Genomic DNA, 72,089 nt, shown 5'->3' on the forward strand with positions numbered 1-72,089 from the left:
GACGGTGATTTACCCTAACCGCTATTTCCACGTCAATATTAATGGAAAAAACGAAGTGGCATTACTATTGCACGACGGTTATATAAATATATTAGACGTCGTATGATTTAATAACGTCATATTTTATTTATTTAAAGACGTATTGTATTCTTTTACACGACGGAGGTTGTATAAAATAGGTCGTCTATTCTTCTCCAGGACAATTTTTTGGTTCATTTTTCAGTATACAGAAGTCGGTTATTTTTTTGTTAATGACGTTGTTTGTTATAACAACGACGGTGATTTCGCGTCGTGGTTTTACTTTGCAAAAGACGTCGATCAATTTTACAACGGTTTGAAAACCAAATTCACGACAGTGAATTCCCGTCGTCTTTTGCCTTTTTTGTAGTAGTGATTCATCCAAATTCCACAAAATATTTCTCACACCACAAATTCTTTCAAGGGATCTTTCATTCCTTGAAAGTCCAATCAAATTCTCCAAAGAACTACGAGTGGCTTGATCCTTCAAAAGGGGTACGTAGGCAACCTAGGGTCAACCTAGGTGCAGCCACAAACTTAAACAAAGACACAAACCCTCCAAAGTTTAATCCTTGTTGGAATCAAAGGGTGTTCTCTTTCCAAAGAGATTATAATTAAGAGATATTTTCATCTTAAATGGGTCGTACTCAATTAATAATAAAAACTCTTATTTGTAAATAAGAGTGAGATTATGTTGTGAATTTTTTATTACTATATTACATTTTTTTTTATCTAACAACCCCTCTGTTAACGCCAAGAACAGATAATCATCACACAAATTTTCAGCTAAAAAAAAGATAAAAAAGGGGATAGACTGTCCCCCAGCTAGCCCTTAGCATTAATTTGTTGCCTTCATTATTGAGCAACTGCTGGATTTGAGCTGAATTTATCTAGATACGGTATAGTATACAATCTCCATATAAATGTTTTGCAAATCCATAGCTTTGATCGGGTTTTAGACAACTGATCTAGATTTACATTATACTTCAAGTTTGTACTTGTGTAGCTTAGCCAAGTTGGCTAGCGCAGATGTGCTCCCCACTCTGCACCTAAGTTCAAATCCACCACCCCATATTTTAGATTACACTAAAGTAGACTATCGCTTGTATAAAAAAAAGAAAAAAAAGTTTGTACTTGGGTAGATTCCTTTTGCCTTTCGCAATTAGCAGCAACTATTGTAGGTATATTCATATGAGGCTTTTGGAAAGCTTCAATTTCATTTCATCAAATGTACTTTGTGCTCAATTAATGATTAAAATCATTTTATTACACACAGAAAATTGCAAACATTATGAATGCAGAGAATCCAAATACAGAAAGACATGCATCAGTCTAATACCTTTACTTGGATTAATTATAGCATAACCACAAGTACAACTACAAAGATAGAGCAAGGTTACATGGAAGGAGAAGCAAAAACAAGAAAACAACTCCAAATGCATGACCTTATAACAAACTATACTTCTGCATCCCCTACTCTACCTTTTCCATATCATTAGCCTCACCATTCCAACGACCCTAAGAAACAACTCCTGCCTTCTTGTGATCACGACATCCGCGAGAACAACTCCCACTACAAACCCACTTCCAATTCCAGCCAAAACAAATTTGAAATCAAATTCAACCATTCCAATTGAGCCTGAACCATTATCTTCTTTAGTTGAAGGTGGCCGTTGATTTCCGCATTTGTTTGGTAATGGATCTCCACACAATCCAAGATTTCCGTCATATGAAGTGCTATTGAAGGAAGTAAGTTGGGTACCTTGCGGTATAGGACCTGTGAGATTGTTGTGAGACACATTAAAGGTCTCAAGGAATGAAAGCTGCTTCAGTTGTTGGGGGCACTACTACAAAAAGGGCAAAAGACGACTAGAAAAAGACGACGGTAGAACAAAAAACCGTCGTTGTTTTTAAAAAGACGACGGTAATAAAAAACCGTCGTGGATAATTGACTTAAACAACTAAAAAATGGAGATACTGTTGAGAATTTTTTTATAACGACGCACACAAATAAAAAAGCGTCGTCTTATTAAAAAGCTTTTCTTCAAAGTTAAAATCTGACCAAAAAATAACGACAGCAGGTATGACAAGCGTCGTCTTTTAAAAATCAAGTGTCCTTTTTTTGGTAAAGACATGGTTGTTTTGAAAGAACTGCCGTCTATTATAAGTAAAGACGACTGTTTTTTTATAAAAAAGGTCGTCTATTATTAAGTAAAGACGACCCTTGGTCGTCTATTATATGTAAAGACGACGGTTTTTATATAAAAAGGGTCGTCTATTATTAAGTAAAAACGACGGTTTTTATATAAAAAGGGTCGTCTTTACTTCATAATAGACAACCCTTTTTATATAAAAAGGGTCGTCTATTATATTTAAAAACGACGGTTTTTTATATAAAAAGGGTCGTCTATTATATGTAAAGACGACGGTTTTTTTATCAAAAGGGTCGTCTATTATGAAGTAAATATGACGGTTTTTTTTTAAAAAGGGTCGTCTATTATGAAGTAAAGATGACGGTTTTTTTTAAAAAGGGTCGTCTATTATGAAGTAAAGATGACGGTTTTTTTAAAAAAAGGGTCGTCTATTATGAAGTAAAGATGACGGTTTTTTTTAAAAAGGGTCGTCTATTATGAAGTAAAGATGACGGTTTTTTTTTAAAAAGGGTCGTCTATTATGAAGTAAAGATGATGGTTTTTTTAAAAAAGGGTCGTCTATTATATGAAAAGATGACGGTTTGTTTTTAAAAAGGGTGGTCTATTGTGAAGTAAAGATGACGGTTTTTTAAAAACAAGATTTAACGGTTATTTCAACTCTGATTTTGATGATTTTTTACAGCTACACTCCTTGACCCTATATGAATACAATGACTGCATTTGATCGTCAATTTAAAATATTTACACTAGTGGATACCGCAAAATCTTATGTTATATTTAATGAAAGTATAAATAAACTCTTAATTGTTAGTGAATATATTGTTTTGATGGCATACGCATTCTACGAAACTAGTTTCAACGATCCAACCGTCAAATTTGTTTGTTTACACTTCGAGATCATATACGCCAAAAATCGGAAAAAATAAATAAATCAGAGATCAAGTAAAGGGACAAAACATTTCAACGGTTATAAACGAAAAATCAAGATTTAACGGTTATTTCAACTCTGATTTTGATGATTTTTTACAGCTACACTCCTTGACCCTATATGAATACAATGACTGCATTCGATCGTCAATTTAAAATATTTACACCAGTGGATACCACAAAATCTTATGTTATATTTAATAAAAGTATAAATAAACTCTTGATTGTTAGTGAATATATTGTTTTGATGGCATACGCATTCTACGAAACTAGTTTCAACGATCCAACCGTCAAATTTGTTTGTTTACACTTCGAGATCATATACGCCAAAAATCGGAAAAAATAAACATTCAGAGATTAAGTAATAGGACAAAACTTTTTCGACGGTTATAAACGAAAAATCACGATTTAACGGTTATTTCAACTCTGATTTTGATGATTTTTTACAGCTACACTCCTTGACCCTATATGAATACAATGAACCAATTCGATCGTCAATTTATAATATTTACACTAGTGGATACCACAAAATCTTATGTTATATTTAATAAAAGTATAAATAAACTCTTAATTGTTAGTGAATATATTGTTTTGATGGCATACGCATTCTACAAAACTAATTTCAACGATCCAACCGTCAAACTTGTTTGTTTACACATCGAGATCATATACGCCAAAAATCGGAAAAAAAAAATCAGAGATCAAGTAACGGGACAAAACATTTCGACGGTTATAAACGAAAAATCAAGATTTAACGGTTATTTTAACTCCGATTTTGATGATTTTTTACAGCTACACTCCTTGACCCTATATGAATACAATGACTCAATTTGATCTTCAATTTAAAATATTTACACTAGTGGATACCACAAAATCTTATGTTGTATTTAATGAAAGTATAAATAAAAAAAGGGTCGTCTATTGTGAAGTAAAGATGACGGTTTTTTAAAAAAAAGGGTCGTCTATTATGATGTAAAGATGACGCTTTTTTAAAAAAAAGGTCGTCTATTGTGAAGTAATGATGACGGTTTTTTTAAAAAAGGGTCGTCTATTATGAAGTAAAGACAACCCTTTTTATATGAAAATGGTCGTCTATTATGAAGTAAAGACGACCCTTTTTATATAAAAAGGGTCGTCTATTATATGTAAAGACGACTCTTTTTATATGAAAATGGTCGTCTATTATATGTAAAGACGACTCTTTTTATATGAAAATGGTCGTCTATTATGAAGTAAAGACGACCTTTTTTATATAATAAGGGTCGTCTATTATGAAGTAAAGACGAACCTTTTTATATGAAAATGGTCGTCTATTATGAAGTAAAGACGACCCTTTTTATATAAAAAGGGTCGTCTATTATATATTAAGATGAAGGTTTTTTTTTTTAAAGCGTTGTCTTTTAAAACACGCTAAAAAATGGCCGCTTAAGTGAATTCGCGCTCGACAAATTTTCAAATTTTCACCCGTCTTTGAAAACCTTATCTCTCATTAACAAGCGTCGTCTTTTAAAACAGGCTAAAAAAAGGCTACTTAAGTGAATTCGCGCTCGACAAATTTTCAGATTTTCCCCCGTCTCTAAAAACCTTATCTCTCCCTCCTTGAAACCCTCCTGCACTCTCTAAAACACCCTCATGAAACTCTCTACAAAATCATCAAAAAATTGATATCAATGAAGGAGTTGAGAGATTGAGGTCTTCGCAGATCCATAAGATGTAGAGGGAGGTTCTGTATTTGAGAATCAAAGCTGGTTGAAAGGTTTGATTTGAAAGATCTCGACCTTCACTTACTTCAAAGAAGATCTCGCTCTCAGGCACTCAACTCGCTCATCAAACTCAGCGACTCGATCTAGAAAGACTTATGGAAATCGGTATATATATATATATATATATGTTTGTTCATGTATTGTGCTAATTTCGTGGGATTTAAGTGAGTTTCTCATTTGGGTTTTTTATAAATATGCACAGCCGTCCCACAAGGCCTTCGTAATCAAGAAGAAGCTGACGAAGAAGATGAGGCAAAACATACCCATCCCTCACTAGATCCGTTTGTTTTTGGACCGACAACATCATCAGGTCCAAAATACTTTTTGTTTTTGTTGTTTACTTAAATTATTTTGGAATTTCATTGTTAATTTTCTGAATCTCTGATTTTTCATTTGTTATGGTGCCACCACAAGAACAGGTACTTTGCCAATTATGCCAATTGTGTTCTGCTGTCATTCTAGAGCTGCACAGATCTTTTTGCTAAGGTTACTGCTAAACAAGTTTATGTTTAAGAGTATTGGGGTCTCTTTCGTGCAGGTCTTTCCTTTTCCGACACCAACAACTTGGAAAATGTGCAAGAAGGCAGAGCTAAGTCAACCCAAGAACAAATTGATGAAGTTAAAATCAAATTAGTAGAATTTGTGAGCTCCGTTATTTCTAATTATAGGTAGGAAGTATGTATGTAATAGAATAAAGATTGGTTGACTATGTAATAACTATTGACTCTTCAAAAAACTAAAGATAATAAAACGATGGTTTTATTGGAAAAACCGTCATCTGTACATGACCTCTTTTAACACCATAACGTCTTTTTATATACAATCAACGACAGTTTTACTAAAAAATCGTTGTCTTAGAGTTAATAGACGACAATATTTCAAGAAATCGTCGTCTTCACATTTAATAGATGATGGCTTTTTAACAAAACCGACGTCTTTGGATATAATAAAACATAGTTCTTTACTTAATAATAGACGACCCTTTTTATAAAAAAACCGTCGTCTTTACATATAATAGACGACCCTTTTTATATGAAAATGGTCGTCTTTAGACGACCCTTTTTATATAAAAACACGTCGTCTTTACATATAATAGACGACAGTTTTTATATAAAAAGGGTCGTCTTTACTTCATAATAGACGACGGTTTTGAGTAAAAGCGTCATCTATTTACATATAATAGACGACGGTTTTGAGTAAAAGCGTCGTCTTTGCAAATAATAGACGACGGGGATTTACCGTCGTGGTTTTATGCATCAAAAGATGTCGCTCGATTTCACGACGGTTGAAAAACCAAATACACGACGGTGGATTACCGTCGTCTATTTCGATTTTTGTAGTAGTGGGGATATGCCCTGAGAGCTTGTTTTGCGAAAGGTCCAACGATTCAAGATTCCTTAAGTTCCCCAGGGATGATGGAATAGAACTTGTGAGATTGTTGCTGGAAATATTGAGTGAGCGAAGCTCCTTAAGGTTCCCAATGAATTCTGGAATCTTACCTTCAAATTTGTTGCTTGAGATATCAATCGCTGCAAAGCCTTCAAGAATCTTCGAATAGTGCAAATCCAAACCTTTAATTGCTAATGTGATTGGGTAAGAAACATTTCGTGTAAGATAAATATCAGTGATGGCATAGTGTACTTGTGCCTGCATGTATGTTGACGTGTTTACAGCAATATCTGGAAACAAATGTGAAATCTCACCTGTGAAATTGTTGTAAGACAAATCAAGAATGCGTAACTTGGGGAAGTCAACATTTTTTCTAGACTGTCCAATCACACCATTAAACCCATTATACAGTGGGTCGAACGATATTGATTTGATCTAGAATCATTAAAGTGTAGAAACTAATAGCACGAGCTTCTTTTCTCTCTAACCCTAGCCCCTCTTTTGTTGCAGCGCCGCTTTGGGGAGGAGGCCTTAGTTCCTCCTCCCCTCTCCTTAGTTCCTCTCCCCCCCCCTCCCCCCCCCCCCCTCCTTCCCGCTTCCTCCCTCTCTCTCCTCTGTGAGTGTTTTTGTTTACTTCTTTGTTTGGGTTTACCTCTTCTCCTATCCAACCCCTTTCCCTATGTCTGAATTTCTCTACTTTTTTCTCTTCACCCTCACCCTAAATTTCCCTAAATTATGCCCAACTTTGGAAAACCCAAATCTGTACTTCCACTCTCCTCTTTCTTCCACACCCATAAATGTTGTTCTTCAATCTTCTCTTCTCACCTCTACATTCCTTGCCCCTTCTCTGTTACGGTGTCCTCCACATATTCCCTCCGGCTGTGTCCCGACCCGAGATCTCAACCACCAGCCACTGCTCCTCGGCTGCATGGATGAGGATGCTTCAAAAGTGCTCTTTGCACTAGCTTTTAGGATTATGGTAGCGCTCTTTGCGTGAGTGGTTTTTCCACCACCATTCTCCGTTCTAAGCATTGGTTCGTCTGGTTACTGGTTACCCATCTCTGGCGGTTGTGGATTTGTGACGGCAGTGGCGGCTGTAGCTTCTCAGATCTAGGGTTCTTCCTTTGTTTTGGTTTTGGGCTAGATGTTTGTTTTATGGTTTTTTATTTCTGTTGGGTTAAGGCCTTGTACCTATCAGTGTTGGGCTGGTTTTTATTTTTATTTTTCTGACTGTGTAATCCCTTTCATATTTGTGGCATGAATTTCCTTGAACAAAAAAAAAAAAAAAAACCCATTATGGCGCATTGCCAAAAGTTTTAACTCTGGAAGAGTCCCTAACCAAATGGGAAAAACATCACTGAATTGATTGTTTGACAGAACCAGATACTCAAGCATCACACAATTCGCCAATGACCTCGGTAATTGCCCCTGCAATTGGTTATAAGTAACATCAATCATCCTCAAACTGCTTCTGTTGTTGAGTGGTTGAGGCATCATTCCATGAAAAGAGTTACTTCCAAGAAGTAAAAGCAATAGACCCTCACTAAAGTTTTCGAGACATTGAGGAAGCGTGCCACTCAAGTTATTTGTCGACAAGTCAAGGTACATAAGAGAATTCATATTGCAAAGCAATGGTGAAATTTCTCCAGTAAATTTGTTGTTATTGGCTCCATATTCTAGCAAGGATGGTGGAGGGATCGGTAATTGTCCACGAAAAATGTTGTTTGAAAGCCTCAAAGAGAGCAAGTTAACCCAGGGTATGACAGCTGGACGTTCTCCTGAAAATAAGTTTCCAGAAATGTCCAGGAGTACCAGAGTTTCCTTGCTTAAATTCCACATCCAGTTTGGTACTTCACCACCGATTTTGTTGTCTGCCAGATCCAACCGCTCCAATTTTTTCTGATTTTGTAGGAAATATGGGAACTCTTTTAAATTGCATGAACTCAAAGACAAAATGGTGAACTGTTGAAGAGCTGCATTCATAATATTGGATCCAGTAACAAATTCAAAGTTGTTCGAACTCAATTGGAGTTGGTAGAGATTTTGTTGCTTCTGAAACATTTGAAACTCCACTACACCGCTCAGGTTATTTGACTGTAGACAAAGGATCCTGAGATTGATGAGATTGGAAAATGAGGCTGGAATTGAACCACTCAAATGATTAAAAGCAAATTCTAGGTAAACTAGTTTGGTAAAGTTACCTAGCCAAGATGGAATTGGACCAGTTAAAGAATTCGCACCATCTATAAACAGTCAATTGGGTAAGGTTTGCCAAAGAATCAGGAATTGGACCTCCAAATCGGCTTGCTGAAATGTCTAGGTAAGTGAGCTGTCTAAGATTGCCAAATGCAGATGGAACCAACGAGTTTGAAAAATTGCATTGAGCAACATCCAACTTTTGCAATGAATTAATCTTTTCAATCGAAGGAGGTATGGTTCCGAAAAAACTAGTAAACTCAACTTTCAGTGAGATGAGAGGACTACTTCGATTAAATTCGGGCAAATATCCAGTGAGATCTTGGTCGTATCTCACATTAAGAACTTCTAAGTTTTGTAGACTGAAAATTTTCACTAGGAATTCGCCAAACAGATCACATTTCTTGAGGGCAAGGTGTGTTAAAAATGATAAATTTGTCAAGGAAATGGGTATGATCGATGATATGTTAATGAAACTGAGATCAAGAGTTTTTAGACTAGTTAAATTTTGAACCAGACTACTCATATCGGATGGTTGAAGTTTCAACAATCGCTGAGGATTATCGGGAGATGTTTCAATTTCAAGAATATTGGAACGCAGATTAAGGTATGTCAACTTGGACAAGTGTGAGACTTCAGATGGGACTTGACCATAAAAGAAAGACGCAGAGAGGTCAAGATGAGTGAGGCTTGGAAAATTTCTTATGCTAGATGGAATTTGAAAGTAGTTGAAGTTATTGTCAGAGAGGTTCAACCTTTAAAGATGCACCAGGCTAAACAGGCTACTATTGGAGTCGAAAGAGCCATAGAGATAACTGCTGCTAAGATCAAGGCCAATAACATGACCCGTCATCTCGTCACACTCCACGCCGTCCCACGAGCAGCAACTGCTATTTCCTCCTCTAGCTGGTTTCCATGATGAAACCTTTGGATAAGCACCTTTAGAACGTGAAGCAGATTTGTCAATAATAAAGCTCTCCTTGAACTGCAGCAAGGCAGAGCTCTCCTCGGCATGGCCAGATAGCTGCTGCAAAGAGTCTACAAAGTTTGCAACCACAAGATGAAACAACAACAAAACTAGTAGTTTCGAGAGCATGCGAATCGACAGGTTCCCCATAATGTTTTGATATTTTTTGTTTGCACTCTTTGCTAAAGAATCATCTATGAAAGTTAAAGTTATAGAGAGCTATCTATTTATAAATTGGCATGATCAAATGGTTAAGCAATAGAGGCGTAATATGGTTGAGCATATTTTGATCAATAAAGAAGTGATTGGAAATAATAATAATAATAATAATAATAATAAACTCGAGGCGTAATGTTTTCATCACACTGCAAATATCAGATTTTAAAACGGAAGAATTGTGGTAAACCTCCAGTTCACTACGAAGCAGATCTTAATGCAAAAGGGAAATATCTCATCAACAATTATGTATCCCTCAACAGATTATCAAAGTCACGGGTACATTTTGTGAAGCAGTTGGCCGACATACTTGTTCCCAATAGTGTAACTGAAGCACTAGAAGACCCAAAATGAAAAGAAGCCATGAATGAAGAAATGCGAGGTTTTCAGAAGAATGGCACATGGGAACTCGTGCCCTTACCTCATGAAAAGAATACAGTGGGATGCAGATGGATTTATACTGTGAAACTCAAAGCAGATGAATCCATTGAAAGATATAAAGCTATATTGGTGGCGAAGGGGTACACAAAAAGATATGGGATAGACTACCAAGATACCTTTGCCCCAGTAGCCAAGATTAAAACTATCAGAGTCCTTCTGTCTCTAGCAGCAAATCTTGATTGGCCACTACATCAGTTTGAGGTAAAAAATGCATTCTTACATGGAGACTTGACGTAAAAAATGCATTCTTACATGGAGACTTGGAAGAAGAAGTATATATGGACTTACCACCAGGATGTAACCTAGCTCGTGACAAGGAGAATCAAGTTTGCAAACTCAGAAAGTCATTGTATGGGTTAAAGCAATCTCCCAGGGTATTGTTTGGCAGATTCACTAAATCCATGAAGAATTTTGGATATATACAGAGTAATGCAGATCACACCTTGTTCTTGAAGCGCAATGGAAGAAGACTTACTACATTGATTGTTTATGTGGATGACATAATCGTAACTGGAAACGATACAGGAGAGTAACTGAAACTGCAAAAGTACTTGTCTCAGGAATTTGAGATGAAGGATTTAGGTGATCTAAAGTACTTTCTAGGAATTGAAGTAGCTAGGTCCACAACTGGTATATTTCTATCTCAAAGAAAGTATGTATTAGATCTGCTCACTGAAACAGGAATGCTTGGATGCAAACCTGTTGATACACCTATCGAGATGAATCACAAGTTATGTGAAGACATGGATCAAGAACCAACCAATAAGGAACATTACCAACGCCTTGTTGGAAGGTTGATATATTTAGCCCACACAAGACCAGATATTGCATATGCTGTGAGTATGGTTAGTCAGTTTATGCATTCACTCAGTGTGTCTCATAGGAATTCAGTTGATCGGATTTTAAGATACTTAAAGTCGGCCACTGGGAAATGATTAATGCTCTAAAAAAATAGTGATCTCGAAGTTGTTGGATATACAGATGCTGATTGGGCTGGCTATATTATTGATAGACGCTTTACTTCAGGTTACTTCACTTTTGTGGGAGGTAACCTAGTCACTTGGCAGAGTAAGAAACAAAATGTGGTCTCTCGGTCTAGTGCTGAAGCAGAGTATCGAGGAATGGCTCACAGAGTTTGTGAATTACTATGGATCAGAAGACTATTGACAGAATTGGGTTTCAAGCCATAAAAGCTAATGGAGTTACATTGTGATAACAAGTTAGCCATCGATATTGCCCATAATCCAGTTCAACATGATCGAACTAAACATGTTGAGGTGGATGGACATTTTATCAAAGAAACAATTGAGAAGAAGATCATCCGCCTAACATTCGCAAGATCAGAAGATCAATTGGCAGATATCTTAACCAAAGCTGTTTGTCTCACTTACCAAGTTGGGCATTGGTGACATATATGCACCAACTTGAGGAGGAGTGTTGATGTGAGTCTCCTAATTAATCAAGATGATTTATTTCCTTGATTAATTAAGGGATTTACTTTCCTATTTTATATAATTGATAAATCATTGTATAATTAGGATATACTTTTCTAATCCTTTACTGTATCTAATTCCTTGTAAAGCACTTATGTAAATCCTTATATACAATGGCCGACCCAGAAATTTTTATAAGGGTAGGCTAAATATATATTTTTTTTTATAGAGGAGATATATTATAAGCATTTTTTTTTCTCTTGAAACAAAAATGTAAATAAAATTTTATAAATCAAACATGGCCACATTACAAGCAAATATAACATGAAGAAGTACAAAGTATAAATAAATACTAAATCAAATACATTGTCCAACTTAAAAAAATCATATATGCTAATTAATAATTCAAGTTGCAAAAATAAAATATATATCAACAGTCTCCAAAAGTTTTCACCCTAACCCTAAATCATAAAAACTTAACAACAACAATTAAAATTGGAAATTGAATATATATAAAATAAAAAAACTTACCAAGATGAAGAACCTACTGAAGATAGGTTGGTAAATTTTTTAGAGGAGGAGAGCTATTTCCTCTTGGCTCTCAAGATTCAAATATGGCGTTTTGGGTGGCTAGAAGAAATTTTTTTATGTTTGCTCTCTGTGGGTGTAGCCACTAGCGGACCCAAATTTTTTTTAGCGGAGGTGCAATATTGACTAAGTATGAAAAATGGTTTTTCGGAATACTCATTTTCTCAAGATAATTTTTGGCGGCTTTTATTTCTTACACATCAAATAAGAAAACTGATTTAATGGGATTTTAATATGAAGTATATATTGACTTAATGAGCCATCATTTTTAGCCTAAATCGTATTTTGCACTAAAACCGATTTTTCATATTTTGATTTGGTGAAAATTTGATTTTCTAGTATTTTTTATATGAATCCAAACGGGGGGTACTTCCCTATTTACATTGTAAACTTAAGTAAATGGAGTAATATAAAAATAAATGAAAGTAAAAGGACAAAGACATTTACTTAAATGTTGAAAATGGAAATAAGGTAATCTGCACACCAATTGAGCAAAGGGGCAATTTGAAGCACTTACAATGATTTTTCCGATGAATTTATATAGGTTTGGATTGATGTTATTATTTCCTATATGCTTTAGGAGTGGGCTAATATTTATTAGAGTAGAAATAAAGCTTATAACATTTAAACCATGTTCAATACTTTATAAATCTTCCCCTAGGGTGGAGTGCACTCCAGCCTAAGCTTAGGTCCGGCCTTGCTTATATATACTTCCTTATGAAGAATAATAAAATTAACCTAACATATTCAAACCCATATTCATATTTTAGTATTTCCATGATGAAACCTTTGGATAAGCACCTTTAGAATGTGGAGCAAATTCGTTAATAATAAAGCTCTCCTTGAACTGCAGCAAGGCAGAGCTCTCCTCGGCATGGCAAGATAGCTGCTGCAAAGAGTCTACAAAGTTAGCAACCACAAGATGAAACAGTAGTAGAACTATTACTAGTTTCGAGAGCGTGTGAATCGACACGTTGCCCATAATTTTCTTGATATTTTTGTGTGTGCACTCGTAGCTAAAGAATCATATGTGAAAGTGAAAGCTGGAGAGATATCTATTTATGGACAGGCCGCGTGGTCAAATGGTTGAGCAATAAACATATACGTGTTTGACTTCAAGTCAAGTAGCAATGCATTTATGGGTATTGGACGTGTTCAACATCAGCTCTTTCTTGGGGATTTCCTCATCGTTTTTCTAGGCCTGACTTTTGAGTCTCTGTTCTGTGGAAATTGTTTTGGCACCACATGGATTTCTTTTGTCCTCTTGAGAGTTCACATTTAAGGGCTTGTCCTTTCATCATTGATTGTTTTGCTTTTGGTCGGAAATTTGCTGTAAGGAAGACTTCCTGAGGAGCTTGGCACTTTAAATAATAGTAAATAAAAGAAACAAAACATCTGTTTGTTTTCTATTCCTCTGGGTTTCTTTACCTTCTATTTGGATGAGGTTTGAAATTTACTTAAAAAGTCGGGAGTTTAAAAGGAGAAATTGACAATTTCCTTGTTTGATAATTTAAACTCAGAATTTTTAAAATGAAGTGCATAAAAAATCGTGAAAATTGGGGCATCAAATTCCCGAGTTTAATTTTCACTAAAATAGGAGTCATTTCACAATTTTCATAGTGCAATTTACAAAATTCAACATATATAAATCCAAACACTGAAATCTTCAATTGCCAAAAATTAAAATGATAGAAAACTAAATTACATCATTTTAGAATTCTATGTAATTTTCAATTCTTCATCCAAACGAAATGAAATCATATTTCGATGAAAAAAAAAAGACATTGTAATATACTCTACTTTTATATCATATTCGAAAAGCGCGGAAGTGTGATAAAAAGAACAAATTCTTTGATTGGTCATATATTCTAAAAGCAAAAGCATTGTAATATAAGAAAGAAAGAACAGTACGTAGCTATGGGAATATCTTGATGCACACCACGTCAATGAATGTATATTTCAGTGACCACTCAAATATAGCAATTAAGCCCTACAAATCTAACACTAATAAGAAAAATAGACGCACTATTATTACATTTTGGGTTGATTACAAATGTCTTGTAGAAACAAAAGCACCCTTACATTACATGTTACATGTTGTGATTGCATTTTACTACGTCAGATTTCATCTCTTTTATTTTGATGAAACTTATTAATTGAATTTGATTGCAGACCAAATTGAATTTGATTGCAGACCAAATTGAAATGACAAGAAATAAAATGAAAAGTTAGTCAAATTACGGAGATCAAACATATATAATTTAGTATTTCTTTAGGGACTCATTCTTCATTTTCTACATTCTTAATTATTTTTGTCAAGTTTTAATTAAGTCAAAATTCAAGGATCGGTTGACGGTCCCTATAAAGTTTCACCTAAATAGGAAATTGTTTAGGCATTTGATTATGACCGTGAACATTTCATTGTTTCTCTTTTTAGTATAGAGTTTTGTGAACTGCAGGATGTTAATTTGGTTACTGAGAAAAATTTGGAAAATTCAGGGTTAATTTTGTTTCTGTATTTTAAGCATTTTGAAATGAAGAGAAAATAAATAGGAGATATAGGAATGAAGGGATGCGGCGGAGAGAGTTGCATTGGGTGATTGAATTGCACCCAATTTACTCTTTGCTCTTTTGCAATTAGCAGCAACTATTGTAGGTATATTCATGTGAGGCTTTGGAAAGCTTCAATTTCATTTCATCCAATGTACTCTGTGCTCAATTAACGATTAAAATCATTTTATTACATTATGAATGCAGAAAATCCAAATACACCTTTATTTGCATTAATTAGCATAACCACCACAAAGAGTACTCCAAATGCATGACCTTATAACAAACTATACTTCTGCATCCCCCACTCTACCCACAAGACAACTCCAAAGATAGAGCACGGTTACATGGAAGGAGAAGGAAGAAAAACAAGAAAACTACTCCAAATGCTTGACTTTATAACACACTGAATTTCTGCATCCCCAACTCTACCTTTTCCATATCATTAGCCTAACCATTCCAACGATCTCAAGAAACAACTCCTGCCTTGTTGTGATGGCAACATCCGCAAAAACCACTCCCACTACAAACCCACTTCCAATTCCAGCATAATAAAATTTCAAATCAAATTCAAGCGTTCGAGCTGAGCTTGAATCACTGTCTTCTTCAGTTGAAGGTGACGGTTGAGGAGCCTCTTGATTTCCACATTTTGGTAATGGATGTCCACACAATCCTGGGTTTCCCTCATATGAAGTCCTATTCAATGAAGTAAGTTGGGTACCTTGCGGTATAGGACCTGTGAGATTGTTGTGGGACACATCAAAGTTCCCAAGGAATGTAAGCCTCGTCAGTTGTTGGGGGATCTGTCCTGAGAGCTTGTTTTGTGAAAGGTCCAACGATTCAAGATTTCTTAAGTTCCCCAAGGATGATGGAATAGAACCTGTGAGAATGTTTCTGGATATATTGAGTGAGCAAAGCTCCTTAAGGTTCCCAATGAATTCTGGAATCTTACCTTCAAATTTGTTGCTTGAGATATCAATGGCTGCAAACCCTTCTAGAATCCTTGAATAGTTTTGATTAATTGCTAATGTGATTGAGTAAGCAACACGCTGAACAATATAAAAACCATTGACTCTATAGACTACGTCTATGGGCATATATGTTGACTTGTTCACAGTAATATCTGGAAACAAATGTGGAATCTCACCTGTGAAATTGTTGTAAGACAAATCAAGAATATGTAACTTCGGGAAGTCAACATTTGTTATAGACTGTCCTATTACACCGTTGAAGCGATTATGGCGCATTGCCAAAAGTTTTAACTCTAGGAGAGTCCCCAACCAAATGGGAAAAACATCACTGAATTGATTGTTTGACAGAACCAGATACTCAAGCATCACACAATTCGCCAATGACCTCGGTAATTGCCCCTGCAATTGGTTATGTCTAACATCAATCATCCTCAAACTGCATCTGTTGTTGAATGATTGAGGCATCATGCCATGAAAAGAGTTTCTTCCAAGAAGTAAAAGGATTAGACCATCACTAAAGTTTCCAAGACATTGAGGAAGCATGCCACTCAAGTTATTTTTCGACAAGTCAAGGTACAGAAGAGAATTCATATTGCAAAGCAATGGTGAAATTTCTCCAGTAAAATTGTTGTTGGTAGCACCATATTCTCGCAGGGATGGTGGAGGGATCGGTAATCGTCCATGAAAATTGTTGAGGGAAAGCCTCAAGCATAGTAGGTTAACCCAGGGTATGAAAACTGGAAGTTCATCTGAAAGGAAATTTTCAGAAATGTCCAAGAATACGAGAGTGTCCTTGCTTATGTTCCACATCCAGTTCGGTACTTGGCCATGGATTTTGTTTCTCGACAGGTCCAACCGCTCCAAATTTGTCTGATATCTTAAGAAAGATGGAAACTCTCTTAAGTTGCATCCATTCAAACCCAGAATACTAAACTGTGGAAGAGTTGCATTCATAATAATATTGGATTCGGTAACAAATTCCAAATTGTTCCGATTCAATTGGAGTTGGTATAGATTTTGTAGCTTCTGAAACATTTGAAACTCCACTACACCACTCAGGTTATTTGAATGTAGATAAAGGATCTCGAGGTTCTTGAGATTGGAAAATGAGGAAGGAATTGAACCAATCAACCTATTAAAAGCAAAATCTAGGTAAACTAGTTTGCTAAAGTTACCGAGCCAAGATGGAATTGGACCAGTTAAATAACTCGTACTAACTCTAAACACAGTCAATTGGGTAAGGTTTGCCAATGAATCAGGAATTGGCCCTCCAAATTTGTTTGCTGAAATGTCTAGATACGTGAGCTGTCTAAGATTACCAAGTGCAGATGGAACCAACCCTTCTGAAAAATTGCATTGAGCTACATCCAACTCTTGCAATGAATTAAGCTTTTCAAACGAGGAAGGTATTTGTCCGAAAAACCTAGTATAAGCAACTTTCAATAAGATTAGAGGACTACTTCGATTAAATTCAGGAAAATATCCAGTGAGATCTTGGTTGTATCTCACACTAAGAACTTTTAAGTTCTGTAGATTGAAAATTCTCGCTGGGAATTCGCCAAACAGATCACATTTCTTGACGGTAAGGGATGTCAAAAATGATAAATTTGTCAAGGAAACGGGTATAATAGAAGATATGTTAATGAAACTGAGAGAAAGAGTTTCTAGGCTAGTTAAATTTTGAACTAGACTTCTCATATCGGATGGTTGAAGTTTCAACAATCGCTGAGGATCATCAGGAGATGTTTCAATTTCACGAATATTGCAACACAGATCAAGGTATGTCAACTTGGACAAGTGTGAGACTTCAGATGGGACTTGACCAGAAAAGAAAGAGGCAGAGAGGTCAAGATGAGTGAGGCTTGGAAAATTTCTTATGCTAGATGGAATTTGAGAGTAATTGAAGTTATTGTCAGAGAGGCTTAACCTTTGAAGATGCACCAGGCTGAACAGGCTACTATTGGAGTCGAAAGAGCCATAGAGATAACTGCTGCTGAGATTAAGGCCAATAACATGACCCGTCATCTCGTCACACTCCACGCCATCCCACGAACAGCAGCTGCTATTTCCTCCTCCAACTGGTTTCCATGATGAAACCTTTGGATAAGCACCTTTAGAACGTGAAGCAGATTTGTCAATCATAAAGCTCTCCTTGAACTGCAGCAAGGCAGAGCTCTCCTCGGCATGGCCAGATAGCTGCTGCAAAGAGTCTACAAAGTTTGCAACCACAAGATGAAACAACAACAGAACTAGTAGTTTCGAGAGCATGCGAATCGACAGGTGAATCCCCATAATGTTTTGATATTTTTTGTTTGCACTCTTTGCTAAAAAATCATCTATGAAAGTTAAAGTTAGAGAGCTATCTATTTATAGACTGGCATGATCAAATGGTAAAGCAATAGCGTACACGTGTCAAGTAACTATTTAATATTATTTGACATTTTGATCAATATAGAAGTGATAGGATAATACACGTGTCAAGTATCTATTTATGGACTGGCATGAGGTGACTAAAGTCAACAACTCACAAACTGATTAATAAAAAAGTGTAAATGCAAAGAAATAATTATCAAAGAAAATTCTATCCTTGCAATTAAGGACCAGCGAAACAAAAGAAAAACGGTTCCTGTCAATTAGAAAGACCACGAAACTTCAAGTCAATTTGCCATTAAATTCGATGTCTGTTAAATTGGTGATGTGGCAAGCAGAAGAGCGGTCTCTCCTTTGTATATCTTCAACTTGGATTCAGCATGGATCATGCAGCACCACCCAGCCCTTAGCATTTGGAGCGTTCGTTATTGAGCCAATGCAAGATTTTAATATTCAGTTTATAAACAGTTCTTACTTGAGCATTGCCCTTGTATTTCCAATGTTTTTAAAATATTCGTTTCTTTGCCCTCTTATGCTAAATAACCATCTATTTATGGACTGGCATGATCAAATGGCATTGATCAATATTACTCCGAATTAACCATCTTCATCAAAAGAATATTTATTGACATTTTGATCAATAAAGAAGTGATTAGAAATAATAATAATAATAATAATAATAATAATAATAATAATAAACTTGAGGCGTAGTGTCAAGAACTTTCCATCACAGAAAATTCCATCCTTGAAAATAAGACCATTGTTGTCTTGTCAATTCGAAGCAAAGAAAAAAATAGTTCTGGTAAATCACATATATGCAATTTGTGATATTTTCAATTAAAAAGACCAAGAAACTCCAAGTCAATTTGCGAAATTGATGAGACCAAGTGTAAATTTCCAAAGTTACGTCTTCAAGGGGCCTTATATCAAACATGCACGTCACCATGTGCTCTGGACTTTTTGCACCTATATATAAGCTTCATTTTAGTCATTCAATTCAGTTAATGAATTTTAAGTCTTGATAAAGACATCCAATAGCTATTGGTTGCACTTTGTTCTTGTTATTGTCAAACAGTACATGGATTGTTCAATCTGTCAAAGAAATCATGTGATATCATTTCCAACCCTTTTGATTTATACAAGAAAGTGATAAACTCAACCAGATCCTATACTGATGCCTATAATTATGCTAATTGTGCAAAGGACCCACTAGTGTAGTGGTTTGGAGCAATTGTTTGGGTGTTTACGACACTTTAGCACCACTTTTTACGACAGAACTGATGCGGTAGAAATATAAATTGGTCACGGATAATATCCGTTGCTTATTACATAGTAATAGGCAACAGTCTTGAATACCACGGTAGGAAGGGGGAACAGGCCACGGATTTATCTGTTGCTCAAGGTCAGTTTTGGCATAATGATGTGACAAATAGATCAATCTTCCCACTAACCTTTTGTATCTTTCTTTGTTAGTTGGAACTTGATTTGGATATTCTCCAAGATGATGATTCTGAACAATAGGAGTGTCTACAGCTTTGTAATCTAGCATTCATGTGTTTGTCAACAAGTCCAAGACATATTTCCTTTGAGAGAGAAATATGCCTTGCTTTGATCAGGCCACCTCAATCCTCAACTAGTCTTGCAACTGAGATATTTCATGTTCATTATTCCCAATTATAATCATATCATCAACATAGATTAATAATGGTAATAGCCCTTCACTTTTTGCACCTATATAAGCTTCATTTTAGTCATTCAATTCAGTTAATCAATTTTAAGTCTTCGTATTTCAATCCTTTTGGTGAATTCTAAAGTGTAAATCAATAGTTTTAACTTACATATTCACAAAATTGAATTAGATTAGCCATTCTCAATTACCTCCTGAGAATTCACCAGCCATAGAATTAGATAAGCGTTGAACCAGGAAAATAGAAAAGGAGCTTGATTGTGAGAGAGAGAGAGAGAGAGAGAGAGAGAGAGAGAGAGAGAGAGAGAGAGAGAGAGTTAATTAAAACGGCAGGGGAGGAAGACTGATTCAGAAAAAAAGAAAAGAAAAGAGGGTTGAAAGCGAGAGAGAACGGAAGGGACTCCCAATTTCAAACAAGATAGGGATGGGGAACAATGATGGTTTGAAATTTGCATACACTTGCATTGCAAGAACATGTGCTTGACGATCAAGTATAAGTTAATTCATTAGACTGGAAAATAGTGCATTCAGATCAGAAGTTAAGATATATATTTGCTATGCATCAAGACAATATATGTCTCTACTTGGTCAAGCCATCTGAGCTTTGGTCTTTGCTAATCACTCTGGATGCTAGCTGCCCTGCCCATCTGTTCAAGTCAAGAACATATGTATGGACTGATAAAGACATGCAACCAAATAATCATCACAGAATTTTTCATCTTTGGGGTATTATAGTGCATATATGTTGAGGGCAAGGATGCATTTGGTTCATGGGAAAGGAGGCTTGGGGCATGTTTGGTAAGTCCATGCATGGAAAATGGTTCCCTGACACATGGGAAAATAGGGCGGAAAATGTAACCCTCCTCCCCCCTTGGGTTTCATTTTCCCACCGCCACCACCATAACCACAAAAATTTTCATCTTTCGGATATGAGTATGGAGCCTGCCGAGGGCAACTAGAACCATTAGGGTTTCGGTGGTTCGGATGATGACGAGTCTCCCTAACTCTAGTTTTTGTTGTTCGCAGTGCTTGTACTTGGTTTTGGTTTGTATGTCCGTTCCTTTTGCGTGCTTTGTGATAAAAATTTGATTTTCCAAACTGTCAAATTAATCATGGCTAATTAAGTACCACATAAAAAGAAAGAATAAAATCAATTAATAAAAAAGGGTTGGTCTTTAATTGATCAAGTTGAATTCCAAGAGGCTTATGGCTGATTAGGTTCACACGTTATATTGCTGAAGGCAGCCATTTGGTTTTAGACATGATAGTTTTCTTAGTATTGCCAAACAGTAAATTGATTGTTCAATCTCTGAAACAAATCAAGTGGGGACTTGGGAAAAAAAAGAGTAGGAAGAGAAGACACGGACCAAGGTAGAAGAAAGGAACAAGACGAAAAGCACAAAAAAATTAACATGATGCATGCAGAACCTTTGTTTTCATTACCAACCCACTTCCCAAGTCTGCCAAAACAAATAGCAATGGATCTCCACACAATCCTTTGTTTTCATTTCCAACCCTTTTGTTTATATGAAGGGATAATATATATTGACATATTGATCAATAAAGAAGTATTTTAAGACTCCAGATGACTTAAGTCAAGAACTCATATCTGATTAATAAACAAGTGTAAATGCAACCAAATATTCATTACAGAAAATTCCACAAAGAAGAGCTAGCTTTTGAATTTTTATTCTTTTTGCTTGAAATAAAACGATTGCAAGTCACACGTGTCGGTTTAGACTAGTTACAAATTCAGTGTTGAAATGTCCAAATTACCCTCCATGTCACTCACTTTAAAAAAATCTGCATGTTACATAATCGGAATGGGAATAGAAAGAGTGGGAGTCATTCCCATTCCGGATTATTCCTTTATTTACTTACACATTGGGAATGAAAAGAAACGCAGAATTGAAATAAAAATTGATTCCTAAGTCATGATATGGAGGAAATTTGATTCCTGATATGAGATTGGGCAAGGGTGAATTGGAATAAGATTTTTCCTTCCCAAATTGCCCGCAGATAGATTTTTATTTTTATTTAAAAATCCAATACCCCTTTGTATCTATATATATAAAGCAAAAGGGAGAGAATGGCGAAACATTCAAAATACCATAAATTACCCTCGGTTAATTCAAACATTAAGAAATGAAATTATTAATTAAATGAGGATAATGTGGTAAATTCACATTTTTTATATTTAAAAAAATTAAAATTAAAAACAAAATCAGATATAGGTCCTACTTTTATAGAACATAATTACCCATGTTATCTTTTCTTATTTTTTTTTTAAAAAAAAAATAATAATTCTATAAAAATAAAAATAAAAAACCAATTGGCACATGCTAGTAAATATAAAGACAACAACTTTTTCTTAGGCACAATAATAGCAGCTATTATGCCCATTTTGTCACATGACATCTCTTTTTTGTTGCTATAGAATGTTGCATGCAATAAAATAATGCATTGGATTTTTAATTATTTCTATAATTTTATATATTTAGATATATTGGAAGTAAATAATCAAACCTATAAAAAAAAAATTCTTTTACAAATATTAAATTCTATTTTATAATTATGATATATAAAAAGTTGGTTTATTATTACATTACACAATTTCTGTCATTTGAAAACTTGCATAAGTAGTTGAACAAAATAAAATTTCTTTTTGTAGAAGAGTATTTTGGTAGTCAAATTTATTTTGAACATGATGGAAAAAAATGAGGGTTGAAAGCAAGAGAGAACGGGGGAACACAATATTATATTGAACATGATGGAAAGAAGGCCCTCTGGACAAAAGCACCCTTCCACACGTTAACTTTTCCAAGTCAAAGTCGGCCTTGGCCCAGGGTGACTAAGGCTACAGCGCGAGGCCCAAATCTGAAAGGGGCTCAAAAACATTTTCAGTCTATGTATATGTGTATATATAAAAAAAAATTTAAAAATAAAAGAGAGAAGCCAAACCGCCTAAAATGAGCTGTACCTGTACCAAAGAGGAAGACAAATCATTCACTTTTTATATTCTCAAGAAACTTCCTTAGAGCATCTCCAACCGATATGTCAAAAGTGCCACAGATATTTAACGGCTAGAAATAACATCTCACATCACTCCAATCGAATTGTCAAAGCTAATGTGGAATGAAGGCTAGAGGTTCAGCTGTTATTTTTGACAGCCCAAAAGCAAGATGTCAAATAAATATTTTATTATTTTTTAAAGACAACTGGCTGTAACTTTCATTTATTATCTTCCTTTTTTATTTTTTTCCTTTTTCCTTTTTCCAGTTTATTTCCTACCGTTGAACAATTGTTTTTAAACACAACCATTTCCTCCTATCGTACATGTAATTTTTGTTTATCACCTCTTTCATTTCATTTTCGTCAAAAAGCTATATATATATATATAATAAAATAAAAAAGAACTTGTGCTCAAACACAATTCTTCTTTTATACCAAAAAAAATTCTTTTCCTTTACAATGAATTGAGGCACCAACCAAAGTGGTTACAACTTACAAACGCAAGAATCAGTGAGTAAGAAGCATGAAAACCAATCTAACTTCGCTAGTTTCTCATCATCTTCTACTCAAAGAACTCCCATAGATATTATTCTCAACTTAGAATGAAAATTCTTCGAGGTGGTGAATTGTGAATTATATTTCAATGAATTGATTGTCTTGTAGTATTTTCTTTTTCAATTAATTGATTGTCTTTTAGTATTTTCTTTTCTTTTTAATTAAAAATATAAAAATTATATTCTAAGAAGTAGTAAATAAATCAACACTGAAATGTAATAAAATAATAATTTAATTTGACATATCGGGTGGAGTGTTGTTGGCACTAAAAACTGAACAGATAGAGATGAGTGCAACTTATAAGTGATGAGGACGATCTAGTAGATCGATTGAGTGATGGATGCAGATTCTTCCTGTCATCGGATGCTGATCCTGAATAGAAGACGAATGAAGTTCGTGAGGTCTATGGAACCGGTGTGGGACCCGCCTAAGACCCTCCGATGCCAAAGTAAGTTTATTTCTAAGAGCTCTTCCTGTTGACCATATAAAAGTATAAAAGTCAAGCTAAAAAGTCTTACCCCTGTACTGTGGTGAAGGGGCCTATTTATAAGGGGCATTTTGTGTGCTCTTAGTACTCATTTTCGATATGGGACTCGTGGGAGGGCCCTATGAGGTTGACACGAGTTTCTAGATATTTCGGGTGGGTGCTTCGAGGATGATTCTGTAGAATCGGCAGCGTGTGCCGATTCCAGGCAATGTTGAGACTAGTGATCATTTGTGGCTTTGAGACAATGCCATCGGTACCGGATGCTGATTGTATGAGGCCTTGTGTAAGATCGCCTAATCCACGTGTCGTTGGATGAGTTGAGGGTCAGATATGGTACAAACAAGTGTAAAACTGTGTAAGATGTCAAATTGCCACATCGGCCATCAAATTTAAATTTGATGTTTGGTATTTGACATCTCCCTTGGAGATGCTCTTAGGAAGCAAAGTCAATTATTAATTACTAGCCTCTTCGCACGTGATTCCGCGCTTGCGAGAGGCTTTAAAAAAAAAAATTAAAATTCATTTTAGAATTAAAAAAGATAATGGGTAGTTGTATTCCATAAAAATAGGATCCATTATCTGATTTTTCTTTTTTATTTTATTTTTTTAATATGAAAAAGTGTAAATTTATCGTATTAACATCATTTAATTAATAATTTCAATTCTTAATGTTTGCATTAATTAAGGGCATTTTTTGGTATTTTGAATGTTTTACCATTCTCTGCATTTTGCTTTATATATATAGATATAATATAATATACAACAAAATAAAAAAAATATGGAGAAATCAACAGACCTTTTTACCCACCAAAAAAAAAAAAAAAACCCTTGCTAACGTATCAGACCTTCTCAAAAGTTCATACCACAAGCAATTTTTTTTGAATCCATACCCACTCGTTTTGAATCCAAAATTTGACGAAGGAAACAGTAGTTTCAAGTGAAAATCGCATCACCACCAAACTCAGGGTGTTGGGGAGGAGAGAGGGGGAGAGAAAGAGAGAGATATACAAAGAACATAGAACAGAGACAGAAGGAGGTGGTGTAGGCGGAGAAGAGAAAGATTGTGGTGGGGGAGCTCCGTCAGGGAGAGGGTTTTGGATAAGTTGGTGGGGCTGAGAAGGTTATTTATTTATTTATTATTTTACTTTTTTCATTTTAAATTATTTTAAAGGAAAAGAGTCTTTTTATATTAATATTTTGGTCCTTAGATGTCCTTATAAGTGATTTTACAAATGGATAAATTTGTCTTTAAAATTTTTAATATAAGGTAGGTGAGGAAATATGATAAGGGGGTGGAAATAACAGCACTCAATCTATAATTAGGGGTGGCAATTTTGGGCACGACCTGTTACACGACTTGAAAACTGCACGAGAATTTAGCGGGTTCAACCAGCATGATTAAAATTCAGGTCATTTTCGGGTCAATCTGCTATGATCCGTTTAATAAACCGGTGGGTTTCGGGTCAACCCGCCAACTAGCTAATATACTTATGTAACTTGTTTAACAAAACGGGTCATAGAGGGTCAACTCGCCAACCCGCTAAAATACCCGTGTAACTCGTCAACCCACTAACCCGTTTATTTGTTTATTCTTCATTTTTTTAATTTTAAAAAAATGTTTTTTAGTTGCTATCACTTAGCGGGTCAACCCGACACGACCCGAAACAACCCGAAACTCTCATGAGAACTTAACGGGTCAACCCGTGCATGACACGTTTATTAAACGGGTCGAATTTGGATTGAGCATTCCTGACACGTATATAATCTAGACACGACACGACCCATTAATACAAACTGACACAATTGAATTGGTAATCAAACCTTTAGCAAATCAAAGTAACCTACAAAATGGGTCTGCATGCTTTTTCGGCTGAAGTCAAATAAATCGAAAAAAAAACTTCAATTAAATGCTAATTAAATACAACGAAATTAAAGACCAATTGAATGGTTACCAAACAGAAAATTAACAGCAACCATTTCCAATGATAACAATTGCATTGCACCAACGTCCAAAACAATGATATTAAAAATAAATTTTGTTTTGAAATATCTAATCAAATCAAATCAAGTTAACCAACAACACTTCAAAATTTCAGTTTTCCGATAAATCAAATAATAAATTAACTGTATTTTGAAATACTCACAAAAATCCAACAATCCCCCACATATCTTGAAAAAAATAAATAAATAAATAAATTAGGGCAAAGTGAAAATTCTTTTTTTTTTTTGTCAATAAGCAAAGTGACAATTCAATGCATTAGAACTGGTGTCTTTTAGACTTTGGACTAGCCTTAGGATATGATAGTCATGAGCCACACAAATTTGGTGAAAATAATATTTTTTATGAACCAAGATTTCTTATTGTGAGTCCAGGGTTCTATCATGAGCTCGGGCTATTGCAGCTTAACAATCCCGTTCTCTTGCACCCTAGGACCCAAGGAAATTGTGGTCCAAGAAATAAAACTGATTTAAATATCATCATTTTTTACTTCTCCAATATCAAAACACTATTTCGGTTATTAAAAATAAATCAAAAAAAACATTTAAGATAAAACTGAGAAACCAAACAACAACCACCATGATAGAGAAAGGCAGAGTTATCCACCGCCAGGAGAACAGGACTGTGCAGCCTAAATATCACAATGCATAGACACATACAAAGCTGACCTCTTCCATAAAGGGTAATCTGACAAGATATTCTCACAATGCAGACATTTCAAAGTTGGTTTTCTTCCATTAATATTGAGGGACATAGCCAAGATGTTGTTACACCACTTGGTCTCAAATATTCCTGCATGTCTATTAGAAATATTTCCATTAAGGTACTCATACCAATATAAAACTTGGATGCTTTATGAATCACATTTGAGCCAAAAGCTTCCCCAAAAGGATTTAAGGGTCCATACCTTTTCACCAAGTTTGAAAGTAGTACTGCTCTATCCAATAGATAGAATTCTATTATATTCTACTGTGTAATGCGAGTATATATATGGCTATACAATTGCATGTATTCTAGAACAGTATCGAAAATATACAAGAGGCATACTTCTTTGTCCTTGCTAGCTGTCTTGACTAGCATGTGGATGAGCTTGGGTGTGTTGAACACTTGCATGGGTGTGAGATTGAGCTTGGTTATTACATATGCGGCATGCCATTAGTTCAGATTCAGAAGGCAAGTATAAAAACGCATCCTTCGATTCTGGGATTGAGCTTGATTATTTGTGCCCATTAATATTCTGGCACAAGCTCCTAATACTTGTATGATGTATCGTTTTGATGTTTTATATGAAATTGATGTTTTGCTTAGTTGTGTTTCTCTAACTTAGCTCCAATTTTTAGTTATTAAAATCCTTTTGTTTTGATAATATCACAAAATTTGAAGGATTTCTGTTGAATATGAACCATGGTGGAATGAAAACAATTGATTCATATTGAAATAATTTAAAAACAATCGGGGCGGATACTTGATGAATTCGAAAATCAATTTAAAAACATATAATTTTGTATTCTTTGGAGTATATAATCGGGGCGGATATATTATGGGGATTTCAATACTTGGATTAGAGGTATTATATTTATACCTATTGAGTTGAATATGTCCCTTACCTGCAATGGAGGTACATGATAAATCATTTTCAACTTTATCTATTGGCTAGGTATTAGGTCAATAGGTAATATGCGGAGTATATAGGTGCATCAAAGAGATATTTTACGGGTTTGCTAGGTACGGAGTTGAATATATCTTACCTGGATATTAGGTATTTTACGAATATGAAAAATTATGAGAAACAATTAAAACAACTTGATTAAATTCAAATAAGAAAGAGTTATTTACATTAACACTCCTTGAGGTTTTTGGCTTTTTCACAAAATTTTTTGAGGTTTTAAAATTACACGAACACCCCTTGAGGTTTAAATTGTTTTCACAAAACTTCTTTTCATTGATTTTTCATCCAAAAATTGATAATTTTATTTAAAAAAATATGGGGAAGTATGATCATTTTCTAACATGTGTTTATTCCTACATTATGAATTATTCTTCCCACATGTGTCTATACCAAGCTGATTGTGCTTTTAATATTATGCGTGATTTACTTTAGAGAAATGATTTTGTCCATAAACATGTAATGAAATATTTCTTAAAGTACGGAATCAACATATTTTGCCCTGTTGAGCTTGAGCATTTTCATTCAATCATTCATGTATGATTTAAAACAAACTAAAAGCTTACAAATATTACCCTCTTTCGAGTCTCGATTAGGGGTGGACATATGGATCGAAGAATCGGATAATCGAACCAAATCGCATTGGAAAAAACTGTGTATCGATCGAAAAGTCAAACCCAGTTCCCATTCTCCACAAAAAAAAAAAAAAAAAAAGGAAAACTGGACCGGTTCGGCCCAGTCAATTTAAAATAATATTAATTTATTTACATGTTACAAATGGGTCTATGTAAGTGGAGGTTCCACAGAGTTACAATGGGACATGTCGCACTTGATTTCAACCATAAGTGTTAACAACGTTTCCTCTCACCGCGCCTCCAATTCGACTCGATACACTTGTTGTGGGGCTATCCATGAGTGCTCTGTTTGAACAATACGAAATCTGATAAGAAAGATATTAGAAAAGCTCAAAACATAAATCAACGTTTGCAGAGTTTGCAAGCAATATTAGATTATAAGTATGCAAATAGTACGCAGATTACACAAATACAGAAATCCAGCAACCCCCTTCAATCCAGAAACCCCCGAAAACCCAGAAGTCAGATAAGGACCCAAACGAAACTGAAAACTGAAAAAGGGTAAGGTTATGCATTTGATGTTGTGGTTTGCTTTTTTTTTTTCTGGTGGTTATAACTTCCCTTGGTACTTTGTATTTTAATGTGTATGTATCTGTTATTATAATTTTGTACAAAAAAGTCGTTATTTACTTATGAAATACTTAAGCACAAAACACAGTTTTAGATCAGCAGCTAATTACAATATCATAACAAGGGAAAAATGAAATATATTGAGAAGAGAGTGTATGGAAAGTCAAGTGTAAAACCAGAGCTGTGAAATTGCAGAACGTCTTTGTGTTTTGTGTACATGGAAGTTTCAGTTTCGTTTGACTACTATTTCATATGGTGTGAAATACTTTACATCGGATACTGTTCTCACAAAATGAAAACAGAGCAATCATTAGACAAAGAGGATACAATCTCTAAGTATAATTCAGGGCTGAAGTTGGTTACAGTGCAGGTATATTTTACGATCCTTCACTCCCACAAGCGCAAACTTGATATTCATGCAGCTATGTTTTTAGACAACCCTTGCCATACATTTTCCTTATGTACTTGTCTAGATTCTTTTTGCCTTTCATTTGATATTGTAATTAGCTACTGTCTTAGGAATATTATTAATTGAGGCAATGTGAAGTTTCAAATCAATTTCACTAGTCTAAAAGTACTCTGTGTGCTTCAATTTTGTTTTTCATATGTTACCTATACAACTCAGTTTTACGAAATGGTTTCGTTCGATGGCATGGCAGTCAAGTGTCCTACCTACCATAAGTACAAACAAATCAAAATTCAAGGATCGGTTGATGGTCCCTATAAAGTTTCACCTAAATAGGAAATCGTTTAGGCATTTGATTATGACCATGAACATTTCATTGTTTCCCTTTTTAGAAAAGAGTTTTGTGAAGTGCAGGATGTTAATTTGGTTACCGAGAAACATCTGGAAAATCAAGGGTTAATTTTGTTTCTGCATTTTAAGCATTTTGAAATGAAGAGAAAAGAAATAGGAGAGATAGGAATGAAGAGATGCGGCGGAGAGAGGTGCATTGGGTTAGGGTGCGGGTGATTTTGAATTGCACCCAATGTACTCTTTGCTCTTTTGCAATTAGCAGCAACTGTTGGAGGTATATTCATCTGAGGCTTTGGAAAGCTTCAATTTCATTTCATCCAACGTACTCTGTGCACAATTAATGATTAAAATCATTTTATTACATACAGAAAACTGCAAACATTATGAATGCAGAAAATCCAAATAAAGAAAAGCATGCAACATTCTAACACCTTTATTTGCATTAATTAGCATAACCCCAAGTACAACTAGAAAGACAGAGCAAGGTTTCGTGGAAGGAGAAGGAAGGAAAAACAAGAAAACAACTCCAAATGCAAGACCAAACTATACTTCTGCATCCCCCACTCTACCCACAGGACAACTCCAAAGATAGAGCACGATTACATGGAAGGAGAAGGAAGAAAAAACAAGAAAACTACTCCAAATGCATGACTTTATAACACACTGAATTTCTGCATCCCCAACTCTAGCTTTTCCATATCATTAGCCTCACCATTCCAACGATCTTAAGAAACAACTCCTGCCTTCTTGTGATGGCAACATCCGCGAGAACCACACCCACTACAAACCCACTTCCAATTCCAGCCAAACAAAATTTCAAATCAAATTCAAGCGTTCGAGCTGAGCTTGAATCACTGTCTTCTTCAGTTGAAGGTGACGGTTGAGGAGCCTCTTGATTTCCACATTTTGGTAATGGATCTCCACACAATCCTGGGTTTCCCTCATATGAAGTGCTATTCAATGAAGTAAGTTGGGTACCTTGCGGTATAGGACCTGTGAGATTGTTGTGAGACACATCAAAGTTCCCAAGGAATGTAAGCGTCGTCAGTTGCTGGGGGATCTGTCCTGACAGCTTGTTCTGTGAAAGGTCCAACGATTCAAGATTCCTCAAGTTCCCCAAGGATGATGGAATAGAACCAGTGAGAATGTTGCTGGAAATATTGAGTGAGTGAAGCTCCTTAAGGTTCCCAATGATTTCTGGAATCTTACCTTCAAATTTGTTACTTGAGATATCAATGGCTGCAAAGCCTTCTTGAATCTTTGAATAGTACAACTCCAGACCCTTAATTGCTATTGTGATTGAGTAAGGAATACTCTGATGAACAATATAAGCATCATTGACTTGATAGACTACGTATATGGACATATATGTTGACTTGTTTACAGTAATATCTGGAAACAAAGGTGGAATCTTACCTTTGAAATTGTTGAAAGACAAATCAAGAATGCGTAACTTGGGGAAGTCAACATTTGTTCTAGACTGTCCTATTACACCGTTGAACTGATTATGGCGCATTGCCAGAAGTTTTAACTCTGGAAGAGTCCCCAACCAAATGGGGAAAACATCACTAAATTGATTGTTTGACAGAACCAGGTACTCAAGCATCACACAATTCGCCAATGACCTCGGTAATTGCCCGTGCAATTGGTTATGACTAACGTCAATCATCCTTAAACTGCTTCTGTTGTTGTATGATTGAGGGATCATGCCATGAAAAGAGTTGCTTCCAAGAAGTAAAAGGATTAGATCATCACTAAAGTTTCCAAGACACTGAGGAAGCGTGCCACTCAAGTTATTTTTCGACAAGTCAAGGTACAGAAGAGAACTCATATTGCAAAGCAATGGTGAAATTTCTCCAGTAAATTTGTTGTTGGTCGCTCCATATTCTAGAAGTGATGGTGGAGGGATCGGTAATCGTCCTTGAAAACTGTTGAACGAAAGCCTCAAGCATTGTAGTTTAACCCAGGGTATGACAGCTGGAAGTTCTCCTGAAAAGGAGTTTGCAGAAATGTCCATGAATATCAGGGTCTCCTTGCTTAAATTCCACATCCAGTTTGGTACTTCACCACAGATTTTGTTGTCTGCCAGATCCAGTCGCTCCAAATTTGTCTGATTTTGTAGGAAATATGGGAACTCTTTTAAATTGCATGAACTCAAACCCAAAATGGTGAACTGTCGAAGAGTTGCGTTCATAATATTGGATCCAATAACAAATTCAAAGTTGTTCCAACTCAATTGGAGTTGGTAGAGATTTTTTTGCTTCTGAAACATTTGAAACTCCACTACACCACTCAGGTTATTTGACTGTAGATAAAGGATCTCGAGATTGGTGAGACTGGAAAATGAGGCAGGAATTGAACCAGTCAAATTATTAAAAGCAAAATCTAGGTAAACTAGTTTGCTAAAGTTACCTAGCCAAGATGGAATTGGACCAGTTAAATAACTCGTACTAATCCTAAACACAGTAAATTGGGTAAGGTTTGCCAAGGAATCAGGAATTGGACCTCCAAATTTGTTTGCTGAAATGTCTAGATAAGTGAGCTGTCTAAGATTACCAAGTGCAGATGGAACCAACCCTTCTGAAAAATTGCATCGAGCCACATCCAACACTTGCAATGAATTAATCTTTTCAAACGAAGAAGGTATTGTTCCGAAAAAACTAGTAAAGGACACTTTCGAAAGAAGGTCCTTCAAAATTGCAACCATCCGTGATGATCATAAGAAGGTCCTTCAAAATTGCAACACAAATCAAGGTATGTCAACTTGGACAAGTGTGAGATTTCAGATGGGACTTGACCAGAAAAGACAGAGAAAGAGAGGTCAAGATGAGTGAGGCTTGGAAAGTTTCTTATGCTAGATGGAATTTGAGAGTAATTGAAGTTATTGTCAGAGAGGCTTAACCTTTGAAGATGCACCAGGCTGAACATGCTACTATTGGAGTCGAAAGAGCCGTAGAGATAACTGCTGCTGAGATCAAGGCCAATAACATGACCCGTCATCTCGTCACACTCCACGCCATCCCACGAGCAGCAACTGCTATTTCCTCCTCCAGCTGGTTTCCATGATGAAACCTTTGGATAAGCACCGTCATAACCTGAAGCAGATTTGTCAATAATAAAGCTCTCCTTGAACTGCAGCAAGGCAGAGCTCTCCTCGGCATGGCAAGACGGCTGCTGCAAAGAGTCTACAACGTTAGCAACCACAAGATGAAACAGCAGTAGAACTACTACTAGTTTCGAGAGCATGTGAATCGACACGTTCCCCATAATGTTTTTGATATTTTTTGTGTGCACTCTTAGCTAAAGAATCATATGTGAAAGTGAAAGCTGGAGAGCTATCTATTTATGGACAGGCCGTGTGATCAAATGGTTGACATAAACGTGTTTGAGTTCAGGTCAAGTAGCAATGCATTTATGGGTAATGGACGTGTTCAGCATGACAGCATCAGCTCTTTCTTGGGGATTTCCTCATCGTTTCTTCGGTTTCTTGGCCTGACTTTTGAGTCTCTGTTTTGTGGAAATTATTTTGGCACCACATGTGAGATTTCTTTTGTCCTCTTGAGAGTTCACATTTAAGGGGTTGTCCTTTCATCATTGATTGTTTTGTTTGTACAGTTTTGGTTGTTAAAATATCAACACCAGCAGCGTGAATGGCTTGTAAGAAGTCAAGAACTAGCTTTCCATCTTTGGATATGTAAGCATCATTGAACCTCATCACTCATCACTCAGAAACTTTAGAAACTTGATCATTTTCATTGTTAGAGTTGGTTGCGATGCTTTCATCAGCCTCATCACTCAGATTATATGTCTTGAGGAGAGAACCTGATGGCTTTTCATTATTACCTAATGCAACCTGTAACAAAGTTCCACCAAAGCAACTTCATATAAATACCATTCAAAATAAGCTCCCTTTGATGTTAAAGTCTAAATGACAATGTTAACATAATTATTGTGGTGGCAAGAAGGCTGCTGCAAAGAGTCTACTAAGTTAGCAACCACAAGATATTTCCTCATCAGCTCTTGGGGAATTCCTCATCGTTTCTTCGGTTTGTTGGCCTGACTTTTGAGTCTCTGTTCTGTGGAAATTGTTTTGGCACCACATGTAGATTTCCTTTGTCCTCTTGAGAGTTCGCATTTAAGGGCTTCTCCTTTCATCATTGATTGTTTTGTTTGGTTCGTTTGTAATAAGGAAACAAGAGCGTGAAGGTTAGGTACTATGTCATAGGGAATTTGAATTTCTGAGGAGAATTGCTTTCGGTGGGAAATTTGCTGTAAGGAAGACTTACTGAGGAGCTTGGCGCTTTAAATAATAGTAAATAAAATTTAAAAAAAACATTTGTTTGTTTTCTCTCTCCTCTTGGGTTTCTTTACCCTCCTCCGTCTGGTTGAAGTTTGGAATTTAGCTAAAAGTCGGGAGTTTAAAAGAAGAAATTGACAATTCCCTTGTTTGGTAACTTAAACTCGAAATTTATTAAATGAAGCGCATAAAAAATCGTGGAAATTGGGGCATCAAATTCTTGAGTTTAATTTCCACCAAAATAAGCGTCATTTTACAATTTTCATGGTGCCATGTACAAAATTCGACATATATAAATCCAAACACTGAAATCTTCAATTGCCAAAAAATTGAAATTATAGAAATCTAAATTACGTCATTTTAGAATTCTATATAATTTTCAATTCCTTCATCCAAACAGAATGAAATCAGATTTCGATCAAAAGAAAAGAGACATTGTAATATACTCTATTTTTATATCATATTCGACAAGCGAGAGAGTGTGATAAAAGGAACAAATTCTTTGATTGGTCTATATTCTAAAAGCAAAAGCATTGTAATATAAGAAAGAAAGAACAGTACGTAGCTATGGGAACAAATTCTTTGATTGGTCAATGAATGTATATTTCAGTGACCACTCAAATATAGCAATTAAGCCCTACAAATCTAACACTAATAAGAAAAATAGACGCACTATTATTACATTTTGGGTTGATTACAAATGTCTTGTAGAAACAAAAGCGCCCTTACATTACATGTTACATGTTGTGATTGCATTTTACCACGTCAGATTTCATCTATTATTTTGATGAAACTTATTAATTGAATTTGATTGCAGACCAAATCAAGCTACAGGGTTAGAACTACCTGAATTGAAATGAAAAGTCTTTCTTTAGGGGCTCATTCTTCTTCTTCTACGTTCTTAATTATTTTAGTCAAGTTATTTTTACTTATGTATCAATCTTATTGATATTTTTTTTCTTAATTTGAAAGATATAAAAAAAAAAAATTGGAATCTCCCTGATATTGTTGAGAAAAAAATTCTTATTTTTAACCTTTGAAAGAAATTTTTTAGTAATAGCTCATGAACTCAAATCTGGGACCCATAAGTGCTTGGATGACGGTGGTTTTTTTTCTTTTTTAATTAATTTTTAAATATTATGTGAATATTTTATTACACCTAAACAAAATAAATAAATAAAAATATGGTACCCATAAGTGCAACGTAGGCAACTAACAAGTGACAGAAACTCTATTAATAATATGGTACCTATTAAATTTAATTTTGATTATTAAATTACTTTGATGCCCTATTGAGTATTTTGGGTTTTTTTATGAGGTTTTGGGATTAGGTTTGTTTTAAGAAATCGATGGAAGTTTTGTAATTTATAAGAAGCTAAAAGGCTTTTTGTTATATTGTAAATGGGCTTGGGTGTGTTTCTAAAGTCCATTTCATATAAAGGTTTTTTTTTTTTTAAACAATTTGGGCCATTGTATTGAGTATAACAATTTGGGCAATTTAATATTCAGTTTATAAACAAGTCTTACTTGAGTTGAGCATTGCCCACTTAAGCTAAATAATCATCTATGAAAGTGAAAGAGCTATCTATTTATGAATGGGATAATCAAATGGCATTGCATATATACTTGTATATAGTAAATAAGAGTTATTTACATTAACAACATTTGAGGTTTTTGGCTTTTTCATAAAATTCTTTTTCATTGATTTTTCATCCAAAGATTGATGATTTTGTACCAAAAAAAAATCTTCAAAATAACAAATTTGAGATTAGATTGCACATACTTCATTGAGGTAATTTTGTCATTTGCGTAATTTTTTTTCCAATGAAATCATCAATTTTTGGACAAACAATCGACGAAATGAGGTTTTGTGAAAACAAATTGAAACCTCAGGGGGTGTTTCTGTAATTTTTGTGACCTAAGGAGATTTTGTGAAAACACAAAAAACCTCAAGGGGTGTTAGGGTAAATAACTCTAATAAATAACTATTAAATATTACTCCAAGTCAACCATCTTCATCAGGAGATAATATTTATTGATATTTTGATCAATAAAGAAGTGATTGGAAGATAATAATAATAATAAACTCAAGACGTGGTGTTTTCACAATGCAAATGACTAAAGTTATTGGCGCTAAATCTGAACAGATAGAGATGAGTGCAACTTACAAGTGATGAGGACGATCTAGCAGATCGATTGAGTGATAGATGCAGATCCTTCTTGTCCTTGGATGCAGATCCTGAATAGAAGAGAGTTTGACGTTCGTGAGGTCTATGGAACCGGTGTGGAACCAGCCTAAGACCCTCCGATGCTCAAGTAAGATTGTTGATAAGAGCTCTTGTTGTTGACCATATAAAAGTATAGAAGTCAAGCTGAAAAGTCTTACCCCTGTATTGTAGTGGAGGGGCCTATTTATAGAGGGCATTTTGTATGCTCTTAGTACTCATTTTCGATGTGGGACTCGTGGGAGGGCCCTCTGAGGTCGACACGAGTCTTTAGATATTTTGGGCGGATACTTCGAGGTTGATTATGTACAATCGGTAAGGGATGCCGATTGTAGACGAGCTGGGCTTGTAATGGCTGTTCGCAGCTTTGAGACAATGCCATCGGTGGCCGATGCCGATTGTCCAAGGCCTTGGGTACTTGGGCGAGTTTCTAAGATCCACGTGTCGTTGTACGAGTGGAGGGTCAGATACGGTACAAACAAAAGTCAAGAACTCACAATCACAGAAAATTCCATCCTTGAAAGTAAGAGGAAAACGGTTCCCGTAAATTACATAGAGTTTTTCTATTTAAACCCCACACTTTATTTTGTTCACCTCAATACTTAAATCATTAAGCTCTTAAATTTTATTATTGTGTAAAAAGACAAAAAAGTCATCCAACTTCATATTTAACCCAAGTACATCTATACACACATCTCACCACTCTTCTTCTTCAAATTAAGCAAGTAATTTCTGTTGCGGTTAAATAAAGAGACATATAAGGATAGCCAACAACTCTTTGTTACAAAAAACAGAGTCCACCGCTCTATTATTTCCTTCTGAGCACAGTCCATCTCGTGCTTATGCTGTGCCTAGCTATCCTACTAGCAGTCAAATGATCTTTATGTAAAAATTACTTGGTCGTTTCCTTGAACTAATTTGAAAATCCACATTAAACATGTTGTTGGCAGAGATTCAAAGTCTTTACCATGTTTTGTGCACCAAGAATGATGAATGTTGGTCTTTGTAGGGGTCCAAATTTGTAAACATTTGAGTAGACATAATCATTCCAACCTCCAATCATTTGATTGGTATAGTCCATATCGGGATCGCATTGACAATTGGAAAGAGCTTATCGGTTCATTTGATAGTGGGGTGTGGGGTGTGAGGTTGATGAGTTTTTTATTTTAATTTTTTTTTCTATTAGGTGTGTATTTAGGGGTAGTTTGGGAAGATAGTGGGGTTTTCTTAGAAATTTTGAAATTTTGAACTAGAAGTTTGGGTGAACTTAGAATATGAGGTGCGGAGTTTAAATAAAAAAAATCATTACATATATGCAATTTGTGATATTTTCAATTAAAAAGACCAAGAAATTCCAAGTCAATTAGCCATATTGAATTTAGGTAATGCGAAATTGAGACCAAGTGTAAATTTCCGAAGTTACGTCTTCAAGGGGCTTCGTATCAAACATGGACTTCAAGTGAATTAATAGGGAGTTAATTTTGGTAATTTCCGTTGACTTTTTGCACCTATATAAGCTTCATTTTAGTCATTCAATTCAGTTAATCATTTTTAAGTCTTCGTATTTCAATCCTTTTGGTGAATTCTAAAGTGTAAATCATTTTCGTGGCTTTCTCCCCCTTTAGAATTACCTTCCTGAGAATTCACCAGCCATAGAAAACAGAAAAAAGAGCTTGATTTGGAGAGAGAGAGAGAGAGAGAGAGAGAGAGAGAACGGAAGGGACTTCGGAATAAATTTCAAACAAGATTGGAATGGGAAACAACGATCGATGCTTTGAAATTTGTATATACTTACATTGCCAGAACATGTGCAGATTTCAAGTGAATCATTGCTTCATTTGACTCGAAGTCAAGTCCTCCAATTACTCCGTAAATAAGGCATTCTGATTCAATCAAGACTACATATATAGTTTCCATCAGGATCATTATACTAAGTTCCTTATTTTCAAACTTAGTTTCCATCAGGATCACTCTGTTTAAGCCAAGACATATATGTACGGACCGATAAAGACATGCAACCAAATATCATCACAGAATTTTTCATCTTTCGGGTACGATTATGGAGCCTGCTGAGGGCTAGAACCATTAGGGTTTCGGTGGTTCGGATGATGATGAGTCTCCCTAACTCTAGTTTTTGTTGGTCGCAGTGTCTTGTGTGCTTGTACTTGGTTTTGGTTTGTGTGTCCTTTCCTTTTGCATGCTTTGTGATAAAAATTGATTTTCCAAGCTGTCAAATTAATCATGGCTAATTAAGTGCCACATAAAAAGAAAGAATAAAATCAATTAATAAAAAAGGGTTGGTCTTTAATTGATCAAGTTGAATTCCAAGAGGCTTGTGGCTGATTAGGTTCACGCGTTATATTGCTGAAGGCAGCCATTTGGTTTTAGACATGATAGTTTTCTTAGTATTGCCAAACAGTAAATTGATTGTTCAATATGTCAAAGAAATCATGTTCAATCAAGTGGGACTTAGTAAATTCATGACGATATCTCCCAAATAAGATAATACCCTAATTATGTGATATTATCTTTTAATTTGGTGATTATATTCCCAAATATAAGATAATATCCCATATTTAAGATAATATCTCTATTTTTAATATCAGTTAATTGGCCAAATAAATAGGCTCAATTAATTGACTTAGAAGATATTCTTCTTGTCCATGTGGCGCCTTGTGATTAGAAGCTGGATTATTTACTCCCACAATATAATTGAGTAAAAGGTCAATTTTTTTTTCTCATACTTTTGAAAATTCCAATTCTATATGAACTATGTAACTGTGAAGATCAAGCCCAAACAACATAATGGAAAATTGAAAGAAAAGAAACCCAAGTAAGCAATCAAATCAAACAAGTCTGTAAAAAACCCAAATCAAACTACACAAACAGAGAAAAGCACGTACGTACCTTGAAGCAGAGACAAGTGTAGATATTTGTGGAGAGTCTGGAGAGAGGGAATGGTGCACACACAAGGCCTTTGTAGATAATTAAATTAGATCAACCTAATGGAATGTTCAATTACTAATACTTAGTACATCTATGTACACATCCCATACACCCCACTACTCTTCATATTAAGTGTTCAAAAAATATAAACTCCTCTACACCCTATTGCCAAATTACTCTTCTCTTTCAATCCAAAAAACCTATTATACTCTCATCTTCTCTTCACAAACCCTAAATATGATATGCAAATAGTGGCTTGTGGGTCGTCAATTGAGGTATGTAATGTGAGATTATTTCTTGGTTTGGGACTCCTTCCAGGATTATTGAGGATGCTGTGATAAAAGGTTTTTTGTAATTTTGTTTGTGAGGGGCAACATAGAGGAGTGTGGGGGTGTGAGGTTGATGAGTTTTTTTTTATTATTTTTTGGAAAAAATACAATGTACCTAATCTATAGGTTGCACGAGTGAAACAGTACAGCCGACATCACTCGCTCAAAACAACAAACTGAAGTTGATTATAAATGTTTAGAATTCAATAAATAGACATGCGATTAAATTCAAATAAAAAAGAGTTATTTACACTAACACCCCCTGAGGTTTTAAATTGTTTTCACAAAACTCACTTTCATTGATTTTTCATCCAAAGATTGATGATTTTATACAAAAAGAATTCTCCAAATGACAAAGTTGGCCTTTGAGATTAGATTGCATATACTTCATTGAGGTTAATTTTGTTATTTGCATAAGTTTTTCTTTTTTCCAATGAAATCATTAAATTTTGGACAAATAACCAACGAAAAGGGGTTTTGTTAAAACAAACAGGGAGTGTTCGTGTAATTTTTGAGACCTGAGGGGGTTTTTTGAAAACACAAGAAATCTCAGGGAGTATTAATGTAAATAACTCAATAAAAAATGATAATTAATGTCCTACAAATCAATTTAAACTGGAGGGACATAATAGGAACAAAAAATAGCCAAAGACAAATATGGCTCATCGCATTAAGGAAAGTAATCCTGCATAAAGAATTTGGATCAACAAACAATACTGTGTGGACTAGAACCACATTGGGATTACGTTTTTGGACTTATGGCAAATTGGGCCATAAAAATCAGGGGAAGATGATCATTTTCTAACATGTGTGTTTATTCTTACATTATGAATTATTCTTCCCGCCTGTGTTTATAGCAAGCTGATTGTGCTTTTAATATTATGCGTGATTTACTTTAGAGAAATGATTTTGTCCATAAACATGTAATGAAATATTTCTTAAAAGTACGGAATCAACATATTTTGCCCTGTTGAGCACTTTCCTTCAATCATTCACGTATGATTTAAAACAAACTAAAAGTTTACAACTGAACTAAACCGCATTAAAAAAAAATGTGTATCGAAAAGTCAAACCCAGTTCTGGTTCTCCACCAAAAAAAAAAAACTGGACCGGTTTGGTGGAGGTTCCACAAAGTTACAATGGGACAGGTCGCACTTGATTCCATCACAATAAGCCATACACAAGCTTACATGATTTTTTATTTTTACAAAAACTCAGAGAAATTTAAGGGAAGTAGTTTTCTAAAAAAAAAAAAATTAACCATAAGGAAAAAAAAAACATAAGAAAAGAGAACCATGGATTTAATAATGTTACGGAGTTGATGACAGAGGCAATGGCGCATAAAATTATAGCTGTGTTCCCTTTTAAAATGGTCAACAGTTAACAGATGATTTCTTAAGACATTATATCCTCTGAAAATTTGAAAATTATTGTAGTGGAAATGAAAACGATCAAATGTTATGGAGTAGTTTTTTTATATAAAAAATTGAAGATAATGAAGATAAAGTTCTTTTGTTTCTTTTGTATTTTTCAACTTTTTTTTTTCTGCACTTGGTATTTATAGATGCTGCATATGTTTTGAATAATAAAACCATTTAACGTTCAAATATATGCAACTTGAAATATCACCATGAAAAAGAAGAAAACAAATAGAAGGAAAAGGAAAATCCAATAACAATAAACATTTTAATTTTCTCTTCGGCTATATATTGAACTTCAGGTGCAGACTACGCAATGCCAACAGACCGTTCCATTGGCCATCATTAATTGGGGGAAAAGAAAAAAAAAAACTAGTTGTAGCAGTGAGGATATCATCTCCTATTTCCTAACTTAACATTCAAATTCTCCATTCATTCTTAGTTTCTACCACCACAGAGCAGAAAAGGAAAATTCACAACAAAACAGAGAAGGAAAGAAAAAGAAAAGAAACCTGAAGAACATTAGGAACGGCGAGAATCTCAGAGAAGGCGAAGAGAGAAGGGTGCGAGCTGGCTTCGACGACGAGGGAGCCCAGGGCAGAGCCTTCGAGAGACGAGGCTTGCTTCACGAAATGATCGATGATCTCTTCTTGCTTTTGCTCAATGTCCATCTCTAGAGCACAGAAGTAGGATCCGCAATAATAGAAAAAAAAAATTAAATCAAAAAATGGATAGAAGACGGTGAAAAGTTCAACAGTGGAAAGTTAGGTTTTCGGTGGGTCTGAATTTGGGAGATTAGAGAGGGGTTTTGGAGTGAGGGAATTGGAAAGTGGTTTTGGGAGAGACAGAGAGACAGAGAGAGGATCTCCGAGGAACCACCACCCCAATAAAAGCTGCATAGACTGATTCTGTTTGAACCCAACGATTGCTCTGTTTTGTTTTTTTTTTTCGTTTGTTCACAGAACAAGATTGCTGCTCGGTTGGGCCATCTCCCAGCAGGCAAACTCCAAAATTGGGTTTTCAGCCCAAAACTGGTATTTGCGAGGGCCAAAATTTAAGAACTGCAAAAGTTTGGCCGACATTCAAGACCACAAACCAGACGACGGACTGGAAATTTGTAAAGCCCAGTTTTACTGCCCACTTGACCTCTCGGTTTGTCGTGTAGTGCGGTCAAGAGTGGACACTCTTGTGTTCGCCTGGTACTGGAATACCGTCTTGTGGTATAACTCCTTCCTCCTTGTGATCACAATGTCCGCAAGAACCACTCCCACTACCAACCCACTCCCTATCCCCGCCAAAACAAATTTCCAATCAAATCCAATTCTAGAGCCCGAATCGCTTTCTTCTCTGCTTGAAGGTGGCAGTTGAGGGGTCTCAACATTTCCACATTTCTTATTGAACAAATTTAGTTGCGTTCCATGTGGTAAAGCATGCATGGAAGTGAAAATGTGAGAGAGTTATAATTTATAGATTGGACTCAAATTATTGAGCAATAGGAGCACATGACTAAATTTCAAAAAAGATGGGGATGCGGAACAATGATGGTTTGAAATTTGCATCTACTTGCAAGAACATTTTCTTGACTTCAAGTGAGTTCATTTTGACTTGAAGTCAACTCGTCCAATTACCCGAAAAATATGGCATTCAGATAGATGTTATGCGATCTTTGTTCTGCATCAAGACATATGAAGTTTCCATCAGGATCACTATATTAGTACCTTATTTTCAAACTTGAGAAGTTAATTTTTCTTGAAGTCAAGTCATCATCCAATTACCGTACTTATATCAAATGTCTCTCTGAGCTCTGGTCTTTGCTAATCACTCTGGATGCTACCCCTCTGTTAACGCCAAGAAAAGATAATCATCACACAATTTTCAGCTAGGAAATTAACAAAAAAGGGTTGGTGGCTGAGTATGTTCACAAATTATATTGCTGAAGGTAATTTTGTTCATGGTGGTGCTCATGCTCATGTTCATGCTGGGAGCGCTTCCTGTAATTTGGTACCTAAACTTTAATTTGTGCCAATTCAATCGCTCAATTTAATTTATGTTTGCTTACTCCACCCGGTTGGCGTACTCTACAATGTTCATTTTTTAAGTCATAATTCAAGGATCGGCCCCTATAAAGTTTCATTCAAATAGGAAATCGCTTAGGCGTTTGATTATGACCATGAACATTTCATTGTTTCTCTTTTCAGTGAAAAATTTTGTGAACTGCAGGATGTTAATTTGGTTACAGAGAAAAATCTGGAAAGTCAAAGCTTAATTTTGTTTCTGTAAGCATTTTGAAATGAAGAGAAAAGAAATAGGAGAGATGCGGCGGGGAGAGGTGCACCGAATTTCAGTTTTTCTTTTCTTTTCTAAATTGTTTCACTTTTTTTTTTTTTTAGTACAAAGCTTACATAAATATTCATTAGATGTCTGGGTGGGGGAGCGCAACCACCTGAGTGATACCCTATTGGCATTTGAAGATACCAAAAAAAAAAAAAAAAGAAGGTAAAAAAGGGGATAAACTGCCCCCAGCCAGCCCTTAGCATTAATTTGTTGCCTTCATTATTGAGCAACTGCTGGATTTGAGCTGAATTTATCTAGATACGGTATAGTTACAATCTCCATATAAATGTTTTGCAAATCCATAGCTTTGATCGGGTTTTAGACAACTTATCTAGATTTACATTGTACTTAAAGTTTGTACGTGTGTATCTTTGAAAAGTTGGCTAGCACATATGTGCTCGCCACTTTGCACCTAAGTTCAAATCTCCCACCTCATAGTTTAGATTAGACTAAAGTAGACTATCGCTTGTATAAAAAAAGAAAAAAAAGTTTGTAATTGGGTAGATTCCTTTTGCCTTTCGCAATTAGCAGCAACTATTGTAGGTATATTCATATGAGGCTTTTGGAAAGCTTCAACTTCATTTCATCAAATGTACTTCGTGCTCAATTAATGATAAAAATCATTTTATTACACACAGAAAACTGCAGAGAATCCAAATACAGAAATACATGCATCAGTCTAATACCTTTATTTGGATTAATTATAGCATAACCACAAGTACAACTACAAAGATAGGGCAAGGTTACATGGAAGGAGAAACAAAAACAAGAAAACAACTCCAAACGCATGACCTTATAACAAACTATACTTCTGCATCCCCCACTCTACCTTTTCCATATTATTAGCCTCACCATTCCAACGACCCTAAGAAACAACTCCTGCCTTCTTGTGATCAAGACATCCGCGAGAACAACTCCCAATACACACCCACTTCCAATTCCAGCCAAAACAAATTTGAAATCAAATTCAACCATTCCAATTGAGCCTGAACCATTATCTTCTTTAGTTGAAGGTGGCCGTTGATTTCCGCATTTGTTTGGTAATGGATTTCCACACAATCCAAGATTTCCGTCATATGAAGTGCTATTGAAGGAAGTAAGTTGGGTACCTTGCGGTATAGGACCTGTGAGATTGTTGTGAGACACATTAAAGGTCTCAAGGTATGAAAGCTGCGTCAGTTGTTGGGGAATCTGCCCTGAGAGCTTGTTTTGCGAAAGGTCCAACGATTCAAGATTCCTTAAGTTCCCCAAGGATGATGGAATAGAACCAGTGAGAATGTTGCTGGAAATATTGAGTGAACGAAGCTCCTTAAGGTTCCCAATGAATTCTGGAATCTTACCTTCAAATTTGTTGTTTGAGATATCAATCGCTGCAAAGCCTTCTAGAATCTTCGAATAGTGCAAATCCAAACCTTTAATTGCTAATGTGATTGAGTAAGAAACATTTCGTGTAAGATAAATATCAGCGATGGCATAGTGTACTTGTGCCTGCATGTATGTTGACATGTTTACAGCAATATCTGGAAACAAGGGTGGAATCTCACCTGTGAAATTGTTGTAAGACAAATCAAGAATGCGTAACTTGGGGAAGTCAACATTTGTTCTAGACTGTCCTATCACACCATTAAACCCATTATGGCGCATTGTCAAAAGTTTTAACTCTGGAAGAGTCCCCAACCAAATGGGAAAAACATCACTGAATTGATTGTTTGACAGAACCAGATACTCAAGCATCACACAATTCGCCAATGACCTCGGTAATTGCCCCTGCAATTGGTTATAACTAACATCAATCATCCTCAAACTGCTTCTGTTGTTGAGTGGTTGAGGCATCATTCCATGAAAAGAGTTGCTTCCAAGAAGTAGAAGCAATAGACCCTCACTAAAGTTTCCGAGACACTGAGGAAGCGTGCCACTCAAGTTATTTTTCGACAAGTCAAGGTACAGAAGAGAATTCATATTGCAAAGCAATGGTGAAATTTCTCCAGTAAATTTGTTGTTATTGGCTCCATATTCTAGCAAGGATGGTGGAGGGATCGGTAATTGTCCACGAAAAATGTTGTTTGAAAGCCTCAAAGAGAGCAGGTTAACCCAGGGTATGACAGCTGGAAGTTCTCCTGAAAATAAGTTTCCAGAAATGTCCAGGAGTACCAGAGTTTCCTTGCTTAAATTCCACATCCAGTTTGGTACTTCGCCACCGATTTTGTTGTCTGCCAGATCCAACCGCTCCAAATTTTTCTGATTTTGTAGGAAATTTGGGAACTCTTTTAAATTGCATGAACTCAAATCCAAAACGGTAAACTGTTGAAGAGCTGCGTTCATAATATTGGATCCAGTAACAAATTCAAAGTTGTTCGAACTCAATTGGAGGTGGTAGAGATTTTGTTGCTTCCGAAACATTTGGAACTCCACTACACCGCTCAAGTTATTTGACTGTAGATTAAGGATCTCGAGATTGGTGAGATTGGAAAATGAGGCGGGAATTGAACCATTCAAATTATTAAAAGCAAAATCTAGGTACACTAGTTTGCTAAAGTTACCTAGCCAAGATGGAATTGGACCAGTTAAAGAATTCGTACCAGCTCTAAACACAGTCAATTGGGTAAGGTTTGCCAAAGAATCAGGAATTGGACCTCCAAATCTGCTTGCTGAAATGTCTAGGTTAGTGAGCTGTCTAAGATTGCCAAGTGCAAATGGAACCAACGAGTTTGAAAAATTGCATTGAGCGACATCCAACTTTTGCAATGAATTAAGCTTTTCAATCGAAGGAGGTATGGTTCCGAAAAAACTAGTAAACCCAACTTTCAGTGAGACGAGAGGACTACTTCGATTAAATTTGGGCAAATATCCAGTGAGATCTTGGTTGTATCTCACATTAAGAACTTCTAAGTTTTGTAGACTGAAAATTTTCACTGGGAATTCGCCAAACAGATCACATTTCTTGAGGGCAAGGTGTGTTAAAAATGATAAATTTGTCAAAGAAACGGGTATGATCGATGATATGTTAATGAAACTAAGATCAAGAGTTTTTAGACTAGTTAAATTTTGAACCAGACTACTCATATCGGATGGTTGAAGTTTCAACAATCGCTGAGGATTATCGGGAGATGTTTCAATTTCAAGAATATTGGAACGCAGATTAAGGTATGTCAACTTGGACAAGTGTGAGACTTCAGATGGGACTTGACCAGAAAAGAAAGAGGCAGAGAGGTCAAGATGAGTGAGGTTTGGAAAATTTCTTATGCTGGATGGAATTTGAAAGTAATTGAAGTTATTGTCAGAGAGGTTTAACCTTTGAAGATGCACCAGGCTGAACAGGCTACTATTGGAGTCGAAAGAGCCGTAGAGATAACTGCTGCTAAGATCAAGGCCAATAACATGACCCGTCATCTCATCACACTCCACGCCGTCCCACGAGCAGCAACTGCTATTTCCTCCTCTAGCTGGTTTCCATGATGAAACCTTTGGATAAGCACCTTTAGAACGTGAAGCAGATTTGTGAATAATAAAGCTCTCCTTGAACTGCAGCAAGGCAGAGCTCTCCTCGGCATGGCAAGATAGCTGCTGCAAAGAGTCTACAAAGTTTGCAACCACAAGATGAAACAACAACGGAACTAGTAGTTTCGAGAGCAAGTGAATCCTCATAATGGTTTGATATTTTTTGTTTGCACTCTTTGCAAAAGAATCATCTATGAAAGTTAAAGCTATAGAGAGCTATCTATTTATAAATTGGCATGATCAAATGGTTGAGCAATAGAGGCGTAATATGGTTGAGCATATTTTGATCAATAAAGAAGTGATTGGAAAAAATAATAATAATAATAATAATAAACTCGAGGAGTAATGTTTTCACACTGCAAATGACTAAAGTCAAGAACACAATCAAGAAGCAAAGAAAAAAATGGTTCTGATAAATTACATATATGCAATTTGTGATATTTTCAATTAAAAAGACCAAGAAACTCCAAGTCAATTTGCGAAATTGATGAGACCAAGTGTAAATTTCCAAAGTAACGTCTTCAAGGGGCCTTATATCAAACATGCACGTCACCATGTGCCCAAGACGACATCTCCTTGGACATAAGTACGATACAAGGCAGCCATTTGGTTTTCGACATCACCTTTCCATTTAATATATACTAACTAGTGTGTTGTTGGTTTCACTTTGTTCTTGTTAAAAAAATAGTAGAAAGAGAAGACACGGACCAAGGTAGAAGAAAGGAACAAGACGAAAAGAACAAAAAAATTAACATGATGCATGCATAACCTTTGTTTTCATTACCAAACCACTTCCCAAGTCTGCCAAAACAAATAGCAATGGATCTCCACACAATCCTTTGTTTTCATTTCCAACCCTTTTGTTTATTCCAAAGGGATAATATTTATTGACATATATATCGATAAAAAAAGAAGTATTTTAAGACTCCAGATGACTTAAGTCAACAACTCAGATCTCATTAATAACTCCAGATGACTTAAGTCAACAACTCAGATCTCATTAATAAACAAGTGTAAATGCAACCAAATATTCATTACAGAAAATTCCACAAAGAAGACCTAGCTTTTGAATTTTTTTGCTTGAAATTCCACAAAGTTGGTAGAGTCTTATGCACGTCACCATGTGCTCTGGACTTCATTTTAGTCTTCATAAACTTGGGATTTTGACAAAACTCAGAATTTCTAAATTGACATGAACCAATTCCCGTGTTTGGACAAAAAAAACATAGAAATTTAGAAATTCTGCGTGGGAAAAAATATGGAATTTGGAGATCATAAATCCCAACTTTAAATTCTATTTATCAATTTCTCATCTTAAATTCCCGAGTTTTAGCTAAATTCCGAGTTATTTTCCCTCATCCAAACGGAGGGTTAAGGAATACTTGTGAGGTCGGGTTCATTTTCGTGCCTTTCTCCCCATTCTCAATTACCTCCTGAGAGAGAGAGAGAGAGAGAGAGAGAGAGAGAGAGAGAGAGAGAGAGAGAGAGAGAGAGAGAGAGAGAGAGAGAGAGAGAGAGAGAGAGAGAGACTTAATTAAAATGGCATTCAGACTTCAAGTGAGTTATTGCTTCATTATTTGACTCCGAGTCAAGTCGTCCAATTACTCCGTAAATAAGGCATTCTGATTCAGATACATGTTATTTGATCTTTGTTATGCATCAAGACTACATATATAGTTTCCATCAGGAGGATCATTATACTAAGTTCCTTATTTTCAAACTTATTTGACTTGAAGTCAAGTCCAATGACCTAATAGTCATATGTTAAGAGATAAGTACCGCACTTAATCATATCATATCTGTCTCCGCTGGGCCATGCCGTCTGTGCTTTGGTCTTTGCTAATCACTCTGGATGTTACCTGGCCCTCTGTTTAAGTCAAGTATGGACCGATATAAAGACATCCAATAGCTATTGGTCATCGACACACCCAATACGACATCTCCTTGGACATAATTAAGTACGATACAAGGCAGCCATTTGGTTTTTGACATCACCTTTCCATTTAATATACTAGCTAGTGTGTTGTTGGTTGCCCTTTGGTTTTGCATTGGTAGTGTTGTGATAGTTTTCTTGTTATTGTCAAACAGTAAATGGATTGTTCAATCTGTCATACTAATCATGTTCAATCAAGTGGGACTTAGGAAACAAAATAGGAGAAATGAGAAGTCACAGACCAAGGTAGAAGAAGTGCTAAAATATGAAATCTATGAGATAATATTGTTTGTGGGAATTTTCTGTATATTCTTCCCCTTATATGAGGTTATATTTATAATACAATAAATTCTTGTAGGTCAAGGAAAGTAATAACTCAATTCTATTTATGGTAGGAAATCAATAATTAAAGTAAATGAATTACATTTAATATAAGAATCCTTCGCATGTAAGGAAAGTAAATCCGGATCCACAAGTCACGCCAACACTCCCCCTCAAGTTGGTGCATAGATATCGCCAATGCCCAACTGGTCCAAAATGAATTGTGAAATGCTATATTGGATATTTCCTTTGTCAAAATATCCACCAATTGATCATCGGACTTCACGAAAGAAAACTGAATCACTTTAGCCTCAAGCTTCTGTTTGATAAAGTGTCGATCCACCTCATCATGTTGAATTTGGATTCTATTTGGTGCGATCATGTTGAACCGGATTTTGTTTGGTGGGATCATGTTGAACTAGATTTACAAAATGAAAGTTAAAAACATAAAAACCTTGCATACTTTTGGGGTCGGTTTCATTTTCGTGGCTTTCTCCCTATTCTGAATTACCTTCCTGAGAATTCACCATCCATAGAAAATAGAAAAAGAGCTTGATTTGGAGAGAGAGAGAGAGAGAGAGAGAGAGAGAGAGAGAGAGAGAGAGAGAGAGAGAGAGAGAGACTTAATTAAAACAAGGGAGGAAGACTGATTCAGAAAAAAGAAAAGAAAAAAGGGTTGAAAGGGAGAGAGAACGGATGGGACTTGGAATAAATTTCAAATTTCAAACAAGATGGGGATGGGGAACAATGATGGTTTGAAACTTGCATCTACTTGCATTGCAAGAACATGTGCTTGACTTCAAGTATAAGTTAATTCATTTGACTCGAAGTGAAGTCGTCCAATTAGATATATCCCACAGAAAAGGCATTCAGATAGATCATTATACAAAGTGTCAATTTGGGATTGCTGTTACTTTTAAAAAAGTTGCTTATGTTGTGCTTTGAAAATAATTAGTTGTAAAGTAAAGCAAGTCCATGTTTGGTAAACAATATTTTAAAAGTGTTGTTAGTACAAAAAGCAGTGTCAAAACCGTTTGGTAAATTTTAATATGACACTGTTGTAACTGTGAATAATGACTAAAATAGACATGATGTTGAAAGTGTTATACGCTAATGATGTGGTGGTAGTGGTGGTGAAAAAGATGGAGGTGAAGGTGGTGGTGAAAGAGGTGGTAATGAAGGTGGGGGTGGTGGTGGTGATGGCGGTTGTGAAGGTGGAGGTGGAGGTGGTGGAGGTGGTGGAGGTTGAGAAGGAGGAGGAGATGGTGACATGGTTGTTGTGGTGGAGGTGGTGGTGGCGGAGGAGGAGGATGTGGTGGTGGCGGCGATGGCGGTTACGGTGGCGGAAGTGGTAGAGGTGGTGAAAGTGGTGGTGGAGGTGGGGGAGTTGGATGTGGAGGTGGAGGTGATGTCATTTTAAAAAATTAATGATGGTATTTTGGGAATTAAAAAATTCCTTAAAGGCTCATCGCTTCTTTTGAAAGCAGCTTTGAAAAGCAACCCAGAACCTACTTCTAAAAGCTGCTGTTAAAATAATCGGGATATTTTATTTTTACCAAACACATTAAACTGCTTAACTTTAAAGTGAAGCGGGTTTTTGTCCAAAAAAAGCAATCCTAAACGGGGCCTAAGGCCCAGTTTGGGATTGCTGTCACTTTTAAAAAAAGTTGCTTATGCTGTGCTTTGAAAATAATTAGCTGTAAAGTAAAGCAGCTCCATGTTTGGTAAACAATATTTTTAAAGTGTTGTTAGTACAAAAAGCAGTGTAAAAAACGTTCGGTAAATTTTAATATAAAATTGTTATAACTGTGAATAATGACTAAAATGGACATGATGTTAAAAGTGTTATGTACTAATCATGTGGTGGTAGTGGTGGTGGTGGCAGTGGCAGCATGGTGGTGGTGGTGGTGGCAGTGGCAGCATGGTGGTGGTGGTGGTGTTGGTTGTGGAGGTGGTGGTGGATTTGGAGGTTTTGGAGGAGGTGGTGATTGTGGTGGTGGTGATGGTGGAGGAGGAGGTGGTGGAGGTGGTGGATGAGGTGGTGGTGGCGGAGGATGAGGAGGATGAGGATGTGGTGGTGGTGGTGGTGATGTTAGTTGTGGAGGTGGTGGTGGATTTGGAGGTTTTGGAGGAGATGTTGGTTGTGGTGGTGGTGGTTGTGGAGGTGGAGGTGGAGGTGAAGGAGGAGGTGGTGGTGGAGGTGGTGGACGAGGTGGAGGGGTGGTGGTTGTGGTGGTGGTGGTGGAGGATGAGGAGGAGGAGGATGTGGTGGTGGTGGTGGTTGTGGAGGTAGTGAATGTGGTAGTGCAAGTGGTGGAATTGGATGTGATGTCATTTTTTAAAATGAATGATGGTATTTTGGGAATTAAAAAAATTCATTAAATGTTCATCTCTGCTTCTTTTGAAAGCAGCTTTGAAAAGCAACCCAGAGCCTGCTTTTAAAAGCTGCTGTCAAAAGGTCATTGCTTTTAAAATAATCGGGATATTTTCTTTTTACCAAACACCTTAAACTGCTTAACTTTAAAGTGAAGTAGGTTTTTGGCCAAAAAAAGCAATCCCAAACGGGGCCTAAGTACCACACTTAATCATATCATATGTCTTCGCTGGGCCATGCCATATGAGCTTTGGTCTTTGCTAATCGCTTTGGATGCTACCTGCCCCTCTGTTTAAGTCAAGACATATATGTACGGACCGAGTATGGAGCCTGCTGAGGGCAACTAGAACCATTTGGGTTTCACCAAGAGGACGTAGGCACAAGGCCGAACCTTTATAAATCTTTGTGTTCTTGTGTGTTTGCTTTCTCTCTTCGGTGTGCGTGTATTTTATTCTCAAAGGGGTTTGTCTGTGTGCCATCGCATAATCCATCAACGACAAGGTCTTGAAGTCTTTCCGCACAACAAGTATGTACCTTCAAGCAAAGACAAAAATGTACCCATCTAGGAGAGCCTGGACAGAGGGAATAGTTGCATCGCATAGTCAAAATAGAAGCTAAACTAAAAGATCTAAAACAAAATTATTATTATTTGGTTTGGTATGATAAAACAGTACATATGTTCCATTCCTGTTGAAATTCTTTGGCATGGTGGAGGAGGACACACTAGACTACAGGACGACATCCGAAGGAGAGCACAATGACATGAGAGCTCCATGAACATTGTCGGGTTGATAACCATTTATGTTTTCAATCTTTAGTTTTCATTTTATAAAAACTGAATACATGAAACTTCTTTGGTAACTATTTTCAGTTTTAAGTTTTATATGGATCTTGGAAATGAAATTTTTCTTCGCGTCAAATTGTGAATTTGATGTCATAGAATGAAAGTGCATGTTCTAAAGACTACGTAACACTTTTCGTCGAAATTTTAGGAGTTAGAAAGAAGCTTTAGTGAATTTTGAATTATGAGGTCCCGAGCAGGGTCCGACTTTGACTTTTGAGTGGCCCAGGGCCAAAAATTAAAATGAGGCTCTTTCTCTTTGTATACAATCGTAGTGGCTCAAGTATAGTAGTTTTATTAAACTAAAATAACAAAAGTACATAAATCATATTTTGATTATTTGGGCTAATTAAACTAAAATGGCAAAAGTACATAAATCATATTTTGATTATTTAATATTTAATATTTTTTAATTAAACAAACTGACGGAATTGAGGCATTAGACTAAATTTGTTAACTATTGCAAATGCGGTGACGAAATCAGAAAAATTAAAATCACGGGGACCAAATTTGATTTCGAGCAAAACCCCAGTAGTGAAAAATGTAATTAACCCAATTTGTTTTTTAGAGACAGAGAAAAGGCAAGAGAGGACTGATTCAGGCCAAAAAAAAAAAAAGGGTTGAAAGCAAGAGAGAACGGGGGAACACAATTATATCGAACACGATGGAAAGAAGGCCCTCTGGATTCAGACAAGAAAAAAAAAGAAGGCCCCCTGGACAAAAGCACCCTTCCCCACGTTAACTTTTCCAAGTCAAAGTCATAGACTTGCCTTCCACACGTTAACTTTTCCAAGTCATAGTCATAAAACTTGTTAATGGGTTAGATCAGCACTTAGAAGATGAACTTGCCTTCCACACGTTAACTTTTCCAAGTCAAAGTCATAAAACTTGTTAATGGGTTAGATGAGCAGTTAGAAGATGAGCAGTTTCATGCTTAAAAAAATGAAGGAAGTCGAGGTTTCTCAAAATTAATTGGCAATGGGGGAGCGGTTCAACTCTTTATAAGTCCTTGTTAGGTTTCTCAACTTTCCAATGTGAGACATTTTCACCTTCACATTTTTACACACCCCCGCACATGTGACGAATTTTCAAGTCTAATACGTGAACAACACATATTGGGTGACATGAAGCACGTGTGGCTGTTGGGCTTTCACACGTAGGCTAACTTTCTCTAATACCATTAAGGAAGCTTAGGTTCCACCCCAAAACCAATTGGCAATGGAGGGAGTGATTGAACTCCTTATAGCCCTTGCTAGGTTTCCCAACTTTCCAATGTGGGACATTTTCACCTTCACATTCTTACAAAATAAGATGCCCTCATGTTGGTCTGATCATCTAATCTATGAATATCAATGGAGAGTTAGCTAGCATTGGATTTTTTTCTTCTGATACAAGTGATATGTGTGGGGAGGGGCATTTGAATGGGAGTAACTATTTTTAAAGTACACTTGAGTTTCAAAGTCCCTACATTAGAACTAAAATGTATGGCCAAAAGCAGGAAAAAGGAACTAAAATTGGATTTCCTTCAAAAAGGAAATAGTTCATCCGAAAACTAAGGTAAAGTAGTTAAAGCCAAAATATTATATAGCTTGGCTACTCTTTTGTAGAGGAAAGACTTCCAACCTAATGATGATCACTTGCACTTCATCATAGAAAGTTTCATCATGACCAAAAAACTGCAAAGCAAAGCAATTTGTCAAATTATGTATAAAGATAAATCCAAACAGTGCAAAGGAACCTACAAAGAAAGTTGGCCATTGACCTTTGAGTGGATGACTGTACTTACGTATTTCCTTTTGCAATTAGAAGCAGTAACATTAATTAAATTTCGTATTTGAGACATTGGAAAGTTTCAATTTCAATTTCGTTTCAACAACACATGCAACACTAATTATGAATACTAGCCTCCCTGCACACGCTTCTATGTGTGTGGGAAGGCTATTTTCGATCACGCGCACTACGTGCGACTTACAATTTTTCTAATTTTGCAATTGTATTTTTTTAGATGACCGTCTCAAGAGTTTTCTTTTATCGCCCTTATTTTTCTAGATGTAAGTCTCAACAGTTTATGCACAATGAAAGAAAAAAGAAACTGGTGAGACACACATCTATAAAAATAAGGGCAATAATAAAAAACTTTTGAGCTAGAAAAATAAAATTGCAAAATTAGAAAAATTAGAAAAATTGTAAGTGATCGCTACTGCCTTCATTTAATGGCACTATGTTAGGGTGATTGCAACTTCTCTCGTTGAATGGCAGTATGTTAGTTAGGGTGTTGTATAGTAAGGAAGAAATGAAATTGCCTGATAATTAAGAATTCACAACTTTGGGGCCTCATTAAATTTACATTCAATTACAAAAATATGATATTTCTAACGGTTTCGAGTGTCTAATTGCACATAAGAGAATATATTTGAAAAGAAGACTTGTGTGTCTATTTCTAGGCAGAAGAAATTATTATGAATAAAAAAAGAAGATAATTAATGTCACAATAAAATCAATCCTTTCAACCTAATCTTCATCATCCCTACTAAATCCTATACAAAATTAATTTCACATGCATACATTAGCACCACTTGTATCATCTAATATGTAATACTAATGTCATACAAAATAGGAATAATGATCATGTACACAAATACATTGGATGGAAGCCTAAGACAGAGTTTAAACTTCCATTAAATCCTGAATTTATTACGAAACCACATAAAATGAGATTTTATCCATTGTAAAAATGAGATTCAGTATGGAGAAAATGAAAGTGAACAGATATAACAAATTAGTTGGTGATGATATTCCTTGCTGGTTTCGGTACATTATTAGAGAAAAAAAAATAGGTACATTATTTAGATAGAAAAAATAGGTTCATTTAAAAAGATTTGTTTTTCATAAAACAAACAACAAAAAGATTATCAAATTATTTTTCATAAAACAAGTAATAGGTACATTATTTAGAGGGGAAAAAAAGGGTACATTATTTAGAGAAAAAATAGGTTCATTTTAAAAAAAAATCATAAAACAAACGATAGATAGATTATAAAATTATTTTTCAACATAATTAGAATGTACACTATTATTCATAAAACTATAATAAAATAGATTACTAGTCACGTATATTCATAAAAGGAAAACAACATAATTTTTTAATTAAATAAACCAAAATGTTAACCACCTATAGATTACTAATATGCTAATTTTGAATTTAATATGTAATTTCAAATCAGTTTCTAAATTAATTCATACATTCATTATAACAATTTGGAGATTTTTCCAAATTCAACGTGTCATTAGTTACAACTCCCACATAATACATTAACTTGTAAATAGGGGTAGTTTTGGAATCCGAAAATATAATAACTCAGATTTTAAACTAGATTATCCAACTTGCTTATTTGTATCCTAGTCATCGGGTTTTTTTTGAAAAAAAAAATTGGGTATTTTAAATAGAAAAATAAGGAAAAGGGTTATATAGTCTATAGATGATTAAAAATGAATTTTATAGCTCTAACCTCAATTTTTTTTTTCAATTTCATTTCGTCCAGTGTACTCTGTGCTCAATTAACGATTAAAATCATTTTATTACATACAGAAAACTACAAACATTATGAATGCAAAAAATTCAAATACAGAAAAACATGCAACATTCTAACCCCTTTATTTGCATTAATTAGCGTCACGACAAGTACAACTAGCAAGACCGAGCAAGGTTGTGCAACTCTACCTTTTCCATATCATTAGCCTCACCATTCCAACGATCTTAAGAAACAACTCCTGCCTTCTTGTGATGGCGACATTCGCTAGAACCACTCCCACTGCAAACCCACTTCCAATTCCAGCCGAACAAAATATCAAATCAAATCCAAGCATTCGAGCTGAGCCTGAATCACTGTCATCTTCAGTAGAAGGTGGCGGTTGAGGGGCCTCTTGATTTCCACATATATTTGGTAATGGATCTCCACACAATCCTGGGTTTCCCTCATATGAAGTACTGTTGAATGAAGTAAGTTGGGTTCCTTGCGGTATAGGGCCTGTGAGATTGTTGTGAGACACGTCAAAGTTCCCAAGGAATGTAAGCTGCGTCAGTTGTTGGGGGATCTGCCCTGAGAGCTTGTTTTGTGAAAGGTCCAGAGATTCAAGATTCGTTAACTTTCCAAGGGATGATGGGATGGAACTAGTGAGAATGTTGTTGGAAATATTGAGCGAGCGAAGCTCCTTAAGGTTCCCAATGAACTCTGGAATCTTCCCTTCAAATTTGTTGCTTGAGATATCAATGGCTGCAAAGCCTTCTTGAATCTTTGAATAGTACAAATCCAAACCCTTAATTGCTATTGTGATTGAGTAAGCAACACTTTGTAGAATAGAAAAACCTTTGAGGTCATAGGATATATTTGCGTACATGTATGTTGACTTGTTTACAGTAATATTTGGAAACAAAGGTGGAATCTCACCTGTGAAATTGTTGTAAGACAAATCAAGAATGCGTAACTTGGGGAAGTCAACATTTGTTCTAGACTGTCCTATTACACCGTTGAACTGATTATGGCGCATTGCCAGAAGTTTTAGCTCTGGAAGGGTCCCCAACCAAATGGGGAAAACATCACTAAATTGATTGTTTGACAGAACCAGGTACTCAAGCATCACACAATTCTCCTCGGTAATTGCCCCTGCAGTTGGTTATGACTCACGTCAATCATCCTTAAACTGCTTCTGTTGTTGTATGATTGAGGGATCATGCCATGAAAAGAGTTGCTTCCAAGAAGTAAAAGGATTAGATCATCACTAAAGTTTCCGAGACACTGAGGAAGCATGCCATTCAAGTTATTTTTCGACAAGTCCATGTACATAAGAGAACACATATTGCAAAGCAATGGTGAAATTTCTCCAGTAAATTTGTTGTTGGTCGCACCATATTCTAGAAGGGATGGTGGAGGGATCGGTAATCGTCCTTGAAAACTGTTGAACGAAAGCCTCAAGCATTGTAGTTTAACCCAGGGTATGACAGCTGGAAGTTCTCCTGAAAAGAAGTTTCCAGAAATGTCTAGGAGTAGCAGAGTTCCCTTGCTTAAATTCCACATCCAGTTTGGTACTTCACCACCGATTTTGTTGTCTGCTAGATCCAACCGCTCCAAATTTGTCTGATTTTGTAGGAAATATGGGAGCTCTTTTAAATTGCATGACCTCAAACCCAAAATGGTGAACTGTCGAAGAGTTGCGTTCATAATATTGGATCCAGTAACAAATTCAAAGTTGTTCCCACTCAATTGGAGCTGGTAGAGATTTTGTGCCTTCGGAAACATTTGAAACTCCACTACACCGCTCAGGTTATTTGACTGTAGATAAAGGATCTCAAGATTGATGAGATTGGAAAATGAGGCCGGAATTGAACCACTCAAATGATTATAAGCAAAATCTAGGTAAACTAGTTTGCTAAAGTTACCTAGCCAAGATGGAATTGGACCAGTTAAAGAACTCGTACTAACTCTAAACACAGTCAATTGGGTAAGGTTTGCCAAAGAATCAGGAATTGGACCTCCAAATCTGCTTGCTGAAATGTCTAGGTAAGTGAGCTGTCTAAGATTGCCAAGTGCAGAAGGAACCAACGAGTTTGAAAAATTGCATTGAGCGACATCCAACTCTTGCAATGAATTAAGCTTTTCAATCGAAGAAGGTATTGTTCCGAAAAACATAGTAAACCCAACTCTCAATGAGATGAGAGGACTACTTCGGTTAAATTCGGGCAAATATCCAGTGAGATCTAGGTTGTATCTCACACTAAGAGCTTCTAAGTTTTGTAGACTGAAAATTTTCACTGGAAATTCACCAAATAGATCACATTTCCTGAGGGCAAGGGATGTTAAAAATGATAAATTTGTCAAGGAAACGGGTATGATCGATGATATGTTAATGAAACTAAGATGAAGAGTTTCTAGACTAGTTAAATTTTGAACCAGACTTCTCATATCGGATGGTTGAAGTTTCAACAATCGCTGAGGATTACTAGGATCTTCATTTTCAAGAACATTACAACACAGATCAAGGTATGTCAACTTGGACAAGTGTGAGACTTCAAATGGGACTTGACCAGAAAAGAAAGACCAAGAGAGGTCAAGATGAGTGAGGCCTGGAAAATTTCTTATGCTAGATGGAATTTGAGAGTAATTGAAGTTATTGTCAGAGAGGCTTAACCTTTGAAGATGCACCAGGCTGAACAGGCTACTATTGGAGTCGAAAGAGCCGTAGAGATAACTGCTGCTGAGATTAAGGCCAATAACATGACCCGTCATCTCGTCACACTCCACGCCGTCCCACGAACAGCAGCTGCTATTTCCTCCTCCAACTGGTTTCCATGATGAAACCTTTGGATAAGCACCGTCATTACTTGAAGCAGATTTGTCAATCATAAAGCTCTCCTTGAACTGCAGCAAGGCAGAGCTCTCCTCGGCATGGCAAGATAGCTGCTGCAAAGAGCCTACAAAGTTTGCAACCACAAGATGAAACAACAACAGAACTAGTAGTTTCGAGAGCATGCGAATCGACAGGTGAATCCCCATAATGTTTTGATATTTTTTGTTTGCACTCTTTGCTAAAAAATCATCTATGAGAGTTAAAGCTAGAGAGCTATCTATTTATAGACCGGCATGATCAAATGGTTGAGCAATAATGTACACGTGTAAAGTAACTATTTAATATTATTTGACATTTTGATCAATATAGAAGTGATGGGATAATACAGGTGTCAAGTATCTATTTATGGCATGAGGTGACTAAAGTCAAGAACTCACGAACTGATTAATAAAAAAGTGTGAATGCAAAGAAATAATCATCACAGAAAATTCTATCCTTGCATTTGGAGCGGTCATTATTGAGCCAGTGCAAGATTTTAATATTCAGTTTATAAACAGTTCTTACTTGAGCAGTGCCCTTGTATTTCCAATGTTTTAAAATATTCTTTCTTTGCCCTCTTAAGCTAAATAACCATCTATGAAAGTGAAAGAGAGCTATCTATTTATGGACTGGCATGATCAAATAGCATTGCATATATACTTGTACATAGTAAATAACTATTTAATATTGCTCCAAGTTCCATCTTCATCAAGAGATAATATTTATTGACATTTTGATCAATAAAGAAGTGATTAGAAAATAATAATAATAATAATAAACCCGAGGCGTAGTGTTTTCACACTGCAAATGACTAAAGTCAAGAACTCACAATCATAGAAATTCCATCCTTGAAAGAACCCAGTCGGAGAACCCCAGGCATGGAATGTTGGTCGAGAAGGGGAACTAATTCCAGATATCGATTCTGTTTCATGGCTCGCAGGTCGGAGAGAGTCCACTTCTTCCATTGATTGGGACTTGACTACTTCAGGTGGATCCGATCCTCTTCTTTCGGGTGGATCCCATGTGCTATGGACTTCAAGTGAATTAATAATAGGGGGTTAATTTTGGTAATTTCCGTCGACTTTTTGCACCTATATAAGCTTCATTTTAGTCATTCAATTCAGTTAATGAATTTGAAGTCTTCGTATTTCAATCCTTTTGGTGAATTAAAAAGTGTAAATCAATAGTTTTAATTTACATCTTCACAAATTTAAGTTAAAAACATAAAAATACTTTTGGGGTCGGTTTCATTTTCGTGGCTTTCTCCCCCTTCTTCTGAATTACCTTCCTGAGAATTCACCAGCCATAGAAAACAGAAAAAAGAGCTTGATTTGGAGAGAGAGAGAGAGAGAGAGAGAGAGAGAGAGAGACTTAATTAAAAAGGCAGGGGGGACTGATTCAGACCAAAAAAAAAAAGAGGGTTGAAAGCGAGAGAGAGAACGAAAGGGACTTGGAATAAATTCCAAACAAGATGGGAATGGGAAACAACGATGCTTTGAAATTTGTATGTACTTAACATTTCCAAAACATGTGCAGACTTCAAGATTCCAATCAAGTTGTCCAATTACTCCGTAAATAAGGCATTCTGATTCGGATACATGTTATTTGATTTTGTTATGCATCAAGACTACATATATAGTTTCAAACTTATTTGACTTGTTTGGTGCGATCACGTTGAATCCAATTCTGTGCAATAGCTATTGCAGCCTTGTTGTCACAAAAGAGATACATTACAGATGTAAGTCTATACCCAATTTCAGTAAGCAACCTATGTAGTCAAAGGAGTTTGCAAATTCCTTTAGTCATACCTCTAAACTCGACTTCTACACTAAATAAAGCTACTACCTTCTATTTCTTGCTCCTCCATGTCACCAAATTACCTCCCACGAATGTAAAGTAACTAGATGTGGATTTTCTATCTGTTACACTACCGGCCCAATCTGCATATGTGTAACCATCAATATTCAAATGACCATGTTTAGATAACATAAGTCCTTTTCCAGGTGCAAACTTCAAATATCTAAGTATTCAGAGAACTGCATTCATCTGGTCTTCACTTGGAGAATGCATAAATTGGTTGAATACACTCACCGCATAAGCAATGTCTGGTCGAGTATGTGACAAATTGATCAATCCTCCCACTAAGCTTTGGTATCTTTCTTTGTTAGTTGGAACTTGATTTGTGTATTCTCCAAGATGATGATTCTGAACAATAGGAGTGTCTACAGGTTTACAATCAAGCATTCATGTCATCAACATAGATTAATAATGGTAATTTCCCTTGACTTTTTGCAATAAACTTCATTTTAGTCATTCAATTTAGTTAATCAATTTTAAGTCTTCGTATTTCAATCCTTTTGGTGAATTCTAAAGTGTAAATCAATAGTTTTAACCTACATCTTCACAAAATTGAAGTTAAAACATAAAAATACTTTTGAGGTCAGTTTCATTTCCGTGGCTTTCTCCCCATTCTCAATTACCTCATGAGAATTCACTAGCCATAGAAATTAGATAAGCGTTGAACTAGGAAAATAGAAAAAGAGCTTGATTTGGGGAGGGAGAGAGAGAGAGAGAGAGAGAGAGAGACTTAATTAAAACGGCAGGGGAGAAAGATTGATTCAGAAAAAAAGAAAAGAAAAGAAAAGAGGGTTGGAAGCGAGAGATCACGGAAGGGACTCCCAATTTCAAACAAGATGGGGATGGGGAACAATGATGGGTTGAAATTTGAATATACTTGCACTACTACAAAAAGGGCAAAAGACGACCAGTAAACAACGACGGTAGATCAAAAAACCGTCGTTGTTTTTTAAAAGACGACGGTAATAGAAACCCGTCGTAGAAACATACTTTAAACACCTAAAAAACGGCACACGTATAGATATTTTGAAACCACGACGCACCAAATTAAAAAAGCGTCGTCTTATTACAAAGGTATTTTCAGAGTTAAAATCTGAACCTAAAAACAACGACTGCATCTATGAAATCACCGCCGTAGAAAGTAAAGACGACGATATAAAAATAAGACGCCGTGTTAATTAATTAATAAACACGACCCAATTTTCTTAGTCAGCGACGCATAAATTCAAAGGAATCTACGACGGTTAATTACAAAAAAAATCGCCGCTTTAAATTAAGTTACCACGACTGTAAATATAAATTTATCGACTTTTTAATTATAATATACTACGACGGTATCCATAACTCTACTGTTGCATAATTGTACTAACCACGACGGTTTGTTAAATTAACGACGTACAAATTTTATGCAATTATTCGTCTATCATTACCAGAATGAACTCTGTTCCTCATCATAATCGAACCAGAATGAATAAAGGCAATGTTTTAGAAGTGGATGATGTGCCAATTACTCTCACAAGGAGTTTGAGGGCAAGAAGCTTGTCTCAGCCGCCAAGGAAGGTCTCAAGCTTGATGAGAGTGAAGACGAGGCAAAGAAGAAGGAAGAGTTGAAGGAGAAGTTTGAGGGACTCTGCAAGGTTGTGAAGGATGTTTTGGGTGACAGAGTGGAGAAGGTTGTGGTGTCTGACCGTCTGACCGTGCTGGACTGCCAACATGGAAAGAATCATGAAGGCTCAGGCCTTGAGGGATAACAGAGCGGCTGGGTACATGTCGAGCAAGAAGACCATGGAGATCAACCCAGAGAACCCCATCATGGAGGAGCTGAGAAAGAGGGCTGATGCAGACCTTGTTCTCCTTCTGTGCAGAAAGACAATATTTAGATGATGTGTGCGTGTTTGTGTCTTTCAGATACACAAACGCGCCCACACATCAACATCCAAACTGAAAAATGAAAGCGAGATGAGACAGAGAGGTGATGTGCCTCCAGAGAATTGAGAAAAAGTTGAAACCCTAATTGAAAAATGAAGACGACAGAAAGACAGAAAACCCATTATTTATAAACAAATCTTATATACCACGTCGGTGTTTTAAAATATAGACGTTTATATATAACATACACGTCCTTTAAATTTAAAATAAGGTCGTATAAATTATTTAACAACGACGCTATATAAAAACAACGTTGTAATTTTTTGGAAAATTAATTTATTGTGTAATTAAAAACATTACACGTCGGTATGAGTAATTAAAACGACGTGGTATTAATTTTTAACGTCGTTATTATTGAATATAAGGTCGTTTGGTAAATTGGAAAATGACGATTCATCTTTTTTGAAGAAACATGCGTCGTGTAATTCGATTTCAAAACGTCGTTTCATTAAAACATACCGTCGTTGAAAGTAATATTATAGGGCAGTGTTAACAATAGCGCCGTATAATGTATCATACTAGGGCGCATACTATTAATAGCGTCGTTGTTATGAAAAGGTTTTTTTTTATTATTTTAAACTTTTCGCCTTCCTGACCCATACTTGCATTGGTTCCAAACCCGAGAAAAACTTTCAAGCTTTTCTCATTTTTCATTCTCCAAGAACTGTTTCAAACTTTCAAGCTTATCTCCTCTTCGTCTTCATCTCTGAACTGAAACACCAAACTCCAGAAGAAAGCTTTCATCGCAAGCAAAGGGTAAGCATTTCTGGAAGGATTTTTGTTCCTGTTTTGCATGCGCATATCATTTTCTTTTTTTTAAATCTTTTTACATTTTTTCTTTCCAAGTTTGATAAAATTTGCAGACAAAGACGAAAAGTTTCCAAGTTTGAACACTACTCTGGTTCTTTTACTTCAACTAAATAAGACGACGGTGGCTTATTATTTACGTGGTTAGATTTATAGACCACGACGGTTCGTCAGTCACCCTAGCGTCGTGTGAAAGTGTTCGTCGTTGTTTTTTAAAATGATATCCTTTTTTTGTTTTTTATTTTTAAGGATATCATTTTAAGTTTCCAAGCTTTCATCGCATGTTTGATTTCTCTGAACAATGGTTTTTGTTTCGAAAATCTTTTTAATTATTTTTCTGCTGAAAATATTTTACGTTGTTCCTAATTTGTTTTTGTGGTATAGACGACGGTATATTAATATTTACGTCGTTTTATTTTCAATACCACGGCGAATGTTTATTATTAACGTCGTTGTAATATTTAATACTCTGTTTTTATTATATCATAAGACGTCGGTTGTTTATTATTGACGTCGTTGTAATATTTTATCACGTCGGTGATTAATTACCGTCGTGTAAAATTATTATTACGTCGTTTGTTTTGTTCTTACGTCGTTTGAAATATTATAATACGTCGTAGTTTATAAATAATCGTCGTGGTTTTTCTTAATTTCACTGATATATTTTCACTTGCAGGTTTAATTTGTCTGTAACCATGGTTTCTCAATCCCAAAGTAAGGAGTCTGGTTTGAAAAAAAATGAATCCTCGAAGAAGGAGCTTAGAGTTGTAAATCCTCAAACCAAGGCCTCGAAAAAGATGAAGCTTGTTTCATCTTCTGAGACAGAACCAGCCAGCACGGCAACTATTTCTGAGGAGGCAAAGTCAGGTCGGGGTATGAGCACAATGCCCCGTGTTGTGCAGAGAAAAATTCAGAAAATCAAGCCTGTTGTTGAGTACAATGAAGAAGGGAAACCTTATGGCCGTGCACATAATGAGATGCAGTCCTACATTGGTGTGTTGGCACGCTCCAGAGTCCCACTTGTGGACAAGAAATGGGTTCAAATATCCAAGGATATAAAAGAGCAGATTTGGGAAGCCGTTGACATGGCTTTTGTGGTTGGTAAAGGGGGCAAGCAAATGGTGCTATCTTCTGCCGCCAAGAAATGGAAAGATTTCAAGTCCACACTAACGAGGTTTCATATCCTTCCATTCATCAAGGAGCAGGATAGATTAAGGCAGCCCCCTGAAACATACAAATTCATAGAGAAAGCTCAATGGGATGCCTTTGTAGCTTCAAGGTTATCTAAAGAATTTGAGGCTGTGCATGAAGAACAATCACAGAGGAGGGAGAAACTCGAGTACAATCATCGATTGTCTCGAAAAGGATATGTTGGTTTTAAGGAGGACTTGAAGGAAATCATGCCTGGGGTAGATATTGATCGATCTACCTTATGGAAAAAAGCAAGAGAAGACAAACATGGTAACATCCCGGATCCAAAGACTGCAGAGAAAACAAAATTAATTGTAAGCCTACTCACTCTGTTTTAAAAAATTTATTACGTCTGCTGTTATATTTTTCCGTCGTGTGAAAAGTTTTACTACGTCGAAATATTTTAAAAGGCGACGTTAAAGGTCTGAATCTGGAATCCATGCTATGTTTTTTGTAATTATAACATAAGACGTCGGTGTATTATTATTGACGTCGTGTTAATATATTAATAACGTCGGTATTTAGTTAGCGTCGTCTTAAATATTATATTACGTCGATTGTTATGTTATTGAGTCGTGTGAAATATTATATTACGTCTATTTTTTTATAAATAACCGTCATTTGTTTCCTTATTCTGACTTTTTATTATGTCTTTTTGTTAGGATGATTTGCAAAAGCAAGTCTCTGAAGGCACAATTTCTCTGTCAGGATCCAATGATGTTTTGACAATGGCTTTGGGTCCCGAGCATCCAGGAAGAGTTAGAGGTGTAGGGGCTGGGGTTTCCCCTAAGCAATACTTCAACTTACCTAGACAACAGAAGGTTAGGTTTGCTGATCAATTGAAGGAAAGTGTAAGACTTGTCCTTCAAGAAGAGACTTTGAAAATGGAGGCTAGATCAAGGGAAGAGAGTTTAAAGATGGAGGCTAGGACGAAGCAATTGGTAGAAGCTGAGAGGGAAAATTTGCTGAGTCAGCTTTCAAAAATCATCCCCAATTTTGATCCAAGCCTGCTGAAACTGAATACATTGTCCCAAATCCAAGGGCAAAGTCCCAAAAATCCAATGTATGACAAAGCAAGCTGTTCTGGGGCACTTGATGTTAGAGCCCTACAATATGAGGAGGATACTGCCAAGAATGGGGAACAGCAGGAGGAAATGGTAACGTCTTTGAACTTTGAATTTTCTGTTTCTCTGTTTATATTTACCGTCGTCTGTTAATGTTTACCACGACGGTTTATTTATTTGTTTTAATTTTTCTACAATGTCATTTATATATTTCTTTATTTCTTATAACAGAAATCAGGGGAAGTTGAAAAGAGAGTAGAAGGAAAGATACTTGAGATAGTTGAACAGGTAAATTCTCATAACTTTGCTTTTTTCAATTTTTTTTTTCAATAAAGGAATTACCACGACGTTTAATGAATGTTACACGTCTGCAATTATTTAATTGAATGTTTAAATTGTTGTACAAGCTTAGATACCGTCGTAGTATATGAAATACCACGACGTTTATTATTTACCGTCGTGTGATTAAATATACACGTCTGTAATTATTAAATACCGTCGTTTGTTATTATTACCACAACGGTTTAATTTAATTGTTTTACTTTTTTTTTTTTTGCCCTTTTTGTACTATGTCTTATATATATTGAGTTTATTTCTTATAACAGAAATCTGGGGATCGTGAAAAGATTGAAGAAAAGAAAGATGAAAAGGTAAATTCTCTTAACTTTGCCTTTTTCATTTCTTTTTCAAGTTTCAGACGTCTATATTTTCTTTCAACCGTCGTTTGTTTTAATTGAATGTTTAAATTATTGTACAATCTTTCTTATATATATATCTCTTTATTTATTAAAACAGCAATCCAGTGTTGGAGAAAAGAAAATTGAAAAGGTAAATTCATTAATTATGAATTTTGCATTTGAATTAGACGTCGGTTTTATTTAAACGACGTAATAAAGTATTCATTACGACGGTATTTTGTTACCGTCGTGTAACTCATTTTAAGACGACGTTTTGTTATTTAAACCGTCGTTGTTATTTATTTACCACGTCACTTATGTTGCTTTATTTGTTCAAACAGAGTACTGAAGTACCAGATTATACAAAGCTGGAGTTGCCATCTTCTTTACAATCCCTTTGTAGTTATGTTGAATCGACACTAAAGCCTCAGGAGAAGGCTATGAGCTTTATGATTGAGAAGGAGGTGTTTGGCATAGATCGTAACACCTTCGTCTTGCATGAAGATATTACCCAATTTGCTGGCATGGAAGAAATTGGGGCTACTGTCGTTGCAATATATATGAGGTTTGTCCTTATCAAATATTCATTTGACACTCTCCTTTTGTTTTAAAAAAAAAACACTCATGGTTTCAATTCATATATTTAGGTGCCTGTTTGATCATCTGAAAGCTGCAAATATGGTGAATATGGTTGGCTTTATAGACCCTGCTCTAGTTAGTGCTGACGCTGGTTCATTAACTGAAAGATCACGTCTCGTAGCCAATCGTCTTCAAAAAACAGATGGTGAACAGATATTCCTGATGCCTTACAATCCAGGGTTAGTCTCCAAAACAAAAAACAGGATTTTGTTTGTATGATGCTCTGCATATAACACTATTTAACCTTTATATTTATTTTGTGCAGCCGTCATTGGGTCTTGATCATTGTAAGAGCAAAGAAGGAAACCGTATATTTTCTGGATCCACTGCCTGGAAATCGGTTTGTGGATGAGGACGGGAAAAACATTGTGAACTCTGCTCTAAAAATGTATAATACACACATAGGCAGAGTAGGCGGTAAAACACCTCTCTAGAAAACTCTGCCCGGCACTCCAAAGCAACCAAGCAGTGTAGAATGCGGGTATTATGTCATGCGCTTTATGAGAGACATCATAAAGGATACTTCCCTGGAATTTGAGAAGATGGTAAGAAGACAATTTTCAGATTTATTTTTATGTGGGTTTTTATATTATCAACGACGGTAAATTAAAAATACCGTCGTTGAATATATATACTATGTCGGTGAATGAATAATAGCGTCGTCTGTGAGATTAATCTTTGTTTATGGACTGCAGTTTGCCAAAGGAAAGGATCAAGCGCCATACCCCCAAGCTGCCATTGAAGAAGTTAGGAAAGAATGGGCAGAGTTTGTGTGTGTTCATATGGAGTAGAGGAATTTTAGCATACTTAAACATTTTTATAAAATGTACAAATTTTGTTAGAATTAGACAAGTTTTTGTACAAAATTGGTTAGAATTCGCAAGTTTTTGTTGAAATCAACGTCCCTGTAAATTTGTTGAGGTTTTCATGTTGTGAAAAACCGTAGTTTGTTCAAAAAGACATTGTATACACATAACAACGTCACAGTTTTTAAAAAAGCGACGTAAGAGGTTTTTCAAACGACGCTCTTGGTTCTATAGACGACGTTGTTTTTTTGATATTAGACGGCGAGAAGTTAAGAGTTGTGGTCGTGGAAAATATTTTGTACGTCGTTTTATGTGCAAAAATGGTCATGGTTTAGAATTTAAACGACGTTTTGTTTTAAAATTAAGTCGTTTATAATAATTTAAAACGTCGTTAATTTATTAACGCCGACGTGGTTTGTGGGTTTTATTCATAATATTTTATTCCATTTCATTCAAATATTCATAATAAATTGAAAATAAATCCAAAAAATGCAACGTCAACTCCTATGAAGTCATTGAGATATTTTCTTCCCCCTTAAGCTTTAAAAAATTAAGTTTGAGTTATACAAATTTAAAATTACCACCAAAAAGAAAAATGTTTTCACGAGTCACAACATCACTTATACTTTAATGGTTTAGGGTTTAGGGTTTAGGGTCTAGGGTTTAGGGTTTAGGGGGATGAAGGTTTATTTTTGGGGTTTAGGGTTTATGGTTAATATATATTAGGCCCTAAAACCATAAATCCTTTTCTATAATTATTTTAAAATATATATATAATTTATGGTTTATATTTTATGGTTTAGGGTTTAGGGTTTAGGGTTTAGGGTTTAGGGTATAGATGTCATATTTAACGACGGTTTTATTGTTTTCCGTCGATGATTTACGAAGAGCGCATTTCTAAACCTTGGTTTCTTTAAAATGACGTTGTACACACATAACAACGTCATAGTTTTTACCAAGCGACGTAAAAGGGTTTACAAACCGTCGTATTATAAATTTATAACGACGGTAAATAATTCATAACTGACGTAGTTATCACAACTGCCGAACGACTGTATTTTAATAAACCGACGTGGTTACTTTGGGGTTCTGAAAACGACGTCGTTCTCTTTTTAATACTCGCCAAGTGACTTTTGGATTTCCGATGTAGTTATGACGGCGCTTGTTTATCTAAACGGACGTTGATTATTAAAATATGACGTCGCTATGTATATTAGAACCGACGTTGTACTTATATAATTTGTTTAAATATGATTTTTTCACGCGTTTTTTAACTCTCAGTTTTCAATTAGGGTTGCAGAATGATTCCTCACAAGAAATTGTCTTTCTGAAAGCAAATGGGTTTGCAGAATGATTCCTCACAAGACCAAGCATGGGTTTGCTACATCCTCCTGTGTAGCAAGGGTGGAACCAGCTTTAGAACCTGCATGGGTTTGCAGACGCACAACCCACAACAGGATCTTAGGCTGGTTCCCCCCTGCTACACAGGAGGATTGAAGTTGATCACTGTGGAAAAGGGGACTACAATGTAACCAGGAATCGAGGAGTGAGCTTTTCACACTTTGTTGATTTTGATTTTCTGAAATTATTAGATATTCATCTGTGGCTGTGCAGGAGCTTGAGAACAAGAGGAAGGAGAGGGCCCAGCTTGCATATGAGAGGAAGAAACAGTTGAACAAGCTGAGGGTGAAGGCAGAAAAGAAACCACGATGTATTTGCCAAATTTGTGTACATATATTGTGTAAATATTGATCAATATTTAACACGAAGAGATTTGCCTTTTAAGATGAAAATGTTGTTGAGGATTGAGAATTAAATTTTGTTTTGTGTTAAGAAAGATATTACCAAAATAAAAGAAAAATTAATTAATTTTAAAAAGCTATAAAAATAAGACGGCGGTTTACAGAGAAGGCAGACGTATAAATTGAAAAAATACGACGGTAATTTGAACTTAGGACGTGGTAAATAAACACGACAGTAGTGTTGTAGGTACCGTCGTAGTATGCTCCAAAATAATAAGTCGATAAATTAATCTCTCGCGTCATGGTATATTATTTAACACGTCGTTTTTTGTAATATACCGACGTGTAATAATTACATATACACGTTTAGGTTGTGGAAAATGGTTTGTACGTCGTTTTCTGTGTAAAAATGGCCATGGTTTTAACTTTAAACGACGTTTGTTTAAAAATTACGTCGTTTATTATAATTTAAAACGTCGTTAATTTATTAACGCCGACGTGGTTTGTGGGTTTTATTAATAATATTTTATTCTATTTAATTCAAAATAATTATAATAAATTGAAAATAAATCCAAAAAATGCAACGTCAACTCCTATGAAGTCATTGAGATATTTTCTTCCCCCTTAAGCTTTAAAAAATTAAGTTTGAGTTATACAAATTTAAAATTAAAACCAAAAAGAGAAATGTTTTCATGAGTCACAACATCACTTATACTTTCATGGTTTAGGGTTTATATAAATTTAGAAAAGGGATTAGGGTTTAGGGTTTTATGGACGAGATGTTTTAGGACATAAAACCCTAATCCCTTTGGAGAAATTATTTTTTTTTTAAAAAAATATATATATAATTGTTGTTTTATTTATTAGGGTTTAGGGTTTAGGTTATATTTGTCTATTAGGGTTTAACGACGGTATTTTGGTTTTGCGTCGTAAGTATATTTACAACGACGTCATTTTTAAAATAAGCGTCATGTTTAGGTTGAACTTTTAACGACGATTGTGTTTTTGTTTCCGTCGATGTTTTTAAAAAAGCGCGCTTTCTAAAAATTTCACCTCGACCTAAAATTTTCAGATTTCGCTCTAACTCTTATACAAGTTGCCAAAATTTCTGTGTCCTAAAACATTTCGCTCCGCTCTCTCACTTCAACTCTAATTCAAAGTTGGTCTCTCCGTCGAATCCAAGTTGGCCAAGTTTACAACTCCGTCGAATCCAAGTTGGTCATAAGCTGTGAGCTCTGCCTACCTGTAAGTGCAAACCCTAATCTCATGCTTGTAAATTCATTGAATGATATTCAGTTCTGTGGTAAAGGGTTTTGTGATGTTTTAATGTTGTCGACGGTATGGGTTAATGGATTTAATGTTTATTGTTTTCATGAATCGGGTTTAGGGTTTAATGTTGTCGGATCTTTTAATACTCTCTGTTATTATGAATCGGGAATGGATTTAATGTTTTCATGCTTAGTATATGTTGGTTTCGTGCTTAGTATTAATCTATATGTTGTGTTCTGAATATATTCTGGGTTCTTGAAAATAAACTGGGATTTCGAAATCTTTTTTATGCATACGACGACGCTTGTTTTAACAAACCGTCGTCTATAAAAATATACCACGACGCTTGTTTTAACTACCGTCGTGGTTCAAGTTCGCGGGCGTCTGTTTCTTGCTAGCATTAGACGACGTTTTTTTAAAACCCGTCGTCTATATATGTGTAAAACGTCTGTTGTTGTTAAAAAACCGTCGTCTGTTTACTATATTATTTGCTATTAAAACCTTATATAATCTGCTATAGTGATAGTCATTGCTTGTCTTTTCACCTTATATATGTTGTGTTTTGAATATATTTTGGGTTCTTGAAAATAAACTGGGATTTCGATATCTTTTTATGCATACGACGACGGTTTTTTTTAACAAACCGTCGTTTGTAAATATATACCACGACGCAGTTTTTAACTACCGTCGTGGTTCAAGTTCGCTGGCGTCGTTTCTTGCTAGCATTAGACGACGTTTCTTTTCAAAACCGTCGTCTATATATGTGTAATACGTCTGTTGTTGTTTAAAAACCGTCGTTTGTTTACTTTATTATTTGCTATTAAAACCTTATATAATCTGCTATAAGTGATAGTCATTGCTTGTCTTTTCACCTTATTATAGATAATAGGATATAGTGTCGGAGATGGATAAGTCATGGATGCACTCGGATAGAAGATCGAAGGCATATGAGTTAGGGGTGGAAGCATTTTTGCAATTTTCTGTAGAAAATCTTCTAACTACAACGCATATCCGTTGTCCATGTGTTAAATGTGCGAATTTGAAATTGTTTGGGGTTGGAATTATAAGGGATCACTTATACTTTAATGGAGTTGACCAAAGCTATAAGAATTGGACATTTCATGGAGAACCTTGGGAACCAATTGCAACTAGTAATGCTAGTAGAAATGTTGAAGAAGATGATGACCATAGTAGGTACAGTTTTGTGTCTGAAGAAATAGAGATGGATGATAATGATTTTGGTGATTTTGGATCCGATCCTTATGAGTTTGCTAATGTGATTGGGGATGGAGATCAACCATTGTACCCTGGTTGTAGAAAGTACACCAAGTTATCGGCATTAGTGAAGTTGTATAATTTGAAGGCAAAACATGGGATGAGTGATGTATGTTTTACAGAATTATTGATACTTCAGGGCGAGTTGCTTCCAGAAGGAAATACAATACCGGCCTCTTTGTATGAGGCAAAAAAGACTTTGTGTGCATTGGGGCTGAGTTATGAGAAAATCCACGCATGCCCCAATGATTGCATCTTGTATAGGAAGGAGTATGAAGATTCAACTAATTGTCCTACTTGTGGTATCTCAAGGTGGAAGGAAACCAAAGATGGATTCTTGAAAGAGGGTGTGGCAGCGAAGGTGTTGTGGTATTTTCCTCCAATTCCAAGGTTTAAAAGGATGTTTCAATCACATGAGACAGCTAAGAATTTGACTTGGCATGCTGCTAGAAAATCAATTGACGGTCAGATGTCTCATCCGGCGGATTCCCCGTCTTGGAAACTTGTTGATGATAAATGGCCCGAGTTTGGTAATGAGCCGAGAAACTTGAGATTGGCTCTTTCATCTGATGGATTCAATCCC

The 72,089-nt window shown here is 35.8% G+C and overlaps 3 protein-coding genes and 2 pseudogenes across 3 annotated transcripts; all 5 read right to left on the minus strand.

The window, feature by feature from the left end:
• Positions 1–1,314: 1,314 nt before the first annotated feature.
• Positions 1,315–9,563, minus strand: LOC110771719 (receptor-like protein 7; annotated as a pseudogene).
• A 5,344-nt stretch (positions 9,564–14,907) lies between these two features.
• On the minus strand, positions 14,908–17,937 carry LOC110750666 (receptor-like protein 7). Its single transcript, XM_088249283.1, has one exon. It carries the CDS (start codon positions 17,902–17,904, stop codon positions 15,070–15,072), a length of 2,835 nt encoding a protein of 944 aa, XP_088105409.1. The 5' UTR covers positions 17,905–17,937; the 3' UTR covers positions 14,908–15,069.
• Positions 17,938–29,895: 11,958 nt separating this feature from the next.
• On the minus strand, positions 29,896–32,617 carry LOC110773706 (receptor-like protein 6). The gene is made up of 2 exons (XM_088248648.1): positions 32,055–32,617; positions 29,896–32,010 (listed from the first exon to the last, which is right to left on the minus strand). Exons 1-2 carry the CDS (start codon positions 32,615–32,617, stop codon positions 30,036–30,038), a joined length of 2,538 nt encoding a protein of 845 aa, XP_088104774.1. The 3' UTR covers positions 29,896–30,035.
• A 10,934-nt stretch (positions 32,618–43,551) lies between these two features.
• LOC110746307 (receptor-like protein 6) lies at positions 43,552–46,562 on the minus strand. Its single transcript, XM_021946516.2, has one exon. It carries the CDS (start codon positions 46,542–46,544, stop codon positions 43,725–43,727), a length of 2,820 nt encoding a protein of 939 aa, XP_021802208.2. The 5' UTR covers positions 46,545–46,562; the 3' UTR covers positions 43,552–43,724.
• Positions 46,563–55,583: 9,021 nt separating this feature from the next.
• LOC110773970 (receptor-like protein 7) lies at positions 55,584–58,450 on the minus strand (annotated as a pseudogene).
• Positions 58,451–72,089: the final 13,639 nt, after the last annotated feature.

This window comes from Prunus avium, chromosome 2 (genome assembly GCF_965620075.1).
Source record: "Prunus avium chromosome 2, drPruAviu1.hap1.1, whole genome shotgun sequence".
Taxonomy (NCBI): domain Eukaryota; kingdom Viridiplantae; phylum Streptophyta; class Magnoliopsida; order Rosales; family Rosaceae; genus Prunus; species Prunus avium.

Bases quoted from the DNA above. Each gene is read 5' to 3' on its own strand.
- LOC110750666 (XM_088249283.1), bottom strand. From the start codon at position 17,904: ATGGGGATTCACCTGTCGATTCGCATGCTCTCGAAACTACTAGTTCTG.
- LOC110773706 (XM_088248648.1), bottom strand. From the start codon at position 32,617: ATGGGGAACGTGTCGATTCACATGCTCTCGAAACTAGTAGTAGTTCTA. The intron at 32,011-32,054 runs GTTGCAATTTTG...GTCCTTTACTAG, and splicing joins TCTTATGATCATCACGGATG to TTTTTTCGGAACAATACCTT.
- LOC110746307 (XM_021946516.2), bottom strand. From the start codon at position 46,544: ATGAGGATTCACTTGCTCTCGAAACTACTAGTTCCGTTGTTGTTTCAT.